The 72,089-nt window shown below is 43.4% G+C and overlaps 2 protein-coding genes across 3 annotated transcripts; both read left to right on the plus strand.

Annotated features, from left to right (window-relative positions):
* The first annotated feature begins 20,236 nt into the window (after window positions 1-20,236).
* LOC109740013 (myosin-6) lies at window positions 20,237-34,112 on the plus strand. Its single transcript, XM_020299061.4, has 39 exons — window positions 20,237-20,841; window positions 21,910-22,038; window positions 22,214-22,357; window positions 22,493-22,638; window positions 22,769-22,925; window positions 23,019-23,077; window positions 23,171-23,330; window positions 23,712-23,861; window positions 23,962-24,098; window positions 24,180-24,326; window positions 24,442-24,543; window positions 25,294-25,351; window positions 25,460-25,561; window positions 26,087-26,124; window positions 26,230-26,356; window positions 26,431-26,601; window positions 26,705-26,836; window positions 26,914-27,023; window positions 27,122-27,182; window positions 27,674-27,851; window positions 27,953-28,158; window positions 28,791-28,910; window positions 29,231-29,329; window positions 29,718-29,930; window positions 30,134-30,273; window positions 30,393-30,507; window positions 30,605-30,643; window positions 30,735-30,818; window positions 30,889-31,059; window positions 31,584-31,739; window positions 31,829-32,014; window positions 32,151-32,279; window positions 32,366-32,436; window positions 32,514-32,613; window positions 32,688-32,744; window positions 33,004-33,060; window positions 33,198-33,278; window positions 33,401-33,483; window positions 33,592-34,112. Exons 1-39 carry the CDS (start codon window positions 20,839-20,841, stop codon window positions 33,704-33,706), a joined length of 4,533 nt encoding a protein of 1,510 aa, XP_020154650.1. The 5' UTR covers window positions 20,237-20,838; the 3' UTR covers window positions 33,707-34,112.
* An 820-nt stretch (window positions 34,113-34,932) lies between these two features.
* On the plus strand, window positions 34,933-40,548 carry LOC109740014 (uncharacterized). Of its 2 annotated transcripts, none has more exons than XM_020299062.4 (7): window positions 34,933-35,069; window positions 35,770-35,976; window positions 36,548-37,108; window positions 38,032-38,096; window positions 38,197-38,414; window positions 38,495-38,733; window positions 39,046-40,548. In XM_020299062.4, exons 2-7 carry the CDS (start codon window positions 35,803-35,805, stop codon window positions 40,366-40,368), a joined length of 2,580 nt encoding a protein of 859 aa, XP_020154651.1. In that variant the 5' UTR covers window positions 34,933-35,069; window positions 35,770-35,802; the 3' UTR covers window positions 40,369-40,548. The 2 variants fall into 2 exon arrangements, with proteins under 2 accessions (XP_020154651.1, XP_020154652.1); XM_020299063.4 differs by having other exon boundaries at window positions 34,934-35,069; window positions 36,563-37,108.
* Window positions 40,549-72,089: the final 31,541 nt, after the last annotated feature.

Raw genomic sequence — 72,089 nt, forward strand, 5'->3', positions numbered from 1 at the left:
CCCGACGGCCTAGTCCATCTGGAAGCAGCGTAAACCGCTGCGTCTTCGACGGCGAGTCCCCCTCCGCCTCCCGGCTCCTCGAGCTTATCCAGAGTGACGCACGCTCTTGGGCTAGGGCTGGAGCACATGGTCTAAATGCCTTGTTGGCATAGGTTCTTAGCCATGTATCCGGGCTGGGCAGCCCGTCATCACTGCTCCCTGCTCCTTGTCTTGCCTGCGTGCTAGACAACGAGCCCCCCCTCTCTCTTGTACTCACTCTTTCTACCTATCAATGAAAAGATACGCTCTCAAGCGTATTCGCGAAAAAATGCTATTTTTCAAGGTTCTCTTATCCCAAAACGAGCAGGACCACGGAAAATGACAAACCTAGATTGCAAAACACCGAATGCTCTTTCAATGTCTTTTCGGGCTGCCTCTTGCACCCTTGCAAATTCACGCTGTTTTTTAGTTTTGGGATCTTTGATGCTTTTGACAAATGTGCACCAACGAGGGTATATACCATCTGCAAGATAGTACCCTTTTGTGTATTCATGCCCATTGATAGTGTAGTTACAAGCAGGAGCATCACCACTAGCAAGCCTAGCAAACAAATGAGTGTCGCAACACATTGATGTCATTGAGAGTGCCTGGCATACCAAAGAAGCAATGCCAAATCCATAAATCCTCGGATGCTACGGCCTCTAGCACAATTGTTGCATCACGAGACTTGCCACAATACATTTCTTGCCATGCCTTTGGGCAATTTTTTCAAGTCCAATGCATACAATCAATGCTACCTAGCATGCCAGGCCAACTTCTCCTCTCATTAGATGCCATCAATTTCTTTGTGTCATCCTCGTTGGGTGCCCGAAGATACTCAGGACCAAAGACACGGATGATCACTTTTGCAAATCTACGCACTGACTCAATTGTAGTATCTTCACCAATGCGAAGGTACTCATCGGCATAGTCAGCCGGAACGCCATATGCAATCACCCGCATAGCTGCGGAGATTTTTTGATATGCACTAAATCCCTTTAAGCCCGCAGCATTTCTTCTTTGAGTAAAATACCGGCATTTGCCTCGCAAGCTTGAACAATTTTCACAAAGAGGGATCGGCGCATTCGGTACCTTCTCCGGAAGAGGTGCGGTGGATATGTAGGATTCTCCGCGAAGTAGTCTTGCATCAACATCTCGTTCCCAAGATGGCGATTCCGAGGAATGCAAAGACGTCCGACGGTCGATCCGTGCCTCCTCTTCCGGTTCTCGTCTTCGTGCTCCTTCACGGCAAGTGTCGTCACTAATGTCTGCTGCCGAAAGGTCGCAAGCATGGTCTCAACATCCGAGTCATCCGAATCGGACGAATCGAAGAGCAAGAACTTCTCGCATGGGCTCAATTCCATCTACATGCATACTGGCGCGTCAATCAACTATACCGCTCGCAAATATCACAAAACAAACACTAACCGGCGGCGGATGCGGAGGGTAATCCCGGGCGGCGACGAGGGGCGGGCTCGACGGTGGTCGATCCCCGGCGGCGGCAGAGACGAGGGGCGGCTCTTCTCGCCGGATCCGGGGGGGTCAGTGCAGCGTATCGGCGCGGGAGGGTGGGGGCAGTTTTCTTTGAACAACATCGGCCGGCCGAACCGTGCGGGAAGGTTTCCCATCACACGGCTCACCAACTTGATCTTCTGCGGGAACCTTATGTAAGAACAGGCCTGGCAAAAGAAGTACGGCCGGGGGCGGACGGACGAAAGCAAGGGTGGTCGGCGGCGGAAGGGGGTGGGGAAAAGAGTGCGGGCTGAAATGTCCCTCCCGCCAACTGCTTCTCTCTGATGCAGGGCACCGCAGCGGCGAGGGGGAAACCCGCGTATTCGCAGGTTGGGGCCGAGATTTTGCCGCGCCCCTCAAAAGTTTTTGCGGGCTGGGGCGGGATGCGGGGTCTAATCGAGCAGGTTTTTCCGCCCCTACCCGCATTTTGGCGGTTATTTTGCGGGTCGGGGCCGGATGCGAGGTCTGCTAGAGTTGCTCTAACCATCCAAATACAAGTTGGTTCTCTGATATTAGGTTATCTTTTGTTTTTAAGAAACATAAAGTACATCATAGACATAGATAGGAATGTCATTTGGCACACATGTCATCAAATATGAGAGTTTGATTCCTGATGGACCGTGAGTCAGTGAGTACAATCACCTTATTAGCCATCCAATCACATGTTGCTTGGCTTGAACATTTGTAGTGCATGGTCATCTGCTTTCGATATTCCAAACATATTCCCCCCCCCCCCCCCCGCCGCCGCCGCTCCCGTGAGCGACGCGGGGGAAACCCTAGCCGCCGGCTCTCCGCGCCCTTCCTCCCTCCTCCTCCCCTCGCCGCCGCCGGCAAGGGCCAGCGGGCAAAGCCCGGCTGGCTTCGGCGACGGCGGGGCCTCGTTTCCCCTCCCCTCGCCTTCCCCCGGCTGGCGCGGGACGGCCCGGGCGCGTGGAGGCGCTGCACTGGCGCGGGGTGCAGCGGTGCGGCGGCGGGGGCTCTGAGCGGCGGCGCACGTGGTTGGCGGCGTCGCGCGCGGGACCTCCTCTTGTGGCGCGGCGGCCGCGGTCTCTGGTGGTGCCGCACCAGTCGGGTCCGGCCAGATCTGGCGCCGGCGGCCCGACGGGTGGCGGGGGCTGCGGGCGGCCTGGACCACGGGCGACCTCCCCTGCCGTGGCCGGCGGCTGGCGGGGCAGGTGGCGTGGCGGCGGGGCCTCCAGTTTGGGCGGCGCAGGTGCGGGGGCGGCGGCCTCCTCCGGCGAGGGCACCCCTCCCTGGCGACGGGGGGAGGTGGTGCTGATGGTTCCGGCCGCTGGACTTGGCCGTGCGGGTGGCGAGTCGGCGGTGAGCATGGATCTCGATTTGAAGACGGCGACCTCCGCGTTCTCTGGCCGCCCACGCCGACTCGATTGCCAGCGACCTCGTGTGGCTGGTTTGGTGGTTGGTTGGAGTGGGCTATGGATGGGGGAAACCCTTGGCGAGCTGCGGCAGCCACGATACCGGCGGCGCTCCGTCGCCGTTCTGCTTCTTAGGGTCGGCATCGAGTCCTAGCCCATGCTCCTCCTCTCCTTGTCCCGGGTGAAAACCCGAATCCCCTTGGATTGGGCGGCGACTGCGTCTTGGCGTCGCTTTCTTCTTGAAGACGCCGCCTTTGGGACGGGTGAGTGGTGGTCGCGGCTTTGGCATGGTCGGTTGCCGGTTCTTCAGTGGGTCATGCTCGACAATGTTCGGTGTTCTTCGTGGCGTGGCCCGAGGCAGTGGCGTTGATCGGAGTAACTTTGCCGGCGTGGTAGCGTGTTGCCATCCTCTCCTAGTCCATCCGGGATCAAGCGTGCTCCCGGATGGCCGGCAACGGTATGGGAGTTGATGGCTGTGCGCTTCCTCCGGCGGCGGGCCGCTCCATTAGCGTGAGCGTGTCGTGGGCATGTCCTGGAGTTGCCGGGGTCCTCGATGTCCTAGCTTCTAGGGTTGTCAGGACTGCTGTTGTCCGGTGGCATCTTGTATCCTCTGTTGCCTTCTTTTTTCCTTCTTCTTCTTTCTTTTTGTGGTATCGATGGTTGTATGCTCGGCTGTTGCTTTATAATATAAAGCGGAGGGAAACCCTTTTTCGTAATCACATGTTGCTTCTCCACATGTGTTTTTCTTTATTACCAGAAAGACACCACATACTCACGCAAGCGCACCACATCTCTAACGGATTGCAATCTAATTGTGTTAAATGCGAGCACCAAGAGTTAACCCTCGACGGGTGAAGCCATGCACCACAACTCCACTGCTTCACAAGAGGTGTTGCAAAGTTACGACAGGGGTAGGGTAGGACGGTAGGTGCATGAAACCATTCGTTTTGGCAGGTAAAATGAATTACATTTGCGCAAATTTAGTCAGAGAACCAACTGTAATTCCTAGTGATGATATGTTCCTGTTCAAACATAGTGAATATAGTAAATGGACCTAGTGTGCACCAAGCATGGCAAGCATCGACAAACGATCCGTGTGTAGAAAAAGTGACGGTGCACCCCCATTGCATGGAGAGATGAATGACGGATATTTGAAGTCATGTCATGCTCGATTCAATATAAACCAAATATACCATATGTGTGTTGATTCATATTTTTGTTATGTAGCAATGCATGAGTACCTTGCTAATCTATATGATTTAAAGGATCACACACCTTTATGACATTCACCCTTGATATTTTATCGCCAAAGCTGGACACAGCGAGGACAATACTGCCCAAACGATAACTACGAATGGATTTATCCACAAAATGTAAATATACATTAATTTAGATAATTTGTTGGTTTAGGAATTGGAATCGTCGGTCCAAAATATTGTCTAACTTAGGGTTTGTTAGAATAATTAGTTCTCTTATGGAATATATTACTTCCTAGGGTAATATACAACATACAATCAATTAATTAGTATTATATTCCTCAAAATTATAAACAAATTTAGGGAAGTCATCGGCAAGTGTTCCCAAACACCGCTGAGGGGGAGGGGGGCTAGCCTGAGATTGCCATTTAACTATGATCATGCAATCCATCGTCATGGGCAATTGGATATTCAGTAAGTGGTACAAATAGGGTGAGGTGGAATTCCAACCACTTCGACGTTAAATTTCGTACTTACACTCTGCACATACCGACTTTGAAGGAAACTCCCTCTAGCAAAAAGGTTTTGTTCCAGCCAACTCTTTCCATCTCGGTGTCGATGAGCCGATAGCAGCCTTGCCCCAGCTAGATCCTCCACGTCCTCACTTAGGGCCGTGAAACCCTCTCCTCCATGACGGTGGCCTTGTACAATGAGTTATTCCACATCTCTAACTCCCGACCATGAAATCTCCTTCCTTCGACTGTGGCTGTGGCGGCCTTGTTCTAGCCATTTCTTAACCCTGGACAACTAAAATCCATTCTCCACATTTTACCCGTATGGTACAATGAATAGTGGGGCATCCGACACTATTTTGTGCTTGTTCTCATGGTGATATTGTGGGCTTTGAGAAAGCAATGGAGGCTCATCAGTGCTAGAACATATTGTTTAATATTCCACGTGGGGCACGGTTAGTAGTAAGTACAATTCGTTTCCATGAAGCACTAGTGTTGTTTGTCCTAATATACCCACATTACACCATGCTTGTACCGCATTTCTTTGACTTGATTCTTCAATTTTAGAGCTTGCTACCACATATTGTAATCTAGTGATTTCCATCTGATTGCGGTGCTTACAATTCTCAATGCGGTCAACTTAATTTAAGTGCAGACATGATGTGTCTTGTACTTCTACTTCTAAACAATTGTGTTGATGCTTAACTAGAGAATGACCCACATGATTAGAAACTCTCTTTGTACTTCTAAGCATATAAGGTGTATGTTAGAAACAAAATGAGAGAGTCTACAAGAATATTGGGGATTAAAACAAAGTTTATCTTTGTCCTTAGGTGGATGGCACTCAGTAATGAAATGAGCTCGTTAATCCAGTACATAGGGTAGCTTTGCAAGCACTGGTCCCATGACATATGTTTTTGAAGTACATAATGTTGCTTTACTAGCCAATAAAAAGAAAAAATTGCACTTACTTGGTTTACTCATTGAATATTGAATGCACAATCAAATTGGCAGCATGCTTGCAACATTTAGCAAGTAACTGCAACAACAACGTCCCAAAATGACCATTAGCATAAGTAGACTTCGGATGTTATAAGTTTCACATAATAATAATTAATCAATTGGATAAATTTCACATTTAGCTCTATTGGATAGTACACTCGGAGGTCGGAGCATAACCTCACTCTAGGAATCCACTTAAGGATAATTCAATTTAATATGTTGTCATGGATACTGTCGGGGATATACCCCGCGGTGTAACCCGGCCTGAAGTATGACCCGACCGGAGTTCTAATTTGTTCTCCCGCTTTCGTCGACTTAGTCAGGTCGGCTCCAATAAAGGAGTAGCGACAATGACACATCGACGACCTGTTATGGTGATGGTAGTGGTCATTCAATAGTCAAGAGACCTCGATGTAATTGTTATAATGTTTGCAGCACTTTGTATGGTGAACCTTTGTAACAACTCTTAGTCCTTTTTGCAAAATAAATAAAGGAAAACAACAAGGCAACGCTACGCGTCGGTTGGGTGATAAATGGGTTGCATCACCACCCGGATAGTCGTCGGATGGCAAGCTAGACAGCCGCTTGGTCTGTCCCCGCGTTAGTCGTGCGCCCCATCCCGCTTGCAACATGGCTTGTGTTGCATTTAGGGCTTTGCAACACGAGCCATGCCGCGCTCCATTAAATCGTTTTCTACGTTCATGTAAAAAAACATTTTAATTGTAACATGGTCTATGTTTTGACCATGTGGTCGTGCAACATGGGTCATGTTGCAATCCACGCTGAGCTTCCACACATGCATGTGCCTTGCACTACCCCATCCTTTGCAACATAGCTAGTGTTGTGATTGCAACATGGGCCATGTTGCAAAATCTCGGTTGACCTTCCATAGAGACATGTGTCACGCGCGAGGCTGCGAACAACACGACGAAAATCAATCGGTTGAGCGCACTTTTACTTTTACTAGATAATTGTCCGTGCGTTGCAATGAGATATACATATTTTAGTAAATTGGCCCATGATTCACCTGTCATATTAATTTGATTGTGTAAATAAATGTTTATCAAATCCTAGCCTACCTATTTAAATAAATTTTAGTATTTTATTTGGTACAAAATATATTGTCTTGCCAGAGAATACATTATTTAATTTAGTAATACGTTAATAAAAGATGATACCGTTAAGATGTTTTTCAAGAAAACTGATTAAAAACCCTAGAGATGGAAGAAAAAAAGAAATCAAAACAAAGAAAGAGGGATAATTTACGCAAGGTTGGACGAAGCGTTTTGCGTGCCGGAAAATAGAACCTTACGTCTTGTTAAACTAAAAAAATAGAGATTATTAATGTAATTATGTGTGTATTAGTGGTCAAGGTCTTACTCGCACAAATAATTAAGCATTTTAAGGCATATTATTAATTATTATTATTTGAATAAATAAAAAGGATTTTTAGCCGCATAATAAAACGTTTTGCCTTTTTTAGGGAGGCCTAAAAGAAGAGAAATTCGCCACCGACCATTTGTGCGCAGGAATCCCCGAAACGCCCCCGCCTCCGAATCCTCTGCGTTGTGAAACCGTGTGGCATATGCGCGGCGCGTCGCTGTTGCTCGCCCCAGCTGCACACCCACACACACACACCGAAAGAGTCACGAGGACACGCTGGAGCCACACCGCTTAAAACCCAGCCCGTTCTGTCACATTCCCGTTCCAGCGACCCCACCGCTCACCGACACGCCCGGGACCACACGGCGGCGAGCCGGGCCACGCTGGCCAGCGTCGCACCGGCCCGGCTACAGCCCGCGATTTCCGTTACTTCTTAATTGCCTGCCAAATCCGGGCCTGGCCAATGGGACGGCGCCACGTACGCCGCGGAAATAATCCCGTCCGCCTGCCCGTCTGTCTCGGGGCCTTTAGCGGGTCGCGGGCGTGGTTCAAGGTTTTGCGGGTCGGCTTGGGGCAGGAAGAGGGGTTCGGGCGTGCGTTTTGCCAGGGTCGCACGACAAAGTCAACAGCTACCGCCTACCGACCATGCAAGCAAGCGGGCCACCACTTTTGCTGAGCGTACATGTATGTATTGTACTCTGTAGAATTCTTTGAGTCTAAGCCTCAAAGGTGCAACTTTAAGTCATTTCAAGCTCGAATGACCTTCGTACAAGTCGTTCTCGGGTGGATATAGTCGTGAGAGCCAACGTAATGAGCTTAATTGGCTCGACAAAGTCAATGCAGTTTCTTGGTTCATGTAAGTTCTCCCGTAAAAAGAAGAGAGAAAAGCCCACATTTCAACCTCCAATTAACTACTCAATTCGATTTACAACTCTTAACTTCGATATCGGTCAAAAAACTTTGCTCTAGCGACCATCCTAGGGCAACCATGAGGTGTTTGTGTCCACGTTTGCCTTCTATCTCCTCACGCCTCTCGCCACCTGCTCCACCATGATGTATCATGTCTGTAACAACAATCAATGATGTATGTTGCTTTCTTTTCTAGCCTCCCTCACTCATATGCATCCCAACACACAACCAGAACATTTCACCCAGTTGTTGTCTGTTTTCAACAAACTCTCGGCTCGACTAGGCGCTAGCCTCCATGGTGCTAAGGATCGCCTAGAAACCAAGGTCGAAGGTCATCGACGGATCTGTCACCGCTAAATCATAGTCATCTTTCCCTAGACCACACCTCATAGTCGCTGCAGGGCGGGGCACTCCTATGAGCATATCAAGGATTTAGGTTTAACAGAAGAAGAATAATGTCATGTTTTTCCATGAAGTTCATCTATGAGGAAAGCTTTTGTTTTTAGCCGATAAAGCTATTGTTTTATTTCCATGGATGGATCAAAAGAGCACAATAAACTCAAACCTGCTAGAAGCTTGGTAGATGGGGAACCTAGTGTTGGAAATATACCCTAAAGGCAATAATAAAATGGTTATTATTATATTTCCTTGTTCATGATAATTGTCTATTGTTCATGATATAATTGTGTTATCCGGAAATCGTAATACATCTGTGAATACATAGACCACAACGTGTCCCTAGTAAGCCTCTAGTTGACTAGCTCGTTGATCAACAGATAGTCATGGTTTCCTGACTATGGACATTGGATGTCATTGATAACGGGATCACATCATTAGGAGAATGATGTGATGGACAAGACCCAATCCTAAGCATAGCACAAAGATCGTGTAGTTCGTTTGCTAGAGCTTTTCCAATGTCAAGTATCATTTCCTTAGACCATGAGATCGTGTAACTCCCTGATGCCGTAGGAGTGCTTTGGGTGTACCAAACGTCACAACGTAACTGGGTGACTATAAAGGTACACTACAGGTATCTCTGAAAGTGTCTGTTGGGTTGACACGGATCGAGACTGGGATTTGTCACTCCGTATGACGAAGAGGTATCTTTGGGCCCACTCGGTAATGCATCATCATAATGAGCTCAATGTGACTAAGGAGTTAGCCACGGGATCATGCATTACGGTACGAGTAAAGAGACTTGCCGGTAACGAGATTGAACAAGGTATTGGGATACCGACGATCGAATCTCGGGCAAGTAACATACCAATTGACAAAGGGAATTGTATACGGGATTGATTGAATCCTCGACATCGTGGTTCATCCGATGAGATCATCGTGGAACATGTGGGAGCCAACATGGGTATCCAGATCCCGCTGTTGGTTATTGACCGGAGAGTCGTCTCGGTCATGTCTGCATGTCTCCCGAACCCGTAGGGTCTACACACTTAAGGTTCGGTGACGCTAGGGTTGTAGAGATATTAGTATGCGGTAACCCGAAAGTTGTTCGGAGTCCCGGATGAGATCCCGGACGTCACGAGGAGTTCCGGAATGGTCCGGAGATGAAGAATTATATATAGGAAGTCCAGTTTCGGCCACCGGGAAAGTTTCGGGGGTTGTCGGTATTGTACCGGGACCACCGGAAGGGTCCCGGGGGTCCACCGGGTGGGGCCACCTATCCCGGAGGGCCCCATGGGCTGAAGTGGGAGGGGAACCAGCCCCTGGTGGGCTGGTGCGCCCCCCATGGGCCTCCCCCTGCGCCTAGGGTTGGAAACCCTAGGGGTGGGGGGCGCCCCACCTGGCTTGGGGGCAAGTTCCCCCCTTGGTCGCCGCCCCCATGTAGATGGGATCCCCAGGGCCGGCGCCCCCCCAGGGGGCCTATATATAGTGGGGGGGAGGAAGGGCAGCAGTACCCTAGCCCCTGGCGCCTCCCTCTCCCTCCCGTGACACCTCTCCCTCCCGTGACACCTCTCCCTCCCGTTTGCGCTTGGCGAAGCCCTGCCGGGATCCCCGCTACTTCCACCACCACGCCGTCGTGCTGCTGGATCTCCATCAACCTCTCCTTCCCCCTTGCTGGATCAAGAAGGAGGAGACGTCGCTGCTCTGTACGTGTGTTGAACGCGGAGGTGCCGTCCGTTCGGCGCTCGGTCATCGGTGATTTGGATCACGACGAGTACGACTCCATCAACCCCGTTCACTTGAACGCTTCCGCTCGCGATCTACAAGGGTATGTAGATGCACTCCTTCCCTCTCGTTGCTAGTAAACTCCATAGATGGATCTTGGTGATGCGTCGAAAATTTTAAATTTCTGCTACGATCCCCAACAGTGGCATCATGAGCCAGGCCTATGCGTAGTTTCTATGCACGAGTAGAACACAAACTTGTTGTGGGCGTAGATGTTGTCAATTTTTCTTGCCACTACTAGTCTTATCTTGTTTCGGCGGCATCGTGGGATGAAGCGGCCCGGACCGACCTTACACGTACGCTTACGTGAGACAGGTTCCACCGACTGACATGCACTAGTTGCATAAGGTGGCTAGCGGGTGTCTTGTCTCTCCCACTTTAGTCGGAACGGATTCGATGAAAAGGTTCCTTATGAAGGGTAAATAGAAATTGGCATATCACGTTGTGGTTTTACGTAGGTAAGAAACGTTCTTGCTAGAAACCTATAGAAGCCACGTAAAAACTTGCAACAACAATTAGAGGACGTCTAACTTGTTTTTGCAGCATATGCCTTGTGATGTGATATGGCAAAAAGGATGTGATGAATGAGATATATGTGATGTATGAGATTGATCATGTTCTTGTAATAGGAATCACGACTTGCATGTCGATGAGTATGACAACCGGCAGGAGCCATAGGAGTTGTCTTTATTTTTGTATGACCTGCGTGTCATTGAATAACGCCATGTAAATTACTTTACTTTATTGCTAAACACGTTAGCCATAGAAGTAGAAGTAATCGTTGGCGTGACAACTTCATGAAGACACGATGATGGAGATCATGGTGTCATGCCGGTGACGAAGATGATCATGGCGCCCCGAAGATGGAGATGAAAGGAGCAAAATGATATTGGCCATATCATGTCACTATTTGATTGCATGTGATGTTTATCATGTTTTACATCTTATTTGCTTAGAACGACGGTAGTAAGTAAGATGATCCCTTATAATAATTTCAAGAAAGTGTTCCCCCTAACTGTGCACCGTTGCGAAGGTTCGTTGTTTCGAAGCACCACGTGATGATCGGGTGTGATAGATTCTGACGTTCGCATACAACGGGTGTTGGCGAGCCTAGCATGTACAGACATGGCCTCGGAACACACGCAATACACTTAGGTTGACTTGACGAGCCTAGCATGTACAGACATGGCCTTGGAACACGGAAGACCGAAAGGTCGAGCATGAGTCGTATAGAAGATACGATCAACATGAAGATGTTCACTGATGTTGACTAGTCCGTCTCACGTGATGATCGGACACGGCCTAGTTAACGCGGATAATGTTTCACTTAGATGACTAGAGGGATGTCTATCTGAGTAGGAGTTCATTGAATAATTTGATTAGATGAACTTAATTATCATGAACTTAGTCTAAAATCTTTACAATATGTCTTGTAGATCAAATGGCCCACGTTGCCCTCAACTTCAACGCGTTCCTAGAGAAAACCAAGCTGAAAGATGATGGCAGCAACTATACGGACTGGGTCCGGAACCTGAGGATCATCCTCATAGCTGCCAAGAAAGATTATGTCCTAGAAGCACCGCTAGGTGAAGCACCCATCCCAGAGAACCAAGACGTTATGAACGCTTGGCAGTCACGTGCTGATGATTACTCCCTCGTTTAGTGCGGCATGCTTTACAGCTTAGAACCGGGGCTCCAAAAGCGTTTTGAGAAACACGGAGCATATGAGATGTTCGAAGAGCTGAAAATGGTTTTCCAAGCTCATGCCCGGGTCGAGAGATATGAAGTCTCCGACAAGTTCTTCAGTTGTAAGATGGAGGAAAATAGTTCTGTCAGTGAGCACATACTCAAAATGTCTGGGTTACACAACCGCTTGTCTCAGCTGGGAGTTAATCTCCCGGATGACGCGGTCATTGACAGAATCCTTCAGTCGCTTCCACCGAGCTACAAGAGCTTTGTGATGAACTTCAATATGTAGGGGATGGAAAAGACCATTCCTGAGGTATATTCAATGCTGAAATCAGCGGAGGTAGAGATCAAAAAGGAACATCAAGTGTTGATGGTGAATAAAACCACTAAGTTCAAGAAAGGCAAGGGTAAGAGAAGCTTCAAGAAAGACGGCAAGGGAGTTGCCGCGCCCGGTAAGCCAGTTGCCGGGAAGAAGCCAAGGAATGGACCCAAGCCTGAGACTAAGTGCTTTTATTGCAAGGGAAGTGGTCACTGGAAGCGGAACTGCCCCAAATACTTAGCGGACAAGAAGGCCGGCAACACTAAAGGTATATGTGATATACATGTAATTGATGTGTACCTTACCAGTACTCGTAGTAGCTCCTGGGTATTTGATACCGGTGCGGTTGCTCATATTTGTAACTCAAAACAGGAGCTGCGGAATAAGCGGAGACTGGCGAAGGACGAGGTGACGATGCGCGTCGGGAATGGTTCCAAGGTCGATGTGATCGCCGTCGGCACGCTACCTCTACATTTACCTACGGGATTAGTTTTAAACCTCAATAATTGTTATTTAGTGCCAGCTTTGAGCATGAACATTGTATCTGGATCTCGTTTAATGCGAGATGGCTACTCATTTAAATTCGAGAATAATGGTTGTTCTATTTATATGAGAGATATGTTTTATGGTCATGCCCCGCTGGTCAATAGTTTATTCTTAATGAATCTCGAACGTGATGTTACACATATTCATAGTGTGAATACCAAAAGATGTAAAGTTGATAACGATAGTCCCACATACTTGTGGCATTGCCGCCTTGGTCACATTGGTGTCAAGCGCATGAAGAAGCTCCATGTTGATGGACTTTTAGAGTCTCTCGATTATGAATCATTTGACACATGCGAACCATGCCTCATGGGCAAGATGACCAAGACTCCGTTCTCGGGAACAATCGAACGAGCAACCAACTTATTGGAAATCATACATACTGATGTGTGCGGTCCAATGAGTGTTGAGGCTCGCGGTGGCTATCATTATGTTCTCACTCTCACTGATGACTTGAGTAGATATGGGTATGTCTACCTAATGAAACACAAGTCTGAAACCTTTGAAAAGTTCAAGGAATTTCAGAGTGAGGTTGAGAATCAACGTGACAGAAAAATAAAGTTCTTACGATCAGATCGTGGAGGGGAATATTTAAGTCACGAATTTGGTACGCACTTAAGGAAATGTGGAATCGTTTCACAACTCACGCCGCCTGGAACACCTCAGCGAAATGGTGTGTCCGAACGTCGTAATCGCACTCTATTGGATATGGTGCGATCTATGATGTCTCTTACCGATCTACCGCTCTCATTTTGGGGCTATGCTTTAGAGACTGCCGCATTCACTTTAAATAGGGCTCCGTCGAAATCCGTTGAGACGACACCGTATGAATTATGGTTTGGGAAGAAACCTAAGCTGTCATTTCTAAAAGTTTGGGGATGCGATGCTTATGTCAAGAAACTTCAACCTGAAAAGCTCGAACCCAAATCGGAAAAATGCGTCTTCATAGGATACCCTAAGGAAACTATTGGGTATACCTTCTACCTCAGATCCGAAGGCAAGATCTTCGTTGCCAAGAACGGGTCCTTTCTGGAGAAAGAGTTTCTCTCGAAAGAAATAAGTGGGAGGAAAGTGGAACTTGATGAGGTGATAGTCACCCCTTCCAAACCGGAAAGTAGCACAGCGCGGGAAGATGTTCCTGTGGTGCCTACACCGACTGGGGAGGAAGTTAATGATGATGATCATGAAGTTTCGGATCAAGTTACTGCTGAACTTCGTAGGTCCACAAGGACACGTTCCGCACCAGAGTGGTACGGCAACCCTGTCCTGGAAATCATGTTGTTAGACAACGGTGAACCTTCGAACTATGAAGAAGCAATGGCGGGCCCAGATTCCGACAAATGGCTAGAAGCCATGAAATCCGAGATAGGATCCATGTATGAAAACGAAGTATGGACTTTGACTGACTTGCCCGATGATCGGCGAGCCATAGAAAACAAATGGATCTTTAAGAAGAAGACAGACGCGGATGGTAATGTGACCATCTATAAGGCTCGACTTGTCGCTAAGGGTTATCGACAAGTTCAAGGGGTTGACTACGATGAGACTTTCTCACCCGTAGCGAAGCTGAAGTCCGTCCGAATCATGTTAGCAATTGCCGCATTCTATGATTATGAGATATGGCAAATGGATGTCAAAACGGCATTCCTTAACGGCTTTCTTAAGGAAGAATTGTATATGATGCAGCTGGAGGGTTTTGTCGATCCTAAGAATGCTAACAAGGTATGCAAGCTCCAGCGCTCCATCTAGGGGCTGGTGCAAGCATCTCGGAGTTGGAACATTCGATTTGATGAGATGATCAAAGCGTTTGGGTTTACACAGACTTATGGAGAAGTCTGTGTTTACAAGAAAGTGAGTGGGAGCTCTGTAGCATTTCTCATATTATATGTGGATGACATACTATTGATGGGAAATGATATAGAATTCTTGGAAAGTATAAATGCCTATTTGAATAAGTGTTTTTCAATGAAGGACCTTGGAGAAGCTGCTTATATATTAGGCATCAAGATCTATAGAGATAGATCAAGACGCCTCATTGGTCTTTCACAAAGCACATACCTTGACAAGATATTGAAGAAGTTCAATATGGATCAGTCCAAGAAGGGGTTCTTGCCTGTATTGCAAGGTGTGAGATTGAGCACGGCTCAATGCCCGACCACGACAGAAGATAGAGAAAAGATGAGTGTCGTCCCCTATGCCTCGGCCATAGGGTCTATTATGTATGCCATGCTGTGTACCAGACCTGATGTAAACCTTGCCGTAAGTTTGGTAGGAAGGTACCAAAGTAATCCCGGCATGGAACACTGGACAGCGGTCAAGAACATCCTGAAGTACCTGAAAAGGACTAAGGATATGTTTCTCGTATATGGAGGTGACGAAGAGCTCGTCGTAAAGGGTTACGTCGATGCCAGCTTCGACACAGATCTGGATGACTCTAAGTCACAAACCGGATACGTGTATATTTTGAATGGAGGGGCAGTAAGCTGGTGCAGTTGCAAGCAAAGCGTCGTGGCGGGATCTACATGTGAAGCGGAGTACATGGCGACCTCAGAGGCAGCGCAAGAAGCAATCTGGATGAAGGAGTTCATTACTGACCTAGGGGTGATTCCCAATGCGTCGGGCCCGATGACTCTCTTCTGTGACAACACTGGAGCTATTGCCCTTGCGAAGGAGCCCAGGTTTCACAGGAAGACCAGGCATATCAAGCGCCGCTTCAACTCCATTCGTGAAAGTGTTCAAAATGGAGACATGGATATTTGTAAAGTACACACGGACCTGAATGTAGTAGATCCGTTGACTAAACCTCTCCCTAGGGCAAAACATGATCAACACCAGGACGCAATGGGTGTTCGATTCATCACAATGTAACTAGATTATTGACTCTAGTGCAAGTGGGAGACTGTTGTAAATATGCCCTAGAGGCAATAATAAATGGTTATTATTATATTTCTTTGTTCATGGTAATTGTCTATTATTCATGCTATAATTGTATTGTCCGGAAATCGTAATACATGTGTGAATACATAGACCACAACCTGTCCCTAGTAAGCCTCTAGTTGACTAGCTCGTTGATCAACAGATAGTCATGGTTTCCTGACTATGGACATTGGATGTCATTGATAACGGGATCACATCATTAGGAGAATGATGTGATGGACAAGACCCAATCCTAAGCATAGCACAAAGATCGTGTAGTTCGTTTGCTAGAGCTTTTCCAATGTCAAGTATCATTTCCTTAGACCATGAGATCGTGTAACTCCTGGATGCCGTAGGAGTGCTTTGGGTGTACCAAACGTCACAACGTAACTGGGTGACTATAAAGGTACACTACAGGTATCTCTGAAAGTGTCTGTTGGGTTGACACGGATCGAGACTGGGATTTGTCACTCCGTATGACGGAGAGGTATCTCTGGGCCCACTCGGTAATGCATCATCATAATGAGCTCAATGTGACTAAGGAGTTAGCCACGGGATCATGCATTACGGTACGAGTAAAGAGACTTGCCGGTAACGAGATTGAACAAGGTATTGGGATATCGACGATCGAATCTCGGGCAAGTAACATACCGATTGACAAAGGGAATTGTATACGGGATTGATTGAATCCTCGACATCGTGGTTCATCCGATGAGATCATCGTGGAACATGTGGGAGCCAACATGGGTATCCATATCCCGCTGTTGGTTATTGACCGGAGAGTCGTCTCGGTCATGTCTGCATGTCTCCCGAACCCGTAGGGTCTACACACTTAAGGTTCGGTGATGCTAGGGTTGTAGAGATATTAGTATGTGGTAACCTGAAAGTTGTTCGGAGTCCCGGATGAGATCCCGGACGTCACGAGGAGTTCCGGAATGGTCCGGAGATGAAGAATTATATATAGGAAGTCCAGCTTCGGCCACCGGGAAAGTTTCGGGGGTTGTCGGTATTGTACCGGGACCACCGGAAGGGTCCCGGGGGTCCATCGGGTGGGGCCACCTATCCCAGAGGGCCCCATGGGCTGAAGTGGGAGGGGAACCAGCCCCTGGTGGGCTGATGCGCCCCCCATGGGCCTGCCCCTGCGCCTAGGGTTGGAAACCCTAGGGGTGGGGGGCGCCCCACCTGGCTTGGGGGGCAAGTTCCCCCCTTGGCCGCCGCCCCCCCCCATGTAGATGGGATCCCCAGGGCCGGCGCCCCCCCAGGGGGCCTATATATAGTGGGGGGAAGGGAGGGCAGCAGTACCCTAGCCCCTGGCGCCTCCCTCTCCCTCCCGTGACACCTCTCCCTCCCGTTTGCGCTTAGCGAAGCCCTGCCGGGATCCCCGCTACTTCCACCACCACGCCGTCGTGCTGCTGGATCTCCATCAACCTCTCCTTCCCCCTTGCTGGATCAAGAAGGAGGAGACGTCGCTGCTCCGTACGTGTGTTGAACGCGGAGGTGCCGTCCGTTCAGCGCTCGGTCATCGGTGATTTGGATCACGACGAGTACGACTCCATCAACCCCGTTCACTTGAACGCTTCCGCTCGCGATCTACAAGGGTATGTAGATGCACTCCTTCCCTCTCGTTGCTAGTAAACTCCATAGATGGATCTTGGTGATGCGTAGAAAATTTTAAATTTCTGCTACGATCCCCAACACCTAGATCACCTGAAGGAGAAAGAAAGGAGTGTCGATGTCAGACTCGGACTTCCCACGAGTAAATGGAAAATCAGGAGAACTCTAAACCGATAAGAGGCAGAACCAAAAGCGTCCCCCTTCCATTCCCTTCACTTCCTCCGTGAAAGTGAAAACACGGTAGAAACAAAGAATCTGGAAGGGGCAGACAATGCACGCCAAAGAAAAGACATCGTAGCAACCATCGCCCCTAACCGCAATACACGCGCAAGAGGGGAAGAGATGTCGGCAGGGTGAAAATAAAGATAGCCCACGAGGACGGCGGCGGTGGGCGGTTTCTCCCTCTTTAATAAATAAGAAAATAATAATTATAGGACACTCGAAGTACATAAACCCAAACCCGCTAGAACCTAGAGGACCCACAGGAGAAAGGGGAGCCTCGCGGTCGAACTCAATTCCGTACAAATAAAAGAAAAACTCACACACACACACGAAGAAATCAAAACCGAGATGAAAAGTGTGCCCCCTTCTCTTCCCCATTCTCTTCCTCCAATGACAACAACAAAGAGAGATTGAGAGGGGTACAAAGTCCAAGCCGAATAAAGTTAGTGCCACCACACCACCGCCTCCCAGCCGTAGCGCGCACACCATAGCAAGGGATAGAGCTAGCACATGAGGGGTGCAACGTGGGCGTGTGGGAGGAGCCGACGGGTCACATTTTGTCGGAGACATGGCATATTTGGGTAGGGAGGCAGGGTGTTGCATGCAGAAGTGAAAGATTTGAGCGCGCAGGTGAAACATCAGCAACTGTCATCGCGATCGTGTGCATGCTTAGTCAACCCTCCGATCTCGGCGCCCCTTAGGCGTATTGAGGCTGTTTCTCTCTCTCCATTAAATAAGAAATAACGATAATAGTTTTCGATTACACTTAACAGGAAAAACCCACGCAATAGTGATACTACAAATAGAGGTGAAATGCCATTTTGTTATATGAACTGTATAGTACATCTGTTTTTATACTAAATACTAGTTTTTAAATGAGCTAAACAATAAAGCCTCATGATCTAAGACAAAACCATTCATATATATTATTTTGTTCAAGCCAAGTGCATTATATATGTGCCATCTATCTATATATCTCCAATACTTTCTAGTGTCACTATGATATAACGTCAAAGAGCACCATAGAATACGTTTAACAAATATCCCGACATAGATTTCTAGAGTATCCAATTCGTCACTTATGTTTTCCATGCAAAAAATCATTACTTATGTTGAAGTAAAAAAAAACCTATTGACACGGATAATTTTTTGGACAATATGTATTGAATTTCCCAAGTCAAGCTACTTTGTGGCTCGAGCAGAGTACATGTATCTCACGGTCGACGCACCAGTAACATCTGCATAATATTCATCTAGGTAACAATGCTCCTAATTAAGAAAAATGTGCTTTTATGTATGAGCTCGGGTTCGGCTAGGTTTCTTTTGGCTTGGCTCGCACAGACTTGGACACGAGCTGTACAATGAGCTCGACCAGGGGGCAACCTCGGATCAAGATTGGATCCAAAGCCCTTCGTATAAATTGTTTTGGTGTGGATATAGTTTTTTTGCGAATATTCGTGTGAATTAGTTATGATAGTCAATACATTGAGACCAACCTTAATGGAGCCATTGTACTTTCTAGCTTAAAGGGAGTTCATTTAGGCTCGAGGTCGACGCACCCATAACTATTCGTGACAAGGCTCTCAATTATTAGGAAAACGTACTTTATGTATGACCTCGAGTTTGGCTAGGGTTTTGGCTTGTTTCGCATGGAGTTGAACTAGGGTACCGAACTTAGACCAAGATTGAACCAAAGACTTTTATTCTCTTGCCAACCTATCACTCTCAGTAAATTAGTTATGGCAGCCTAATACTTGTCGGGCGTGTATCAGACAGTCATTTTGCACGCCAAGATCGGATAATGATTTTGCTAGGGAGGCGCCAAACTTGTAGTGTTAGCGATAACAACGGATTGGCGGTCACCGATACTTGATGATGCAGAATTCATGCTACTACCATGTCTTGCATTTTCATTTATAAAAAGTTCCATTTCACCATCGACTATCCTAGGTCAACGACAAGGCGTTCGTGTCCACGTCTGCATTTTTCCTTCCCCGTCTCCCGCCACCTGCTCAACCACAGTTCACCGCCTCCCCAACAATCCCCAACGATTTCTGTTGCTTTCCTTTCCAGCCCCTCCCTCGTTCATATCCGACACCCAGCTTGAACGTTTCATCAATTTGTTTTTTGTTTTTCAACAGCCTCTCTACTCGGCTAGGCACTAGCCGCCATGGCATCAACAACCATTTAGGAACCAAGGTCGAAGGCTCACGACAGATCAAGCACAGCTAAATCATAGTCATCTTCCTCTACACCACACCTTGTAGTCATCGCAGGCTGGACACTCTTTTCAACATTTTGAGAAGTTAGGTTTACCCCCCCAAAAAAATGCCATGTTTTTCCCATGAAGTTCATATAGGAGAAAGGCTTTTATTTGTAGCGGGTAAAGTTAGGGCAATGGCGTTTTGTCTCGGGGGAGCATTTGCTGATGGGATGAACAACAAACTCAAAACAAATTAAATGAATTATTCAAGTTCTTCACATGTTCATGTTAGTGTTCAAAGTGTGTATGCCAATTTTCATCATGTAAAAAATAAAGATAAGTAGTTAAGAAATGCCAAAAATTTATCGTCCATTGTTCTTTTTTTGTGTGCAGGTAACGTACATGAATGAATGCATACATGCTAAGTTTTTTAGTAGCACATTTTTTGGACATTTTATAAAAATGTTGTCGGCATACATGAGCAAAATGTCCCGTAGGCGAATTGAATGTTTGGGTGAAACAATGTTTTGTTTTCATGGATAATGGAAGTAGATCCAAACCCGCTAGAACCATAGGACCCGGAAGAGAAAGGGCAGCGCCGTGGTCAGACTCAAAACTGAAGTAAACGAAAAACTCTAGAGGAAGAAATCAGCGAGAGAAAGACAGAGACGAAAGCGCTCTCCTCCCCATCCCATTCCCTTCCCTTCCCTTCCTCCGCGAACACAAAACATCGGAGAGGGAGATTCGGAGGGGCAGACAGGCAGCCCACGCCGAAGCAAAGGCAGCGCCGCCCACCGACCCCCAGCCGTCGCGCGCAGCAAAGCGGGAGGGAAAAGCCAGCGCCGCACGAGGGCGGCGGCGGCGGCGTGTGCGGGGGGCGCCGCATTTCGTCGGAGCCAGGAGAGATTCGGGGAGGGAGGGAGGGAGGGCGTTGCGTGCGGAGATTCGGACGCGCGGGGGAGGAGCCAGCGACCGCGGCTCGCGGGCGGTGTCGGGGAGCGGCTCGGCCCCGATCTCGGCGTTTCCCGTCGGCGTTTCGGGGCGGCGTCTCCTCCCGCCCGCTTGTCCGCGGGGACTGGATCTCGGCGGCGCGTGGACGCCGGACTCGGCAGGATCTCGCGGGCCGCCGGGTCGTCGCGCCGTCCCCCCGGTTCCTCTCGGGGCCAGCAGCCGTCACCGCTCTACTCCTCACCGCTGTACTGGGCTGGAGCGGAGATCCGCTGCTCTCAACTTCTGACCGATGGTAAGGGAGCCCTAGCTTGCTCTGGATTGCTGTTCTAAGCGTGCTTCTGACTTCCTGTTACCCTAGACTAGTGCTACCGGCAGCAGTTTCCCCCCTGAAATTTCGGGGGTTCTATTCACCGTTCGACTGAATGAATCCCTATGCTCCCCGTGCTAAGCCTAGCCCTTGGAGAAATGGCATGATGATTGTGGCAGATTCTGGTGGTGCAGGCGTTGACCTGCTTGTTGATATCCTTGTGATTGTTTGGTCCGGTGCACCGGCCTTGTTCGCGCCAGAAAATGGTTGATGGATGCCTTATGCTGGTGTGTGTCGTTTGTTTCGACGTAGCGCTGCTATGATTACCACGGAATGCGCGGGCGGCAACATTTTAGGAAATATGCATTTATTCGGGGTTGGCGATATGCGGCTAATTGACCTGCCTGTTGCTGCCACCGCCACCCTTCTGATTGTTGGGTTCGTCATGCCGGCCTTCTGATTGTTGGGTTCGTCATGCCGGCCTTGTTCGTGCCAGAAAATGGCCGATGGATGTCTTATGCTGGTGTGTGTTATTTGTTTCCAACTTTCGACGTAGCGCCGCTATGATTACCGTGGAATGTGCGGGTGGCAACATTTTAGGAAATATGCATTTATTCAGGGTTGGCGATATGCGGCTATTGACCTGCCTGTTGCTTGCCCCCGCCACCCTTCTGATTGTGGGGTTCGTTATACCGGCCTTGTTCGCGCCAGAAAATGGTCGATGGATGTCTCATGCTGGTTTGTTTTATTTGTTACCATGTAGCGCCGTTACGATTTACTGTGGAATGCGCGGGGGGCAATATTTTAGGAAATATGCATTTATTCAGGGTTGGTGATATGTGGCTGGCTAATTGACCTGCTTGCTGGGTTGTCATACCGGCCTGGTTTGCGCCAGAAAATGGTTGAGTTCTCATATCTGCGTACGTTGCTTGTTTCGATATAGCGCCGTGGTGATTAACGTCGAATGCATGAGGGCCAACATTTTAGGAGACGCACGTTTTTTCAGAGTAAGCAATGCGTGCCTTGTGTTTAATGTCACATCTATTCATGCAGGCGGCTCAAGCTTCCATCGCGGTGGGATCCCAGGTTTGGGTCGAGGATCCCGACGAGGCCTGGATTGACGGGGAGGTCCTAAAGGTCAATGGAGACACGATTACGGTCAAGTGCTCCAATGAGAAAACCGTAAGTTGTTTGTATGTATTGTAGGATTCGGCCATCTGGCCAGTTTATTCTGTGTGGATTATTAATGACAAAACTGCTTAGAAATACTATGTGAATCTGACCTTTCATAAAAGCATAACCATGTTGAAAAGGGTGTGTTTGCACCATGTTCTAATTTGGCCCCCCTTTTCCCCAGGTTACAGCAAAAGCATCTCATGTCCATGCTAAGGATCCCGAGGAATCACCATGTGGAGTTGATGACATGACAAAACTGGCCTATCTGCATGAACCTGGGGTTCTTCAAAATTTGAAGTCTAGATATGACATGAACGAAATCTATGTAAGTCAGGATCTCTTTATATAACTTATTACTGTAGTCCGACTGTCCGACACGTATACTTTCCACTAATACTATGTTAAGAATGTCATTCATTTTTCTCATTTATGTCTTCCCTATTTCTTTGTTTGAAACCAGACGTATACTGGAAGTATTCTGATTGCTGTAAATCCTTTCCGAAGACTGCCTCATTTGTACGATATTCAGATGATGGAACAGTATAAAGGAGCAGATTTTGGTGAATTAAGCCCCCATCCTTTTGCTGTTGCAGATGTTGCATATAGGTAGGTTCATGTTGAGATCACTAGGTTTTTATAGTTTAAGCAGGCATTTCCAAAAACAGGAAATGAACAGTTTTTTTCCTCTCTTCCCATTTTGACTCGAGGAAAAATCTTGATTAATGTACCGTTACAGATTGATGCTAAATGAAGGAATAAGTCAGTCCATCCTTGTTAGTGGAGAAAGTGGTGCTGGTAAAACAGAAAGCACTAAAATGATCATGCGTTATCTTGCGTACATGGGTGGAAAGGCTGCCACTGAAGGCCGAACTGTGGAGAAGCAAGTTCTTCAGGTAGTTAATTTATAGACCCACCTTGTCCTGAGTAACTATTTCTGTGACCATCTGGTGTTTTTGTACGACTGATTAATCTGCATCCCTCCACAGTCAAATCCTGTTCTTGAAGCATTCGGAAATGCAAAGACTGTGCGAAATAACAATTCAAGGTAAGAGGCATTCTTTATATGATTGTTGCAATTAGTGTTTTGAGTAACTGTTGGTTCACTCAACCAATTTCTTTTTATCTGTCATCACTGCAGTCGCTTTGGTAAATTTGTCGAGATCCAGTTTGATCAGAAGGGGAGGATATCAGGAGCTGCTGTCAGAACTTATCTTCTCGAGAGATCTCGTGTCTGTCAAATATCGGAATCAGAGAGAAATTACCATTGTTTCTACATGATTTGCGCTGGCTCACCTGAGGTGCTGCCCCTTACCTGTCCATTCATGCCTGTTTTTTACTAGACATATTTATATAAAATTTAAGATTAAACCTGAGGAGTTATTCGTATTTTACCATTTCTTGTGGCATGCACTACTTTATTGAAATTCAAGAATTCTAGTCTCTTTCCCATGACATTTTCCCCTCTCCTAATTGTTTGTTACTGTCACAACGGGAGTAGCAGAGCCTTTGTGAATCAAAGCTCTGTACACGAAAGCTATTCAATGACATGCCCCTCTGGCTACCATTTTGCTAACATCACTGTATATCAGGGCACTAAACATCATAAGCTTCTGCTTTAAATAGCTGTATTTCATATTAGAAAGCAATGTATGGTTAAATTATGCTATTTTACATACCAGGAACGGGAGAAATACAAACTAGGGGATCCCAGTACATTTCACTATCTTAATCAGTCCAACTGCTATAAGATTGATGGCCTCGATGAATCGAAGGAGTATCTTGAAACTAGAAAGGCCATGGATATTATCGGGATCAGTTCTGAAGAGCAGGTACATATTTGGTTCTGTAATGATCTCCTGCTACTCCTTTTTGATCACTTGAGGCCTCGTTGACTTAACCCCTTGCTTTGTTTGTTGCTTTAAAATTTAGGAAGCAATTTTCCGGATTGTTGCTGCTATTCTCCACTTGGGAAATGTTGAGTTTGCAGAAGGGGATGATGTGGATTCATCGAAACCTAAAAATGAAAAATCTATGTTTCATTTAAGGACAGCTGCCGAGCTCTTCATGTATGTACTCTGTATAGCTTCTTTTTAGGAACTGTTGAATCCTTATGCATTTCACAAAAATCTCAAACTTTGTTCTTGTAGGTGCGATGAGAAAGCACTAGAAGATTCACTGTGTAAACGTATTATTGTGACTCGTGATGAGAACATAGTAAAAACTTTGGACGCTGAGGCTGCCAAGGGTAGTAGAGATGCGCTTGCTAAGACCGTGTACTCACGATTGTTTGATTGGTGAGTTCATTTCGGAGTTATACACCGATTGCTATTCCAGTTCAAAAGCAGCTGCTTGACTGTTCTACAAATGTTTCCTTTTGGTTCTTATCTGACAAATGTCCTTTGATCCTAGGCTTGTGACTAAGATAAACAACTCTATTGGTCAAGATCCAACTTCAAAATGCTTAATTGGTGTGCTGGATATCTATGGGTTTGAAAGCTTCAAGACAAACAGGTGCTTAACTGGTACACTTTTATAGATTATTGTGTATTGGATGTGTCTTGGTCAATTCGATTGACAGAATGACAATGAGAGAAAACTGTCGGTTGGTTTGGGCCTGCTTTAGTTCTAGGTGAAAGAGGGGCTATTTGACTGCAAACCCTTTAGTGATCATGACATGAATACTTCTTCATCTTGAGGTTCTTGTTCACAGCTGAGCTCCATCTCTTTTGTTGAAGAACTGAACCCAGTCCACTGATGAAAGGTGCCACCGTGTTAGGCCTTTGTTCTCACCTTTGATTACATGCTAGACTCATCAGTTGGATTTTCCGCAAGATCATCATACGTATTGCCTGTAGTACATGTCAGAAATGTAACATTTGGTACAAACTACTTGGATGCTGCCTTTTCTTTTAAGAACATTGGCTATTGCTTTTTGCTTGTTTGATGTGAACTTGCTGTTTTTGTTCGAATTATGATCACACCATCAGTTGAGTGATGTTAGTTGAGCAGTAGGTGTGTGCAGGTCTGCTTGTGCATCTGTATCTGTTACTCTTAGGACTGTCATCATGAAGTTTAAGGTTTCCTTGAATTAACTAAGACTGACATTCTATTTTTGTGCATACAGTATTTTGTCATTATTATATTTTCACAAATTTTGTTTCCTCACTGATTCATTTCTATTGTTAATTTTTACCTACTAGTTATTATGGACTTCTTATGTGTAGTTCTCAGATCTGATGCAGTTTTTTTGGCTTTTGATAGCTTTGAGCAGTTCTGTATCAACCTGACAAATGAAAAACTGCAACAACACTTCAATCAGGCAAGTTTCTAGCTTTCTTGGGTGGAGCCTAACCCAGCAGCTTCACTGTTATGGAGTTCTTTTATTTATAGGAGAGTTGTTAACTCTGGAAGTTCTGCTTTTCTGCAGCATGTCTTTAAGATGGAGCAGGAAGAGTACACTAAAGAAGAAATTGACTGGAGTTACATTGAGTTTGTTGACAATCAGGATATTCTTGATCTCATCGATAAGGTATCCCCCTGCCCTCTTTCTTTGTTACTTTGCTGTAGTGTTGGGTTTGTCTCCTTGCATGACACGATCTCGTATCTGCACAGCCTGCTGTTTGCCTGCCTAAAATAAACAAGTTCATTCAAATGAGTGTGTGTAATTGTGTATATTGGAATGCTCCCCCTACATACCGATGTTTGATGAGTTCATGAGTGCCCATTTAATCTTTTGGTGTTAGTAGTAATTATCCACGGTTAGTGATTTCTGATCAGCATTGTCAAATGGTCACTACTAGCATACTCCCTCCGATCCATAATAGGGAGTAGTAGTTATTATGTTGATTTTTTTATTTTTATCTATGTGGACAATTCGAGGTTTCCATGCCATACATCTTGTCAATGCAGAACGTACCTAGTCAAAAAAGTAAAGCTGCTTCTACCACTTTGATACTTAGCCCCAATTCTTACATAGACATAACTTATGTTGGTATGTTATGTTGCTTTATTGTCTTGTCGTGTTCCTTCTAAGCACTCAATTCTTCCTTTTCAGAAACCTGGTGGAATTATCGCCCTTCTGGATGAAGCTTGGTATGAATGAGTGATAAGATCTCATTTTGTTCACTAGTTTTCTAGCATAGAAAAATTCAATCTTACAAATAGTTTAATCTCTGCACATATGATTTTGTGTTGCAGTATGTTGCCAAGATCTACGCATGAGACATTTGCTCAGAAGTTGTACCAAACTTTCAAAAATCATAAGCGCTTTGTGAAGCCAAAGTTATCTCGGTCAGACTTTACAATATGTCATTATGCCGGGGATGTAAGTATGAACTGCCTTTGCTCTGTTAGTTACAGTTGTTTTTTAATAAATCTGATGGAAACATTGATGTGTAGGTCACCTATCAAACCGAGTTATTTCTGGACAAGAACAAGGATTATGTTATTGCTGAACATCAGGCTCTCTTGGGTGCTTCAGGATGTTCGTTTGTTTCAGGCCTTTTCCCTCTTCTTTCTGATGACTCCTCAAAGTCGTCAAAGTTTTCATCGATTGGTTCCAGATTCAAGGTGCATAATGAATTGCTTTTATTATTATAATGATTCAACTGAAATTCCTGTTGCTTCCAGTTCTTCATGCTTCTAATATTTGCAATTTATATAAAATTTGCAGCAACAACTGCAATCTCTCTTGGAAACCTTGAGTTCAACTGAGCCCCACTATATCCGTTGTGTAAAGCCTAATAGTTTATTGAAGCCAGCAATTTTTGAGAACCAGAATGTTCTTCAGCAGCTCAGATGCGGAGTAAGTTTTGTTGTTGTTGTTGGCATTTCCGTTTGCTTCAAACTTCCAACATCAGTCCTAATATTGTTTTTTCTCAGGGGGTTATGGAAGCAATTAGGATAAGCTGTGCTGGGTATCCAACTAGAAGAACATTCCTTGAGTTCATTGACCGTTTCGGTATTCTTGCGCCTGATGTTTTGACTGGAAGGTACTAATTTGTAACTTATAAATGAATAACTGTTCTTGCTTCCTGGTTTAGTTGGTTTGAGCCTTTTACTGATCTTGGCTTGTGTTCATTGATACAAGTTCTGATGAGATTACTGCTGTAAGAAGGCTCTTAGAGAAGGTGGATCTGCAAGGTTACCAGGTATGGACATTTGAAGGAAACTTACATTTTTGGTGTTGTTGATCTGTGGTATTTGATAATTTAATGAGCATATTTTTCTCCGTTTAGGAACACCATTGCTAATTAATGTGGGTTGATATAGGCTTTTTATATGTGACCTTCGATGGTCCACGTATTTGATACTGGCTGTATGTTGGGGATACATATTGGCTTGATGCTAGTTCAAAAAAGTCACCACCTCTATGTGTATAAAATATTAGACTTTAGAGGTGCATTAAAGATATGTCTCCTATGTTATGTATACTTGTATAGACTACAAATTCAAGATGTTCAAAACAGCGTGCAGTATATGCTGTAAGGCCACTTTGTAGTTGATTAGGTGAATCAATTAAAATTAATATGTCCCTCAGAATATAATTCCTTTCTGAAATAAATCTAGTAACAATGCTATCCTTTTGCATCCTTGGTGTATGGACTAAACTGTATATGCTTTTGCAAATGTTATTATTTAGGTTGGCAAGACAAAAGTTTTTCTTCGTTCTGGTCAAATGGCTGAACTTGATGCTCGTAGAAATGAAGTGTTAGGGCGTTCAGCTAACTTGATTCAGAGGAAAGTCCGCTCGTTTTTGGCCAAGAAGAGTTTCATTGCACTACGAAGATCAGCTGTACAAATTCAGACGGTTTGTCGCGGTGAGATTTTTGTTCTTTCGAATCGTAGTCTGTTTGGCCCTACTTAATTAGCTTTATTCATGCAATGATTTTCTGACATGGCTTTTATTGAATATTTGAAGGAGAGCTTGCAAGAAGAGTTTACCAGGGTCTCCGCAGAGAAGCTGCTTCTCTCAAAATCCAGACTAGATACCGCATGCATAATGCGAGAAAGGCATACACTGAACTTTCTGCTTCCGCGCTTACCATTCAATCATCGTTACGTGGGATGGCTGCACGTAAAGAGATCCACTTCAGACGTCAAACAAGAGCTGCTATCATTATCCAGGTAACATAAAATTAAAATAACTTGTTTTGTGTGCGTGTGTAAATACAAGCAAATGGACAAAAGTTGGGATAATAACCGGCATAGGTGTTCAATTTTTCTGTTGATATATAAGATTAATCAGTAGTTATTGGTTGCTCTGAAACCGGAGAGATCATGTTATGTTTCGCTGATTGTATCTCTATTCAGCAGTTGGGTCATTGTCTGGATGATTTTATCCTTGGTAGAAACTGCAATAAGCCAATACAGTTCCTGAAAGCTAATTTTCTTCATAATTTCTATTTTACCTTTCAACATTATATATAGAGGGAGTTCTAGATTATGAAGTTTTCCTCTTTTGTAGTGAAAGTCACATATTTCCAGTCATCCCAGTTCAGTTTCTTCATGAAATCGAGAGCTGGCTTAGTATGCATAATTATGGGTTGTGGACTATAGATGAATTACAGTGCTCTTTTCTGCTATCTTTCTAAACATGACACATATATCTGGTCTTTTATATTATTACCATGATGAAACCCTACAACTTCGTTGCTACTATTCGTCCACACATTAGCTGTCTCTGAAGTGTACCATTTAGTCCCAAATTAGCAGATCAGATCAAAATGTTCACTTTATAATCCATATTTCTGTTTCAGACTCGCTGCCGTCAATTCTTGGCGAGGTTGGATTATTCAAGAACAAGAAAAGCTGCTATTACTACACAGTGCTTCTGGAGAGGAAAAGTTGCTAGGAAGGAGCTTCGAAAGCTCAAATTGGTATGTTTATATGTAACAGGCACTTCTTATATTCCATATACAATTTTTTTACGAATATATCTTGATGTGGGCACTGGAAATTTCCTTGGGTAAAACTTCTCAACATGCTGCCTTTTTCACTCCTGGAACCACCAGTAATTCGGTATTACATGGTATTGTACAATGTCACATTTGCTGGTTTCTTATATACCTGATAGTGCATGATAGCTATAGGCCTTAGTAATGGAATTGGTCTGAAAAGCCCTGGTGGTGAATAGTGCAAATATACTCTCTCATATCAGAGGGTCCATTCTTTCTTATTCATTTTCATTGCTCACCAGGCTGCACGGGAAACTGGCGCTTTGCAAGCTGCCAAAAATAAACTGGAAAAGCAAGTCGAAGAGCTTACGTGGCGCCTACAGTTGGAGAAGCGCATGCGAGTGAGTATTTTGTTACAAAATTTCTCCATATCATTGTAGCCTTGGGAATACTGCAAGCCACTGATATAACATAATGTGGGTTTATGCACACCAATTTAGATACTGTATGCGAGATTTAACATACTCAAATATGTTGTTAATGGTTCAACTTGCCTTTTGTTGGACTTGTTTTAAAAGGTGCATTTCATAAGATAACACACATCCAACGATAACATTATTGTCTAAAGAAGTGATCTGAGTGAAGTAAAATGTGCTTGTAAGCATTTTGGAATTTGGATTGGAGATATTTATTTGTTGTCCTGTTCTTCAGTAGAAGTAAAATGTTGACACTTGATTAGCTGATCTGAGGATATTGTACTATTGCTTAATGCGTGGCTGTTCGTTGTAGGCTGATCTTGAGGAATCTAAATCACAAGAGAATGCAAAGTTGCAAGCTGCCTTGCAAGAGGTGCAACAACAGTACAAGGAAACAAAAGACACGCTAGTGAAGGAGAGAGAGGCGGCCAAAAAGGTCGCAGAGATAGCTCCAGTTATTAAAGAGGTTCCCGTTATAGATACAGAGCTGATGAATAAGCTTCGAGATGAAAATGATAAACTTAAGGTGAGACCTGAACATAATCTTGACTGACAAAGGCCTGTAATCTGTTGGTGCTTCTGTTATAAATTTTAAAAACTGTTATGGTTTGCTTTACTCCTTTTTTTTGCGGAGATTTCTTGCCTTCTAGTACTATTCAGCACGATCTGATATTTTTGCAGTTACTTGCTGTGTTTGTGTTTGTAACACTTTGCATTTCATGACTACAGACTCTTGTCAGTTCTCTTGAAAAGAAGATTGATGATACTGAGAAGAAATACGACGAAACAAACAAAATCAGCGAGGAAAGACTAAAGAAGGCAATGGATGCTGAGTCGAAAATTGATGATTTGAACATGGCAATGCTAAGGTTGTTCTTTTCCCTAACCCTACTTGATAGTATAAGTACTTCCGCATGTACGTTGATTGCTGAGAAAACCATAATTAGTATTTATTGATTGACCTTTTTGTTTTTATATTCTGCTTCAGGCTTCAAGAAAAAATATCCAACATGGAAACTGATGAGAAAGTGCAAAGACAAGCGTTGTTGAGCACGCCAGTCAGGAGCATGTCTGAGCATTTGTCGATTCCAATTGTTCCAAAGGTAGAATTGATGGCTTAAAATGATGTTTCTTGTTAATTCTGCTGTTAATGCTCATGCTTCTTTACTCAACTCTTCTGCTTCTTTCTCTGTTATTCAGAACCTGGAGAATGGCTATCATGAGGCTGAAGAGCCAAAGGTTCGGATTTTACACCTTTATATTTCTATTTAGTCTCTTCAACTTCAGTTGCACCCTTAATCTCATGGCAAAAACTGCTATCCTTTTTCAGGAACCCCAAAGTGCACCCCCTGCCCTTAAGGATTATGGGAATGGCGATCCAAAGCTGAAAAAATCTTCTGCTGAGAAGCAACAGGTAAGTCAACATTTTTTAGTCCTTCAACTGCTTCTGTAAACAAGGTTACTTAACACTAATCTTTCTGTAGGAAAATGTCGATGCACTTATTGACTGTGTAGCAAAAAATCTTGGCTACTGTGAGGGGAAGCCAGTTGCTGCTTTTACCATATATAAATGTCTCCTTCACTGGAAATCTTTTGAGGCTGAGAAGACCAGTGTTTTTGACCGTCTTATTCAGTTGATAGGATCTGCAATAGAGGTAATCTGAAACCTAAACTTTGGTCTTAATATTCAAGCCATAAGTCAAATTAGTATAAGTGAGTGATCATTGTTTTTTTTTTCATTTTGGAGCTGACCACTGTCCATTTCACATCTAGCTGCATGTTAGTAAAACTAGATGTGCCCTTTTATTTTCATAAGTTGTCCTCATGTTAGAAGCTACTTTTTTTGCTCTAGAAGCTCGATTTTCTTGGTCTTACCTTTGTATGGATAAGCTCTGAACTTTTGATGCCATGTTTTTAGAATTTTGAAAGAATTTGGTTTTGTCCAAAGTTCTGCTACTGAAGAAAACAACGATGAGATAGTCATATTACTTCACTAATCTTCAGGCTTCTTTAGACTTTACCTTATATATGTAGTCTGCTCATCTTTTTAATGAACTTGGATATTGGATTCACCTACAATTACAACTTAATTTATTGTTCTTTTGAATTTTGAACGTGTCAAGCTGCCTTCCCCCCTCCCCTAAAGTCAGTTTACATTTTGGATCTGTCTTTGATGCAGAATGAGGAGGACAATGACAACCTTGCCTACTGGCTCTCAAATACGTCTAGCTTGCTTTTCCTTTTACAAAGAAGTCTCAAAGCTGCTGGTGCACCTGGGACTGTTTCACGAAAGAAACCTCCTCAGCCGACATCGTTGTTTGGTAGAATGGCTCAAGTATGTTATTGTCCTTTTCATGCTCATAAGTAAATGGGGAGAATTGTTGAATGTGATAATTGGATTTTGATGTTAATTTATTTGTCTAGGGCTTGCGCTCTGCATCTTTTGCCAACATGCACGTTGAAGCGACTGATGTTGTGCGCCAAGTTGAGGCCAAGTATCCCGCGTTACTTTTCAAGCAGCAGTTGACTGCTTATGTGGAGAAGATTTATGGAATCATCCGTGATAATATTAAAAAGGAATTGTCATCTTTGATTTCTTTATGTATCCAGGTAACATATCCTCGCTTTAGATTTTTTTTTTCTGTTTACTGATAGCTGGCATTGGGCCCTATAAGTTACCGGTTGGTACAAGAGCATAAACATATTTGTGGTTTACTATTAACCACATGCTCTTGTTAATCACAAGGCTCCAAGAACAATGAAAGCCAGCATGCTGCGAATTTCTGGAAGGTCATCTGGTCAAACTCAGAGCAACCATTGGCAGAAAATTATTGAGAACTTGGATATCCTTTTAAAAATTCTACAAGATAACCATGTATGCATATCTCTCTTTGACCCTTTGTTTATGTGGGATTCGCTTCAGCTGGATGTATATTTAATTGTCATTTTGTTTATCCTCAGGTACCCCCAGTTTTAGCTCAGAAAATCTTTACCCAGATATTCTCATACATCAATGTACAACTATTCAATAGGTGAGCTTAACTTCTGAAGTTCTGTTTTTTGATTGTACGGAAGCTAGTGCAATACATGCTTACTGTTTGTTCTACAGTCTGCTCCTTCGTCGTGAGTGCTGCTCCTTCAGCAATGGAGAGTATGTCAAAGCTGGCTTAGCTGAGTTGGAATTGTGGTGTGCAAAGGCAACATCCGAGGTGATCTGCCTGCTGTGTGATTCCTTGGTTTCTTTTTGTATATGATTCAAATTACTGAAGTTTCTTGGTTACAGTACGCAGCATCATCATGGGATGAAATCAGGCATATCAGACAGGCTGTTGGCTTTTTGGTACGGTCCTCTATTTTGTTCAGTTACATGTATATAGTTTCAACACACGCATGGTGCATATCTGTCTTATTGTCATCCAATAACTTAGTCATTTATCGTTGGATTCAATAAGCTTCATAATTTATAACTTTGGATGATGTAATTCATAACTTCTAGCTCAACAAAGCAAGTCTAGCAGTTTGGGTTTGAATTTCAATTGATCTTGCACTGTGTGGATTGTAACTTGCAAGTACTCATACATTTTTAATACTCCTTTCAGGTTATATTCCAGAAGTTCAGGATATCTTATGATGAGATAGTCCATGACCTATGTCCGGTAAAATCTCAAAACTGTTAACCCACTTTTTAATTTTGTTGATTTTCTCATGCTTTTTCTGGTTTATATTTTCTTACTTTTGCGAAGTGTGAAATCGTCCTGGTCCTAAGCAAGGTTCAATTGTTTTCCTTATGTAGATTTTGAGTGTCCAACAGCTGTACCGAATTTGTACACAGTACTGGGACGACAAGTACAATACCCAAAGCGTATCGTCAGATGTGAGCTCCATTTCTTCAAGAACTCCACCGCTTTATTTGCAATTATGCATTCTTATCAGCGAGATACTACTTTCCACACGATATTAAAGGACAAACATAACTCGTCCCCTCTAATATTTCAGGTCCTTAGTAACATGCGGGTCCTAATGACGGAGGATTCGAACAATGCAGAAAGCAGTTCATTTCTGTTGGATGATAATTCAAGGTAACATAAGTACCATTTCATCCAACGATGTTGATATCATTGTACTGATCCACAGCATCTTAATATATATTCTTTTTTTTTGCCATGTGTTTCTGTTGCAATCCACAGCATTCCATTCTCAGTGGAGGATATCACCAACGCGATACAGGAGAAGGACTTCTCGGACGTGAAACCAGCCGAGGAGCTGCTCGAGAACCCCGCGTTCCAGTTTTTACAGGATTAGGGCCGAGCTTTATACTACCGCTAGATACCTCATCAGATTTGTTTCTTCATTTGTTGTACATTTTTTTCCTACCCTTTTCCGCTGCAGCATGCGTGCCGTGCCGTGCCTTCTTTATTATATAGGGTAGTCACTAGGGTTGGGATGGGATTTCCTCCCTTGATAGTAGAAGAAAAAGCCACACCTTTTAAATGGAGGCAAATCATTCTTTGTAGGGCAAGTTGAAGCCAGCCAGTCGGTCAGTCTTTTTGGTTTTACCCAGGGGCAGGGGTCGTTGGGAGAAAAAGTCATTGTAGTAATGTGTTGGTAGTATTCCATTCCCCCCCACAGTTATAGATTGTACAAATTTACAGTGTAAATCAACAGTGCAAGAAGAAAGAAATCCATATACCAAAGTGACATTGTGCTCTGTCTGTGTTTGTCTACCAAAATACTCTGTGCGGCACTTGATGATCTCAGTTAAATTATGTTTTTTTTTCTTGGACTGCGCATTGTTGAAAGTCTGAAAGAAAATGTCGCTTTGGATTCAAGTTGTGTGCGGAGTGTTGAAAATGACAGAGGATGCCCACCTTATAAGCATCGTTCTCTTCAGTGGTGTGGCATTTAACCTAGGCATATGCTGCGGGTATCAACATAATATATATATTTTTCACTGAAGGAGTGGGTGCTAGGCTGTAATCCACCATCTGAGTGCGGTTTATTTGCTTGTACTCCCTCCGTTTTGTAATTAAGCGACGTGGTTCCGTTTCAAATTTGAACTAAAAACCACGTCATTTATTTCCAAACGGAGGGAGTAGCACAAAGTTAAAGAAGAAAGCTGCAAGTAGAATACTACGTAAAAACCCACCGGTTCAACACCAATTTTATTTAACCTTTCCACGCAAAAATCCGATTTGTCAGTTTTGACCTTGAGGCCCACAGATAGATATTCATTTCGAAGTTGCAGCAGCAAAGCAATGCTTGCGTCCGGACCACGCGACGCGAGGGTGGGTGGCCGCAGCGGCGGTAGAATTTGGAACCCTCTGGCGCCAACCGTGACATTCCCCCGAGCCGAAAGCGGAAAAACAAAGACGGGCGGGGGCGGGTGACGTTCCCGAATCTACCCCTCCTCCCTGGAAAGGCCCCCGCCCCGCGCACGCATGGCCCCGGGAGGGCATTCCCGTACAATGACCTCAGCCGCTGGAAAAAGTGGCGAGCAATGAATACGGCGGGCGCAGCCGAGCTCTCCCCTCCCTCGGAACCGAATTGAATTGGAGACAAACAAAAAAAGGGTAAAAAAAAGGCGAGCGAGGGGGAACGCGGCACGAGAACCCGCCCCTGTCCCTCTCCGACGGACCCCGGAATTCCGCCGCCGCGCCGGATCGAGGTAATGGGCTCCTCCCTCCCTCCCTCGCCATCCTCTCCGCCGTGGCGTGGCCTCCCCGCGCGCGTGCGTGCCAGCGGGGAGGCGGCTGGCGCCTGCTGGTTTCGCCCACCCTGTTTGTTGGTGGGGTGGAAAAGGGAGGGGCCGTGCCGTTCGTGGCCATTTCGCTCCAGGGGAATCGGTTTCGAATGGGGTTCGGTTCGTTGGCTAGCGCGGCGCTGATTCTGGATGGGGTTTCGGGATTGCTGGCGTGCGCGGAATTGGGGTTCCGCGGATGGCTTCGGCGTTCGAGTTGCTTCTGCTGGGGCTGGGGCTGGGGCGATTAGGGTCGGAGGCAGCAGTCCCATGTGCGTTTCAGTTCGATTTTGTCCACTGCGGTACTATGCGGTGGGTTCTCTATTTCTGTTTAGGTGGGGGAATCGACTCCCTATTGTTTGATGGATGGGGGAGTGCTGTGTTAGCTTTACTTGTTACTGATGGAGAGTTGGGAATGGGTGGGCATGGGGCTAGTAGTAGTTAGCATCTTCTCCTTCCAAACGATATTCCTTTATGGAGAGGATGGATTGAGGCTCGTGTCCTTATGTCCTAGTTTTGATTGGTCCGCGGCGAAACCCTGATTTATATTTCCACCAAGTCCAGGAGATTAATCACATCCATCATCATCTTTTCTTTTTCTGAAATAACATTTTCTTCTGCTATGCAGGCTTGCTCGAGCAGAGGTTTGGCGCGGTTCGAGATGAGCGCCAGCATCACGGTGACCTACAAGAGGAAGCGTGGCGCGTCGCGCGCCCAGGCGGCTGATGCCGCCACTCCGGAGCCTCGTCCTGTTTCTAGCGGTGGGGTTGCCGACACCGAAGCCCTGGAAGACGGGGCGGACGCTGATAAAGACCTGTTGAACCGATATGATCATGTAAGGGACCTCGAGTTCTCTCTTTCCTGTTCGTTGTCATGGAATTGTTGATGTTTGATGTTGTTATCTCTACTGCATCTGATGTTAGTTCTGCCGGTACTGATTTTCCCGCCTTCTAAGATGGTGGATTTTCGCGCCATTTTTAGGAGGGCACGTAAGTTGCTGCGCCAACCGGTACAATATGATGCAGATATAGCTCCTCCTTTTGGTTTGGCTGGTTTCGCAGTGGCTGTGGGGCTGGTGCCTGTAAGATAAATGCTTAGTAGTTGCTTTGCTTTGCTAGAAGCTTGTAGTAGCTTCTGAACCATATGGTTTCTCTTTATGGAAATCGAAGGGGGTGGCCCTTCTTTTAATAAAATAAAATGATGCAGGCATTTATATCTGAAAATATCAATAGCTGGATGTTCTCAGAATATTATATATTTTTATGATAAGCAGGATATAGAATATTGCTCTGAATGTTTATTATGCCATAAATTCAATGCTTTATGGCATTTTAATTCTGTATCCATATGTTGATTGTCTACCTTCTTTTGCATCTTATACCTTTTCTCTTCTGGAAAATTGACAGCCTGCCTCTACACAGCAGCAGCATCTCTGCAAGTCAATGCAAGAAAGCGCCAGAGAAGAAGCACCTAAGCCATGTGCACATGCAACGGAGAAAGAACAAAAGGAAATCCCATTGTGCGAACCATTGCCACGGATGGAGCGACCTGAGATTTGTTCTGTCACCACTCTCCCAATAGCAGAGGCGTGTAATGATAAATTACAATGCACCAATGATGCAGTTAATCCCATCCCTGCTCCCAGTTCTGTATGCTATCTCAGACATGCTGATGGGACAACTAATCAAGCAGAGGATTCTAATAACTCTGCTCATGTGGTAATAAATTCTCATCAAGGCCCAGAAGATAGTATCAGACCTAGTCAATGTAAGAACAGATTTAGTCCTCAGCTCACCTTCCGGAGGCGTGTTAAAAGGAAAATTGATTTGGATGAGGCAGCAGAGGGAAATTATATGAATAACGGCAAAGGGTACTCAACACTGGCATGTAGCCCAGCAAGTTTGTCAGTTAATGCTACAGCCTTGCTTGAAGTAACTAATGCTGATTCTTTGGATATTGCAGATAAGGTATGCTTTCTCACTCGTCCTACCACACTCTTGTACTGTGCTGCAAAAATGGCATTGTTTTAATTCTTTACTCATATTCATGATGCTATGGTTTTCCTTTTACATGGTTATTTGCTTAAGAACTTGGATTTGAATATGGTAAGTTAATAACAAGGCGAATATTGAAGTTCAGATTGAATGGAAAGCTAATTCAGTTGCCTTTGTACCCAACTGTAATGATCTCCTCACTTACTGCTGTTTTTTTTAATCTACTTTTGAAGTATGATGTTATCAAGCCATAATAATAATTTTGAAAGCATATAATCTGTACCTCGTTTATGCTGATTATATAATTTTTCTTTGTGAAAAGGGACTTCACAATTTTTACCCAGCTGACAAACAAGAATAATGTGGCTATTAGTTTCTTTATTACATAAAAAAATGGGTGCTGAGAACTGAGTGCTAGCTCAGTGGACGGAGTTCAGGTTGTTGAACCCGCCCATCAGCGTTTGAGTCCTCACGGGGTCAATGGAGCCGCCGTGGGGATTCAAACGCTGGTGTGCGCGTTCAACAGCCTGAACTCGTGCCACTGAGCTAGCACTCAGTTCTGACTAGTTTCTTTATTATATGACTGCATAATTTGTATATGGAACAACCAATCAATATTACAGGCAAGAGATTTGCATCGTAACTATGACATAGATGTGCAGATGCCAAAGAAGTCATGCATCAACAAAAGAGAATTTCATATATGCTCCACTGTATGCAAGTTGATATTGCCCTACTTATCTCGCTCTATATGGTAAAATCATCAGTGAAAGAGAACATAAACATATCAAATACTTGAATACTTCACCAGTGCCAGTAAATGGTGTACTCCATGATGGCTAAAGGTGTCCAAAATTATAATGTAGCATTGACTCTGTCACATATTCTGTGTGCAGGTAGCTACAGAAGGAACAAGTATTGGATTAACTGTACCAGCTCAACGCTTGCTTGAACAAAAAAGGTAACAAAATTGTGTTTGTTAAGTACTGTGATCTGACATCAGAGTGATGTTATTGCTAGACTTACATGTTCGAAGGACTAATTCGATTCTTCTTTTGTAGTTCATGCATGCTAAAATCTAAAATGCAGCATACGGTTTCCACACAGCATATTGAAGATGTAAACCAAGCCTTAACTTCAGAACGGGATGGTACACCAGTTTCAGAATTTACTAGCGTGCAAGTGATCAGTGAGCCAGATGTAAGAGCGGAGGACTTGAGCAAAACTCTAGGTCGTGTTAATGAAGCACCAAAAGTTGTTGAAATGAAGGAGTTACATGGTAATGGGCTTCTTCATAGTCAGCAAGGCAAAATAAATAAATTTAAATAGGTTGAAACTTACCAGTGTATCTGTGTACAGATGATCCTCCAGAATCCCAAGGTTCAACAAAACATATTCCAGTAATTATCTTGGACGGTGATAATGATGAGAGGGCCAGGGGTAAACTGCTGGAAAATTCAAAGGTTCCTGATCAAGTAGTCCAGGAGGAAAACAAAACCAGATTTAATTTTGGGAAGTTCAACCTGAATTCGGTTGAATTATCTCAAGAGAGGCTTCTCAATCTGGATGACTCGTCTGTTCAAAGGCTGCCAGATCAGGTGAGAATGACAAAATCACATAGTTGGCTCATCTTTTAGGAAGTGCTTCATTGGTAGTTTTGGCTTGCGTCAAGAATTTCTATGCCTCACCCGCTTAGAGGATTATTTTCAGTCAGTAAAACCGTTTTTCCTTCACAAATCGTATGTAGTTCTGCCCTTTGTTTCAAACGAGTTTGTTTTTTTCTTGATATTTTATCAATCTGTGGATGGTTTACTAAACTGTATTTAATTCTATCTGAGTTTACAGGCTTGGTACATGTATTATACTGCCTCATATATATCCATGCATTAAACATTTTCTACTGCTTACAGGATCATTTTGGTACTGAACGAAAACAAGTTTCTCAACCAATTGAAAGGTTATTTTTTACAAAGGAGAAAGAAACCGTCCATGATAAAGAACAACATCAAGAGGGAACCTCAACATTACATACCTTGTACCCAAATTTTTATGATCCGGCTCTGTCATGGAAAGCTGGGAGTTCCAAGGAACCAAAGAGCATGCCTTCAGAACTGAAATTCAGAATAATGGATAAGGCTCCTGAGTCCAGTTTGGAACTCCGCTTGGATAGTTTCCAAGACAGTGGCATGTCTGCCCTTAGTCACGATAAGTTATTTCATGGAGGCAAGTCCAGTGGATCTCATGTACTGACAGAAAGGGTTGGCACATATTCCTACAGAAGACGTCAGGTTACCTGGTCGGAAGAAGAGTTAGATTTTCTGTGGATTGGAGTGAGGAGGTATGGAACGAATAACTGGAACGCAATGCTTAGGGATACACGGCTACGGTTCTCAAGCTCAAGAATGGCTGAGGACCTTGCTAAACAATGGAACAAGGAGCAAAAGAAACTTCTAGGTGTAGATCTTCAATCAATAAGAACATCTGCTTTAGGTTCTGCACCGCCTCCCCATATAGCAGAAGATTATGCTGGAAGCAGTTCGTGCACTGGATGCTCAAAGCCTCCATTTCTTGCAGCCCAATCGGACCTTTCCTTGCGCGACGTGCACCTTCAGAATGCTCACTCTTCAGATAGAGGCCAACATTATTTGTCAAACCTTGGCAGGTTTAACCTTCATGGAATCGACAATGTGCCGAGAAATTTGTCTCTGGGAGGCTTCCCTGGAGCTTCTCCCTCACAGGGGAGAACTGGGAGCAGGCGTAGGAAGACAACCAAGCTTCAAAAGCCATACTATGACAACAGGTCACACTGGTGCCAAGAACTACCACAGAGGATGCCGGCTCAGCTCCTTCCCATCAACCAACAACCAATCAACAGCCTTCCTCAGTGGCTTACCAAGGGCGCCGAGACCGGTAAAAGCTGGCTTAACCCGGAGACGTGGTCGAGCGCGTCGCAGGCGCCAGGCCATTCTGTCGCAGATCCACTGAATGACAGCCTGAGGGCTGCCGCCTTTCTGTTCCCCGACGACAAGAAACCACATGCCATGCCCGACGCCTCTTTGAAGCTGGCGCTGAAGAGGAAAGCGGAGTGGCGCAGTCTAGGCAAGAAGCTTTTCCGGACCAGCGGTGACACCTTGGATCTAAACCAGAGGGCTGCTGCTATGGCAGCAGGGCCGAGCGGCGCCACCCCGAGCGACACCGGCGCGTCGTCTGAAGAGACGGTGTCAGATAGCTGAGCTTCGTGTGGTCGTGTGCCAAGTGTCATGATCTTGCGCATGTTAGTCCCTTCCGTTGTGTAAGTTGACAAACTTGTTGTCTTTGATGCTGAAGTTGGTGGAACACTAGCTGAATAGCAGGGAATGTTTTGCTGCATTTGCATTTAACTGGAAATGATTTATTGATGGATTGATGGTCAATGAACGTAGTAATGCAAGCTATCTACATCCCCAAGCATCGTTTCGTTTTTTGCTAAATGAATGAGCTTTGGGATGGCCATTGGGTTAGGTTCATCTAAATCTAAGGCGATCTGGTCCTTTGAGGGCAATGACGGAGAAAGTAGAGTTTGCTAGAGAGTGGATTGACATGATCATGGATGTGTGTCTTATATTTCTTTACAGAGAGTATTTTTCTAAGAGTACACTAAAGCGTATCATATTTTTATAGAAGGTAAAAACATAATTACAAAGAGTCTATCACAAATGCGAACATTCGGGTAAACATGAGACCTTCTCGTTACACCAACACCGAGCCGAAAACCTAAGCTAACCTCTCACAAAACGGTGCAAACCACCAACACCAACACCTGCTTGCCTCCACCCCGCAACCTCGCTTAACACATGAGTAGATAGCCCCATTGGTGTTCTGTGATGATCTACCCTATTGAATACCCGCACATTGCATTGCTTTAACGGACCAAGTGACCGCAGTGATTTAAGTGTCGAAACCTCTCCTGTCGCCCTTCCGAAAGTTCCTCCTTTCCCTTAACCACCACTCTTGGAAGAGGCCCTTACACATTGATGCCAAGTTGGTCCGAGATATTGTACCAGAATTGAAACTGTTTTTTTAGCCATCGAGGGGGTTGAGACAAGGGAACCTATGTCCCCTTAGCTATTCTTGTTGTGTGCGGAAGGCCTGTCAAGAATGTTCCTATTTGTCGGAAGAGGAAGGGGCTTTATCTGGGGTGAGAGTTTGCACAGATGCTTGATATGCCATTTTTGCATCATATTTTTTTACTGTTATTTATAGTGTTTTTGATCAATATTTCACTTTATGGTGCAATTCTAATGCCTTTTCTTTCTTCATATGCAAGATTTACATGAAGAGGGAAATTGTCGGTAGCTGGAATTCTGGACCTAAAAGAGCTACAACATACTCCCTCCGTTCCTTTATATAAGGTGTATTTATTTTTTGATAAAATTCCAGAATGTAAGGTGCATTTCTTCTACTCCTCATAATTTCTTTGTTAGCCCTCCAGAAAAAGGGAAAGTATCTCTCTCCTGATTGTCTATATCTCTCCTTGTAGCAAAAGAAGGAAAGTATCTCATACTTTTCTCGACTAACTGATTTACTTGCCACTAACCAATAAATTTGCCGAGGGTAATTTCGTCCTAAGATGTCTATAATTCTGTGCCTTGGTCACCGTGCCGAAAAAATACACCTTACATAAAGGAACGGAGGGAGTAGATAACTATTTTCTGGAGCTCCAAATGACCTAAAATTTTACGGAGAATATCTTTGGAATATATAAAAAATACTGAAAGGAAAAAGTACCGGAGATGACTCACCGTGGGCCCACAAGGCACCAGGGCGCGCCCTGCCCCCTTGTGGGGCCCACAGACGGCCTCCGGTGCCCCTCTTCTGCTATATGAAGTCATTTGTCCTGGAAAAATAAATAAGAAGAAGACTTTCGGGAGAAGCGCCGCCATCTCAAGGCGGAACCTGGGTAGGAGTACTTTTGCTCTCCGGCGGAGCGATTCCATCGGGGATACTTCCCCTCGGGAGGGGGAAATCAAAGTCATCGACATCAGCAACAGTCCTCCCATCATGGGAGAACTCATCTCCATCAACATCTTCACTAGCACCAGCACCATCTCATCTCAAACCCTAATTCATCTCTTATATTCAATCTTTGTTTCAAAATCTCAGATTGGTACCTATGGGTTGCTACTAGTATTGATTACATCTTGTAGTTGATGCTAGTTGGTTTATTTGGTAGAAGATTATATGTTCAAATTGTTAAACATCTATATTACTCCTCTGAACTTGAACATGAATACGATTTGTGAGTAGTTTTGTTTGTCCTTGAGGACATGGGAGAAGTGTTGTTATAAGTAATCATGTGAAGTTGGTATTCGTTCAATATTTTGATGATGTGTATATTGTTCTTCCAATAGTGGTGTCGTGTGAACGTCGACTACACGACACATTACCATGCTTGGGCCTAGGGGAAGGCATTGTGGAGTAGTAAGTAGATGATGGGTTGCGAGAGTGACAGAAACTTAAACCCTAGTTTATGCGCTATTCCGTAAGGGCTGATTTGGATCCATATGTTTCATGCTATGGTGAGATTTATCTTAATTCTTCTTTCATAGTTGCGGATGCTTGCGAGAGACGGTAATCATAAGTGGGTTGTTTGTTCAAGTAAGAACAACAACTAGCACCGGTCCACCCACATATCAAATTATTAAAGTAGTGAATGCGAATCAACTAAACATGATGAACGTAACTAGATGGAATTCCTATGTGTCCTCGAGAATGTTTTGCTCACTATAAGAAGTACTTTCAGATTGTCCTTTGCTATAAAAAGGATTGAGCCACCCTGCTGCATCTTTGTTACTATTGTTACTTGTTACGAATTATCTTGCTACGAAACTATCTGTTACTACTGCTCACAGCACTTGCAGAGAATACCTTGCTGAAAAGCGCTTGCCAAATCCTTTCGCTTCTCGCTGGGTTCGACACTTTTACTTATCGAAAGGACTACTATTGATTCCCTATATTTGTGGGTCATGAATGCTCCATGTGTCTCATCTTCTATTTGCCAACGACTCTCTCGTATTAATGAAGGAGGATGTGATGAACGCAATTTGTCTAAAAAACATTATGAATTCTTATTGTGCTTCATCGGGCAGCGAGTAAATATAGCTAAATCTAGCATATATTTTAGCCCAAGCACTCTCATCGAAGTCAGAGTGGATGTTTGTACTGTTCTCAATATACACATGCAGGCCCTGTCGGATAAATACTTGGGATTACCTCTATTGGTTGGGGTGGATAGAAGTGAATGTTTTGAACATTTGGTGTAAAGGATCATTGAAATAATTAATGGGTAGAAGGAGAAGACATTATCTACTGAAGGTAAAGAAGTGCTTCTGAAAGTTGTGGCACAAGCCATCCCGGCATATGTGATGTTTGTATTTAAGCTTTCGAAAAAATGTAAAGGAATCACAGATACAATATCACGATATTGGTGGGGTGATGATGCTACTGGAAGGAAGATACATTGGTATGCCCGGTCGAAGCTTTTGAAGGAAATATGCCCTAGATGCAATAATAAAATTGTTATTTATATTTCCTTATATCATGATAAGTGTTTATTATTCATGCTAGAATTGTATTAACCGGAAACTTAGTACATGTGTGAATACATAGACAAACAGAGTGTCCCTAGTATGCCTCTACTTGACTAGCTCGTTAATCAAAGATGGTTAAGTTTCCTAGCCATAGACATGTGTTGTCATTTGATGACCGGGATCACATCATTATAGAATGATGTGATGGACAAGACCTATCCGTTAGCTTAGCACTATGATCATTTAAGTTTATTGCTATTTCTTTCTTCATGACTTATACATGTTCCTCTGACTATGAGATTATGCAACTCCCGAATACCGGAGGAACACTTAGTATGCTATCAAACGTCACAACGTAACTGGGTGATTATAAAGATGCTCTACAGGTGTCTCCGGTGGTGTTTGTTGAGTTGGCATAGATCAAGATTAGGATTTGTCACTCCGTGTATCGGAGAGGTATCTCTAGGCCCTCTCGGTAATGATCATCACTATAAGCCTTGCAAGCAATGCGACCAATGAGTTAGTTACGGGATGATGCATTAGGGAACGAGTAAAGAGACTTGCCGATAACGGGATTGAACTAGATATGAGGATACCGACGATCGAATCTCGGGCAAGTAACATACCGATGACAAAGGGAACAACGTATGTTGTTATGCGGTTTGACCGATAAAGATCTTCGTAGAATATGTAGGAGCCAATATGAGCATCCAGGTTCCGCTATTGGTTATTGACCGGAGATGTGTCTCGGTCATGTCTACATATTTCTCGAACCCGTAGGGTCCGCACGCTTAATGTTCGATGACGGTTTATATTATGAGTTATGTGATTTGATGACCGAAGTTTGTTCGGAGTCCCGGATGAGATCACAGACATGACGAGGAGTTTCTAAATGGTCGAGAGGTAAAGATCGATATATTGGAAGGCTATATTTGGACATCGGAATGGTTCCGAGTGATTCGGGTATTTTTCGAAGTACCGGAGAGTTACGGGAATTTGCCGGGGAAGTAATGGGCCTTAATGGGCTTTAGTGGAAAGGAGAGAAGGGCCTCAAGGGGTGGCCGCGCGCCCCCCATGGGCTGGTCCGAATTGGACTAGGAGGGGGCGACGCCCCCATCTTTCCTTCTCCCCTCTTCTCCCTTCCCTTCCTTCTCCTAGTTGGAATAGGAAAGGGGGGGCCGAATCCTACTTGGACCGGGAGTCCAAGTAAGTCTCCCCCTATGGCGCGCCCCCCTTGGGCCGGCCTCCTCTTCCCCCCTCCTTTATATACGTGGGCAGGGGTGAAAGTGCAACTATCCCTGGGTGGTTTTGGTAATTACTAACAACATATAGCTCATTGAACTAATGCTACTTCAGGATAAATATTTCAGGAAAGTTCGATGATTGGCATGGCATGGATTAGGAATGTGGACCCCTCAAAATTCTAAGGACACATATTGGCTCAAGATCAAGACTCTACATTTTACTTTTAGTGATCCAAGATCACATTGAATCCATAGGAAAAGCCAATACTATTTAAAAGGGGATGAGGTGTTGCTTAATGGCTTGCTTGCTCAAAATGCTTAGTGATATGCTCCAAAGCCCTCAACCACTTTCACATTTGTCCCAAACCAAAAGTCAAACTCGGCCCCACCGATTTGATCTATTCGGCGCCACCAAGTTCATTTGACATAGCCACTGCCAGAAACCCTAGTCACTTCGGTCTCACCGATAGGGATCTCGGTCTCACCGAGATGGGATTGCAAACTCTCCGTTTCCCTTCATAACGTTTCGGTCTAACCGAGATGAGCGATCGGTCCCACCGATTTCGCAATGCAAACTCTCTGTTTCCCTTTCGTAACGTTTCGGTCTAACCGAAATGAGCAAATCGGTCCCACCGAGTTTGCCTGACCAACTCTCTGGTTAGCTTATTACCAAAATCGGTCCCACCGAGTTTGTGTAATCGGTCTCACCGAGATTACGTTATGCCCTAACCCTAATGAAATTGGTCCCACCGAGTTGACATGTCGGTCCCACCGAAAATCCTAACGTTCACATTTTGAACTAAATTGGTCTGACCGAGTTTTCTGATTCGGTCCCATCGAGTTTGGTAAATTGTGTGTAATGGTTAGATTTTGTGTGGAGGCTATAAATACCCCTCCACCCTCTCTTCATTCGTGGAGAAAGCCATCAGAACATGCCTACACTTCCAACATTCATTTTATGAGAGAGAACCACCAACTCATGTGTTGAGACCAAGATATTCCATTCCAACCACATAAATCTTGATCTCTAGCCTTCCCCAAGTTGCGTTCCACTCAAATCATCTTTCCACCAAATCCAAATCTGTGAGAGAGAGTTGAGTGTTGGGGAGACTATCATTTGAAGCACAAGAGCAAGGGGTTCATCATCAACACACCATCTATTACCTTTTGGAGAGTGGTGTATCCTAGAGTGGTTAGGTGTCACTTGGGAGCCTCCGTCAAGATTGTGGAGTTGAACCAAGGAGTTTGTATGGGCAAGGAGATCGCCTACTTCGTGAAGATCTACCCTAGTGAGGCAAGTCCTTCGTGGGTGATGGCCATGGTGGGATAGACAAGGTTGCTTCTTCGTGGACCCTTCGTGGGTGGAGCCCTCCGTGGACTCGCGCAACCGTTATCCTTCGTGGGTTGAAGTCTTCATCAACGTGGATGTACGATAGCACCACCTATCAGAACCACGCCAAAAATCTCCGTGTCTACATTGCATTTGCTCCCTCCAAACTCCTCCCTTTACCTTCATGTGCAATGTTTTACATTCCGCTGCTATACTCTTAGACTTGCATGTGTAGGTTGATTGCTTGACTTGTCCTAAAGTTGTTAAAATCTGCCAAGACTTAAAATTGGGAAAAGGCTAGATTTTTATTTTGTCAAGTAGTCTAATCACCCCCCTCTAGACATACTTTCGATCCTACAAGGGGGCACCCTAAAGGCACTCCAAGATTTGTCTTAGCCGTGTGCGGTGCCCCCTTCCACAGTTACACACCTCGGTCATATTGTTGTAGTGCTTAGGCGAAGCCCTGCGCCGGTAACTTCATCATCACCGTCGCCACGCCGTCGTGCTGACGGAACTCTCCCTCGTCCTCAACCGGATCAAGAGAATGAGGGACGTCATCGAGCTGAACGTGTGCTGAACGCGGAGGTGCCGTATGTTCGGTGCTTGGATCGGTTCGATCGCGAAGACATTCGACTACATCAACCGCGTTACTAAACGCTCCCGCTTTCGGTCTACGAGGGTACGTGGATACACTCTCCCCGCTCGTTGGTATGTTCTCCTAGATAGATCTTGCGTGATCGTAGGATTTTTTTTTGAAATTACTGCGTTCCCCAACAGTGGCATCCGAGCCAGGTCTATGCGTAGATGTTATATACACGAGTAGAACACAAAGAGTTATGGGCGATAATAGTCATACTGCTTACCAGCATGTCATACTTTGATTCAGCGGTATTGTTGGATGAAGCAGCCCAGACCGACATTACATGACCGCTTTCATGAGACTGGTTCTACCGCCGTGCTTCGCACACAGGTGGCTAGTGGGTGTCTGTTTCTCAAGCTTTAGTTGAATCGAGTTTGACTACGCCCGGTCCTTGTTGAAGGTTAAAATAGCACACTTGATGAAAAATCGTTGTGGTTTTGATGCGTAGGTAAGAACCGTTCTTGCTAGAAGCCCGTAGCAGCCACGTAAAACTTGCAAAAATAGAGTAGAGGACGTCTAAATTGTTTTTGCAGGGCATGTTGTGATGTGATATGGTCAAGACGTGATGATATATAAATTGTTGTATGGGATGATCATGTTTTTTAACAGTTATCGGCAACTGGCAGGAGCCATATGGTTGTCGCTTTATTGTATGAAATGCAATCGCCATGTAACTGCTTTACTTTATCACTAAGCGGTAGCGATAGTCGTAGAAGCAATAGTTGGCGAGACGACGACGATGCTACGATGGAGATCAAGGTGTCAAGCCGGTGACGATAGTGATCATGACGGTGCTTTGGAGATGGAGATCAAAGGCACAAGATGATGATGGCCATATCATATCACTTATATTGAATGCATGTGATATTTATCCTTTATGCATCTTATTTTGCTTAGTATGGCGGTAGCATTATAAGATGATCTCTCACTAAATTTCAAGGTATAAGTGTTCTCCCTGAGTATGCACCGTTGCGACAGTTCTTCGTGCTGAGACACCACGTGATGATCGGGTGTGATAAGCTCTACATTCTCATACAACGGGTGCAAGCCAGTTTTGCACACGCAGAATACTCGGGTTAAACTTGACGAGCCTAGTATATGCAGATATGGCCTCGGAACACTGAGATCGAAAGATCGAACGTGAATCATATAGTAGATACGATCAACATAGTGATGTTCACCATTGAAAACTACTCCATCTCACGTGATGATCAGACATGGTTTAGTTGATATGGATCACGTGATCATTTAGATGACTAGAGGGATGTCTATCTAAGTGGGAGTTCTTAAGTAATATGATTAATTGAACTTTAAATTATCATGAACTTAGTCCTAATAGTATTTGCAAATTATGTTATAGATCAATAGCTCGCGTTATAGCTCCCCGTTTATTTTTGATATGTTCCTAGAGAAAAATAAGTTGAAAAATGATAGTAGCAATGATGCGGACTGAATCCGTAACTTGAGGATTATCCTCATTGCTGCACAGAAGAATTATGTCCTTAATGCACCGCTAGGTGACAGACCTATTGCAGGAGTAGATGCAGACGTTATGAACATTTGACAAGCTCGATATGATGACTACTTGATAGTTTAGTGCACCATGCTTTACGGCTTAGACCGGGACTTAAAAAATATTTTGAACGCCATGGAGCATATGAGATGTTTCAAGAGCTGAAAATGATATTTCAGACTCATGCCCGTGTTAAGAGGTATGAGACCTCTGACAAGTACTTTGCTTACAAGATGGAGGAGAATAACTCAGCTAGTGAGCATGTGCTCAGAATGTCTGGTTACTACAATCGCTTGAATCAAGTGGGAGTTAATCTTCCAGATAAGATAGTGATTGACAGAGTTCTCTAGTCATTATCACCAAGTTACTAGAACTTCATGATGAACTATAATATGCAAGGGATGATGAAAACAATTCCCGAGCTCTTCGCGATGCTGAAATCGGCGAAGGTAGAAATCAAGAAAAGCATCAAGTGTTGATGGTTGACAAAGACCACTAGTTTCAAGAAAAAGGGCAAAGGGAAGAAGGGGAACTTCAAGAAGAACAGCAAGCAAGTTGCTGCTCAAGTGAAGAAACCCAAGTCTGGACCAAAGCCTGAATCTAAGTGCTTCTACTGCAAAGAAAATGGTCACTGGAAACGGAACTACCCCAAATACTTGGCGGATAAGAAGGATGGCAAAGTGAACAAAAGTATATATGATATACATGTTATTGATGTGTACTTTACTAGTGTTCATAGTAGCCCCTGGGTATTTGATACTGGTTTAGTTGCTATGATTAGTAACTTGAAACAGGAGTTACAAAATGAACAGAGACTAGTTGAGGGCGAGGTGACGATGTGTGTTGGAAGTGATTCCAAGGTTGATAAGATCACCATCGCACACTCCCTTTACCTTCGGGATTAGTGTTGAACCTAAAATAAATGTTATTTGGTATTTGCGTTGAGCATAAGATGATTGGATCATGTTTATTGCAATATGGTTATTCATTTAAATCAAAGAATAACTGTTATTCTATTTACATGAATAAAACCTTCTGTGGTCATACACCCAAGGTGAATGGTTTATTGAATCTCGATCATAGTGATACACATATTCATAATATTGAAGCCAAAAGATGAAAAGTTAATAATGATAGTGCAACTTATTTGTGGCACTGCCGTTTAGGTCATATTGGTGTAAAGCGCATGAAGAAACTCCATGCTGGTGGGCTTTTGGAATGACTTGATGTTTGCGAACCATGCCTCATGGGCAAGATGACTAAGACTCCGTTCTCCGGAACAATGGAGCGAGCAACTGACTTATTGGAAATAATACATACTGATGTGTGCAGTCCAATGAGTGTTGAGGCTCACAGCCGGTATCATTATTTTCTGACCTTCACAGATGATTTGAGCAGATATGAGTATATCTACTTAATGAAACATAAGTTTGAAACATTTGAAAAGTTCAAAGAATTTTAGAGTGAAGTGAAGAATCATCGTGACAAGAAAATAAAGTTTCTACGATCTGATCGCGGAGGCAAATATTTGAGTTACGAGTTTGGTCTTCATTTAAAACAATGTGGAATAGTTTCACAACTCGCGCCACCTGGAACACCACAGTGTAATGGTGTGTCCGAACATCGTGACCGTACTTTATTAGATATGGTGCGATCCATGATGTCTCTTACAGATTTACCACTATCGTTTTGGGGTTATGCATTAGAGACAGCTGCATTCACGTTAAATAGGGCACCATCTAATCCGTTGAGATGAAACTGTATGAACTGTGGTTTAGCAAGAAACCTAAGCTGTCATTTCTTAAAGTTTGGGATTGCGATGCTTATGTGAAAAAGTTTCAAACTGATAAGCTCGAACGCAAATCGGAGAAGTGCGTCTTCATAGGATACCGAAAAGAAACTATTGGGTACACCTTCTATTACAGATCCGAAGGAAAGATTTTTTGCTAAGAATGGATCCTTTCTAGAGAAGGAGTTTCTCTTGAAAGAAGTGGGTGGGAGGAAAGTAGAACTTGATAAGGTAGTTGTACCTTCTCCCGAGTTGGAAAGTAGTTCATCACATAAATCAGTTCCAGTGATTCCTACACCAATTAGTGAGGAAGCTAATGATGATGATCATGAAACTTCGGATCAAGTTACTACCGAATCTCGTAGGTCTACCAGAGTACGATCCGCACCAAAGTGGTGCTGTAATCCTATTCTGGAAGTCATGTTATTTGACCATGACGAACCTACGGACTATGTGGAAGCGATGATGAGCCCAGATTCCGCAAAATGGCTTGAGGCCATGAAATCTGAGATGGGATCCATGTATGAGAACAAAGTGCGGACTTTGGTTGACTTGCCCGATGATCGGCAAGCCATAGAGAATAAATGGATCTTCAAGAGGAAGACAGACGCTGATAGTAGTGTTACTATCTACAAAGCTCGAATTGTCGCAAAAGGTTTTCGACAAGTTCAAGGTGTTGACTACGATGAGAGTTTCTCACTCGTATCTATGCTTAAAGTCTATCCGAATCATGTTATCAATTGCCGCATTTTATGAAATTTGGCAAATGGATGTCAAAACTGCATTCCTTAATGGATTTCTTAAAGAAGAGTTGTATATGATACAACAAGAAGGTTTTGTCAATCCTAAAAGGTGCTAACAAAGTGTGCAAGCTCCAGCGATCCATCTATGGACTGGTGCAAGCATCTCAGAGTTTGGAATATATGCTTTGATGAGTTGATCAAAGCATATAGTTTTATACAGACTGCGGTGAAGCTTGCATTTACAAGAAAGTGAGTGGGAGCTCTGTAACATTTATGATATTATATGTGGATGACATATTGTTGATCGGAAATGATATAGAATTCTCTAGAAAGCATAAAGGAGTGTTTGAAAGGAGTTTTTCTAAGAAAGACCTCAGTGAAGCTGCTTGCACATTGAGCATCAAGATCTATATAGATAGATCAAGATGCTTGATAAGAATTTTTCAATGAGTATATACCTTGACAAGATTTTGAAGTAGTTCAAAATGGAACAGTCAAAGAAGGAGTTCTTGCCTGTGTTGCAAGGTGTGAAGTTGAGTAAGACTCAAAAAACCCGACCACGGCAGAAGATAGAGAGAGAATGAAAGTCATTCCCTATGCCTCAGCCATAGGTTCTATGAAGCATGCCATGTTGTGTACCAGACCTATTGTATACCCTACCCTAGGGTTTGGCAAGGGAGTACAATAGTGATCTAGGAGTAGATCACTGGACAGCGGTCAAAGTTATCCTTAATTACCTAAGAGGACTAAGGAAATATTTCTCGGTTATGGAGGTGATAAAGAGTTCGTCGTAAAGAGTTACGTCGATGCAAGCTTTTACACCGGTCCAGATGACTCTAAGTCTCAATCTGGATACATATTGAAAGTGGGAGCAATTAGCTAGAGTAGCTCCATGAGCATTGTAGACATAGAATATTGGCAAAATACATACGACTCTGAATGTAAAAGAATCGTTGACTATACTTCTCTCACAAGCAAAACATGATCACACCTTAGTACTCTTTGGGTGTTAATCACATTGCGATGTGAACTAGATTATTGAATCTAGTAACCCTTTGGGTGTTGGTCACATGACGATGTGAACTATTGGTGTTAAATCACATGACGATGTGAACTAGATTATTGACTCTAGTGCAAGTGGGAGACTGAAGGAAATATGCCCTAGAGGCAATAATAAAATTGTTATTTATATTTCCTTATATCATGATAAATGTTTATTATTCATGCTAGAATTGTATTAACCGGAAACTTAGTACATGTGTGAATACATAGACAAACAGAGTGTCCCTAGTATGCCTCTACTTGACTAGCTCGTTAATCAAAGATAGTTAAGTTTCCTAGCCATAGACATGTGTTGTCATTTGATGAACGGATCACATCATTATAGAATGATGTGATGGACAAGACCCATCCGTTAGCTTAGCACTATGTTTGTTTAAGTTTATTGCTATTGCTTTCTTCATGACTTATACATGTTCTTCTGACTATGAGATTATGCAACTCCCGAATACCGGAGGAACACTTAGTATGCTATTCAAACGTCACAACGTAACTGGGTGATTATAAAGATGCTCTACAGGTGTCTCCGATGGTGTTTGTTGAGTTGGCATAGATCAAGATTAGGATTTGTCACTCCGTGTATCGGAGAGGTATCTCTGGGCCCTCTCGGTAATGATCATCACTATAAGCCTTGCAAGCAATGTGACTAATGAGTTAGTTACAGGATGATGCATTACGGAACAAGTAAATAGACTTGCCGGTAACGAGATTGAACTAGATATGAGGATACCGACGATCGAATCTCGGGCAAGTAACATACCAATGACAAAGGGAACAACGTATGTTGTTATGCGGTTTGACCGATAAAGATCTTCGTAGAATATGTAGGAGCCAATATGAGCATCCAGGTTCCGCTATTGGTTATTGACCGAAGATGTGTCTCGGTCATGTCTACGTAGTTCTCGAACCTGCAGGGTCCGCACGCTTAACGTTCGATGACGATTTATATTATGAGTTATGTGATTTGATGACCGATGTTTGTTCGGAGTCCCAGATGAGATCACGGACATGACGAGGAGTCTCGAAATGGTCGAGAGGTAAAGATCGATATATTGGAAGGCTATATTCGGACATCAGAACGGTTCCGAGTGATTCGGGTATTTTTCAGAGTACCGGAGAGTTACGGGAATTCGCCGGGGAAGTAATGGGCCTTAATGGGCTTTAGTGGAAAGGAGAGAAGGGCCTCAAGGGGTGGCCTCGCGCCCCCCATGGGCTGGTCCGAATTGGACTAGGAGGGGGCGGCGCCCCCCTCTTTCCTTCTCCCCTCTTCTCCCTTCCCTTCCTTCTCCTAGTTGGAATAGGAAAGGGGGGCCGAATCCTACTTGGACCGGGAGTCCAAGTAGGACTCCCCCCTATGGCACGCCCCCCTTGGGCCAGCCTCCTCTTCCCCCCTCCTTTATATACGTGGGCAGGGGGCACCCTAAAGGCACTCCAAGATTTGTCTTAGCCGTGTGCGGTGCCCCCCTCCACAGTTACACACCTCGGTCATATCGTCGTAGTGCTTAGGCGAAGCCCTGCGCCGGTAACTTCATCATCACCGTCGCCACGCCGTCTGCTGACGGAACTCTCCCTCGTCCTCAACTGGATCAAGAGATCGAGGGACGTCATCGAGCTAAACGTGTGTTGAACGCGGAGGTGCCGTACGTTCAGTGCTTGGATCGGTTGGATCGCGAAGACGTTCGACTACATCAACCGCGTTACTAAACACTTCGGTCTACGAGGGTACATGGACACACTCTCCCCGCTCGTTGCTATGCTTCTCCTAGATAGATCTTGCATGATCGTAGGATTTCTTTTGAAATGATTGCGTTCCCCAACAGCTTTGTCTTCCAGAAAAATGAGGTGGTTTAGGTTTTCGTGATCCTCATAGCTTTAATTTGGCAATGCTTGCAAAGCAAGTCTGGCGGCTTTTGTGCAATCCAGAACTTTGTGCGCAAAAGTGTTGAGAGCGAAGTATTATCGACATGGCAAACTGTTGAAAGCAAAAATTAAGAGCGGTGCATCCTTTACTTGGCAAAGTATACTAGCTGGGGTTGCTACTTTTAATAGAGGATGTATATGGGGAGTGGGATACGAGATTGAGATAAATATTTGGGAGGACAACTCGGTTCTTAACAGCCCGGCCCGATCGATGCTAAGATCTTGGCACCGCATGGTGTATGTTTACTAAGTTCAGTGTCAGAATTAATGGACCCCATAATTGGTCTGTGGGATGAGATCTTGGTAAGGGATATCTTTTGGCCAGTGGATGCATATAGGATCCTAGCGATCCCGCTATCTTCTCCTCGTATAGTAGACTTTGTTGCATGGCGGTTTACAAAGACTAGTATGTTCGCAGTTCGATCAACATACCATTATGAATGGGCTCACCAATTTTGGGAGAATGAAAGGAATTTCCTTCAGTAGGAAGATCAACTATTAACCATGTTTGGAACACATTGTGGTTCTGCTCGGTTGATGTGGATTTTTTTTGCTTCGAAGGCTTTGTAGGGAGTTTTACCATGTTTTGGTTTTTTGGCAAATGGACATGTTTCACTGTCGAGCCAATGCCCTCGGTGTACAACCCATTGCAGGGATATCAAGCATACTTTGTGTGAATGTAGCCATGCGAAGGAGGTTTGGAGGAAGATTAGGCTACTGGATATCATTGAGAAGGCATTGTGTGTTGACTGTTCAGGAAGTGTGGTGCTAGAAGAGCTTTTGCATGCACATGAAATAACTGCACCACATATTGAGGCTACAGACTTTAAGGAGATAATTTTGACTGCAACATGGTAGATCTGGATGTGCAGGCAACGTCTATTTCATGAAGAAGGTGTGCCGGCGACTACACGTACAAGCTGCAATGGCTATACAAGTGATTATGTCTAATAATATTCGAGCAATAAGAAAACAAGTTATAGCCAAGAAGAGAGGCCGGGATGAGCCGAGAGAGAATTTTGTGATGATAAACATGGATGCAGCTTTTGATGAGAATACAAAGACAGGAGGCTTGGGGGTTGTGGCACGCGATTCACTTGGTAATTTCCTGGTGGCATGTAGTGTTTCAGTTGATTATGCACTGGATGCAGCGACCAGTGAAGCACTTAAGAACATGCGAGGTTTGGATCTTGCTAATGAAGTTGGATTTAGCCGGATAATCATCCAATCCGATTGCTTTGTGGCCGTTCAAACACTGGCAACCGGCAGGAGCCTTATGGTTGTCTCTTTATTGTATGAAATGCAAACGCCATGTAATTGCTTTACTTTATCACTATGCGTTAGCGATAGTTGTAGAAGCAATAGTTGGCGAGACGACCACGACGCTATGATGGAGATCAAGGTGTCGAGCCGGTGACGATGGAGATCATGACGATGCTTTGGAGATGGAGATCAAAAGCACAAGATGATGATGGCCATATCATGTCACATATTTTTGATTGCATGTGATGTTTATCTTTTTATGCATCTTATTTTTCTTAGTACGACGGCGGCATTATAAGATGATCCCTTTACTAAATTTCAAGGTAAAAGTGTTCTCCCTGAGTATGCACCGTTGCTACAGTTCGTCGTTTCGAGACACCACGTGATGATCGAGTGTGATAGACTCTACGTTCACATACAACGGGTGCAAGACAGTTTTGCACATGCGGAATACTTGGGTTAAACTTGACGAGCCTAGCATGTACAGACATGGCCTCGGAACACTAGAGACCGAAAGGTCGAACGTGAATCATATAGTAGATATGATCAACATAGAGATGTTCACCATTGATGACTACCCCATCTCACGTGATGATCGGACATGGGTTAGTTGATTTGGATCACATATCACTTAGATGACTTGAGGGATGTCTATTTAAGTGGGAGTTCTTAAGTAATTTGATTAACTGAACTTAATTTATCATGAAGTTAGTCTTGATAGTTTTGCATATCTATGTTGTAGATATAGCTCATATATATATATTTTGATATGTTCCTAGAGAAAACTAAGTTGAAAGATGATAGTAGCAATGATGCGGACTGGGTCTTTGATCTGAGGATTATCCTCATTGCTGCACAGAAGAATTATGTCCTTGATGCACCACTAGGTGACAAACCTGTTGCAGGAGCAGATGCAAACGTTATGAACCTTTTTCGAGCTCGATATGATGACTACTTGATAGTTTAGTGCGCCATGCTTTACGGCTTAGAACCGGGACTTCAAAAACGTTTTGAACGCCACAGAGCATATGAGATGTTCCAAGAGGTGAAAATTGGTATTTCAGATTCATGCCCGTGTCAAGAGGTATGAGACCTTTGATGAGTACTTTGCCTACAAGATGGAGGAGAATAGCTTAGCCAGTGAGCATGTACTCAAAATGTCTGGGTACTACAATCACTTGAATCAAGTGGGAGTTAATCTTCCAGATAAGACAGTGATTGACAGAGTTATTTAGTCACTATCACCAAGTTACTAGAACTTCGTGATGAACTATAATATGCAAGGGATGACAAAAACAATTCCCAAGCTCTTCGCGATGCTGAAATCGGCGAAGGTAGAAATCAAGAAAAAGCATCAAGTGTTGATGGTTAACAAGACCACTAGTTTCAAGAAAAAGGGCGAGGGAAGAAAGGGAAATTCAAGAAGAATGGCAAGCAAGTTGCCACTCCCGTGAAGAAGCCCAAAGCTGGACCCAAGCCATAAACTGAGTGCTTCTACTGTGAAGGAATTGGTCACTGGAAGTGGAACTCCCCAAACATTTGATGGATTAGAAGGATGGCAAAGTGAACAAAAGGTATATTTGATATACAGATTATTGATGTGTACCTTACTAGTGTTCATAGTAGCCCCTAGGTATTTGATACTAGCTCAGTTGCTAAGATTAGTAACTCGAAACAGGAGTTGCAGAATGAACAGAGACTAGTTAAGAGCGAGGTGACGATGTGTGTTGAAAGTGATTCCAAGGTTGATAAGATCACCAACGCACACTCCCTCTACCTTCGGGATTAGTGTTGAACCTAAATAAATGTTATTTGGTGTTTGCGTTGAGCACGAATATGATTGGATCGTGTTTATTGCAATACGGTTATTCATTTAAGTCAGAGAATAATTGTTGTTCTGTTTACATGAACAAAACCTTCTATGGTCATACACCCAATGTAAATGATTATTGAATCTCGATCGTAGTGATACACATATTCATAATATTGATGCCAAAAGATGCAAAGTTGAAAATGATAGTGCAACATTTTTGTGGCATTGCCGTTTAGGTCATATTGGTGTAAAGTGCTTGAAGAAACTCCATGTAGATGGGCTTTTGGAATGACTTGATTATGAATCATTTGATACTTGTGAACCATGCCTCATGGGCAAGATGACTAAAACTCCGTTCTCCGGAACAATGGAGCGAGCCAATGACTTATTGGAAATAATACATACCGATGTATGCGGTCCAATGAGCGTTGAGGCAAGCGACGAGTATCATTGTTTTATGACCTTCACAGATGATTTAAGCAGATATGGTTATATCTACTTAATGAAACACAAGTCTGAAACATTTGAAAAGTTCAAAGAATTTCAGAGTGAAGTGGAGAAACATCGTAATAAGAAAATAAAGTTTCTACGATCTGATTGTGGAGGCGAATATTTGAGTTACGAGTTTGGCCTTCATTTAAAACAATGTGGAATGGTTTCACAACTCACGCCACCTGGAACACCATAGTGAATGGTCTGTCCGAACATCATAACTGTACTTCATTAGATATAGTGCGATCTATGATGTCTCTTACCAATTTACCACTATCGTTTTGGGGTTATGCATTAGAGACAGATGCATTCACGTTAAATAGGGCACCATCTAAGTCCGTTGAGACGACACCGTATGAACTATGGTTTGACAAGAAACCTAAGTTGTCGTTCCTTAAAGTTTGGGTTGCGACACTTATGTCAAAAGGCTTCAGCCTGATAAGCTCGAACCCAAATCGGAGAAGTGCGTCTTCATAGGATACCCTAAGGAAACAATTGGGTACACCTTCTACCACAGATCCGAAGGCAAGATCTTTGTTGCCAAGAATCTAGAGAAGGAGTTTCTCTCAAAAGAAGTGAGTGGGAGGAAAGTAGAACTTGATGAGGTAATTGTACCTTCTCTCAATTTGGAAAGTAGCACATCAGAGAAATCCGCTCCCGTGATGCCTACACCAACTAGAGAGGAAGCTAATGATGATGATCATGAAACTTCAGATCAAGTTACTACTGGACCTCGTAGGTCGAATAGAGCACGTTTCGCACCAGAGTGGTACGGTAATCCTGTCCTGGAAGTCATGTTACCAGACCATGGCGAACCTACGAACTATGAAGAAGCTATGATGAGCCCAAATTCCGATAAATGGCTTGAGGCCATGAAATCTGAGATAGGATCCACGTATGAGAACAGAGTGTGGACTTTGGTGGACTTGCCCGATGATCAGCAAGCCATTGAGAATAAATGGATCTTCAAGAAGAAGACAGACGCTGATGGTAAATGTCACCATGTACAAAGCTCGACTTGTCGCAATTTTTTTCCGACAAGTTCAAGGAGTTGACTACGATGAGACTTTCTCACCCGTAGCAATGCTTAAGTCTGTCCAAGTCATGTTAGCAATTGCCACATTTTATGTTATGAAATCTGGCAACTGGACGTCAAAACTGCATTCCTTAATGGATATCTTAAAGAAGAGTTGTATATGATGCAACCAGAAGTTTTTGTCGATCTTAAAGGTGCTGACAAAGTGTGCAAGCTCCAGCGATCCATCTATGGACTGGTGCAAGCATCTCGGAGTTGGAATATATGCTTTGATGAGGTGATCAAAGCATATGGTTTTATACAGACTTACGGTGAAGCCTGTATTTACAAGAAAGTGAGTGGGAGCTCTGTAGCGTTTATGATATTATATGTGGATGACATATTATTGATTGGAAATGATATAGAATTTCTGGATTGCATAAAAGGATACTTGAATAAGAATTTTTCAATGAAAGACCTCGGTGAAGCTACTTGCATATTGAGCATCAAGATCTATAGGGATAGATCAAGACGCTTAATAGAACTTTCACGAAGCACATACCTTGATAAGATTTGAAGAAGTTCAAAATGGTACAGTCCAAGAAGGGGTTCTTGCCTGTATTACAAGGTGTGAAGTTGAGTAAGACTCAAAGCCCGACCACGGAAGAAGATAGAGAGAGAATGAAAGTCATTCCCTATGCCTCAGCCATAGGTTCTATACGATATGCCATGCTGTGTACCATACCTGATGTGTGTCTTGCCACTTATCTGGCAAAGAGGGTACAAGAGTGATCTAGGAGTGGACCACTGGACAACGGTCAAAATTATCCTTAGGTGCCTTAAAGAGGACTAAGGAAATGTTTCTCGATTATGGAAGTAATAAAGAGTTCGTCGTAAAGAGTTACGTCGATGCAAGCTTTGAAACTAATCTAGATGACACTAAGTCTCAATCTGGATACATATTGAACGTGGGAGCAATTAGCTAGAGTAGCTCCATGCAGAGCATTGTAGACATAGATATTTGCAAAAATACATACGGATCTGAATGTGATAGACCCGTTGACTAAACTTCTCTCACAAGCAAAACATGATCACACCTTATTACTCTTTGGGTATTAATCACATGGCGATGTGAACTAGATTATTGACTCTAGTAAACCCTTTGGGTGTTGGTCACATGGCGATGTGAACTATAGGTGTTAATCACATGGCGATGTGAACTATGGGTGTTATTCACATGGCGATGTGAACTAGATTATTGACTCTAGTGCAAGTGGGAGATTGAAGGAAATATGCCCTAGAGGCAATAATAAAATTGTTATTTTATATTTCCTTATTCATGATAAAGGTTTATTATTTATGCTAGAATTGTATTGATTGGAAACCTAAATACATGTGTGAATAGATAAACAAACACCGTGTCCCTAGTGAGCCTCTACTTGACTAGCTCGTTGATCAAAGATGGTTAAGGTTTCCTAACCATGGACATGAGTTGTCATTTGATAATGGGATCACATCATTAGGAGAATGATGTGATGGACACGACCCATCCGTTAGCTTAGCATTATGATCTTTCAGTTTTATTGCTACTGCTTTCTTCATGTCAAATACATATTCCTTCGACTATGAGATTATGCAACTCCCGGATACCGGATGAATGCCTTGTGTGCTATCAAACGTCACAACATAATTGGGTGGTTATAAAGATGCTCTACGGGTATCTCCAAAGGTCTCTGTTGAGTTGGCATAGATCGAGATTAGGATTTGTCACTCCGAGTATCGGAGAGGTATCTTTGGGCCCTCTTGATAATACACATCATAAGCTTGCAAGCAAACGACTAAGGAGTTAGTCACGAGGTGATGTATTACGGAACGAGTAAAGAGACTTGCCGGTAACGAGATTGAACTAGGTATGAAGATACCGACGATCGAATCTCGGGCAAGTAACATACCGATGGACAAAGGGAATTACGTATCTTGTCATAATGGTTCGATCGATAAAGATCTTCGTAGAATATGTAGGGGCCAATATGGGCATACATGTTCTGCTATTGGTTATTGACCGGAGAGGTGTATCGGTCATGTCTACATAGTTCTCGAACCCGTAGGGTCCGCACGCTTAACGTTCGATGACGATATAGTATTATATGAGTTATGTGATTTGGTGACCGAATGTTGTCCGGAGTCCCGGATGAGATCACGAACATAACAAGGAGTCTCAAAATGGTCGAGAGGTAAAGATTGATATATATGGGGCGCCTCCTGGCATCTTCCCCCTCCCACCTATATATATATATGTGTGTGTGTGTGTGGGGGGGGGGGGGGGGGGGCGCCTAGCACACCCAGACAATTGTTTAGCCGTGTGCGGCGCCCCCCTCCACCGTTTACTCCACCAGTCATATTTTCGTAGTGCTTAGGCAAAGCCCTGCGAGGATTACTTCACCATCACCGTCACCACGCCGTCGTGCTGACGGAACTCATCTACTACCTCAACGTCTTGCTGGATCAAGAAGGCGAGGGATGTCACCGAGCTGAACGTGTGTAGAACGCGGAGGTGTCGTGCGTTCAATACTTGATCGGTTGACGTGAGAAGAAGTTCGACTACATCAACCATGTTGTGAAATGCTTCCGCTTACGGTCTACAAGGGTACGAAGACACACTCTTCCTCGTTGCTATGCATCTCCATGCATATATCATTGCGTGTGCGTAGAATTTTTTTGTTTTCCATGCAACGATTCCCAACAGGAAATCCCTATAGATAGACATGTAAAAGTGCCGAAAGACCGTGCTACAGGTAGTTATTAGCAGCAGCGTGGGCCTGGCTAACCCCCTACTAATAAGTATTCCCCACCCTACTCCCAGGGCTGGTCACAGTAGTAGCGCCGGTTTGGGGCCCGTGCTACCACTAAGCGCATTAGCACTAGCGTTGGGGTCTGACAACATCACTACTATTATGGACACACGACCCAGCTACCCAGCGCCACCTAGTAGCAGCGATGGGTATAAAGAACGCGCTACTACTAATGGGCTTAGCTGTAGCACTGGCCCTAACCCCTCGATACCGCTAAGTCAACCTCATCCCTCTCCCGAGCCCGTCGAGTTTTTCACCCCTCACTCACTCCTGCTGCCTCTTCCTCCTCCTGTCGTCGCCGTCGTCCTCCCTCGTCCCTCCTCGGTAAGCCGCCACCCTCCTCCCTCCTCTGCTCTCTATCCTCCCTTCTCCTCATATCTCCTTCCTCCTTCCTCCCGCCTCTTTCCTCCCTCCTCCTCCGGCCGCCCTCCTCCTCTCTCCTCCCTCCTCCGGCTTCCATCCTCCCTCCTCCTCCTCCTCGTCCATCCTCCTTCTCCTCACTGCTATATGCTATATGAGATATTTAGATATATGCTATATCTGAAATTTATTGGAATGCTATATAAGAATTTTTGCTATATGAGAAATTTATTGGAATGTATATAAATGTATTGCAATGCTATATGAGAAATTTGGATACATGCAACATAGTAAATTTAGGTATAGAAATTTTTAGTAATAGAATTTTTTAGGTATAGAAATTATTGGATTGCTAGATGAGAAATTTTTAGGTATAGAAATGTACTGGAATTCTATATGAGAAATTTTTAGGTATCAAAGTAAAAAAAATTAGTAATAGAAAATTTTCAATGCATAAATGTATTGGAAAGCTATATGAGAAATTTTTAGGTATCAAATTTAGTAATAGAATTTTTTAGTAAAAAAATAGGTATACAAATTTTTAGGTAAAGAATGCTATATGAGATTTGATGATCTAATTTTTTTCACTCGGTGGAATATGCATGCTTTATAGTGTCGTGTCTCCCTAGAGTGATCGTCCTCGGAGCTTCCTCTACTTCCTCTACAGCCGAGTCGGTGAGCTAAAAGTCCACCTCCTCCTTCTCTTCTTCTCGGACATGTGCATGATGATATTTGGAAATGTATTGGTTGTCTCTTTGGAAATGTATATGATTTTGCACGAAACACCTCCGAGTGGCCTATGTTTTGCCAGAATGTTGATTCATTTTAGTTCGGTAAATTTCAGGTGCTGGATATGTCCTATTTAGCAAAGTTCATGCCGGAAATTTTCATGGATTTCAGCATGACTTGTTCTATAAAGTAGGAAATACCGAGTGCCCGTGATTTGCTATATGAGAAATTTTTAGGTATAGAAATGTACTGGAATTCTATATGAGAAATTTTTAGGTATCAAATTTAGTAATTGAAAATTTTCAATGCATAAATGTATTGGAAAGCTATATGAGAAATTTTAGGTATCAAATTTAGTAATAGAATTTTTTAGTAAAAAAGTAGGTATACAAATTTTTAGTTAAAGAATGCTATATGAGATTTCATGATCTAAATTTTTTCACTCGGTGTAATATGCATGCTTTATAGTGTCATGTCCCCCTAGAGTAATCGTCCTCGGAGCTTCCTCGACAGCCGAGTCGGTGAGCTAAAAGTCCACCTCCTCCTTCTCTTCTTCTCGGGCATGTGCATGATGATATTTGGAAATGTATTGGTTGTATCTTTGGAAATGTATATGATTTTGCACGAAACACCTCCGAGTGGCCTATGTTTTGCCAGAATGTTGATTCATTTCAGTTCAGTAAATTTCAGGCGCTGGATATGTCCTATTTAGCAAAGTTCATGCCAAAATTTTTCGTGGATTGCAGCATGACTTGTTCTATAAAGTAGGAAATATCGAGTGCCCGTGATTTATCGGAACATAAATTAAACGACATTCCGACAAAACATACGTCATTTTTTATGTCATTACTCGATATATGTAACGGGTTGACTGTTGATACGTCTCCAACGTATCTATAATTTTTGATTGTTCCATGCTATTATATTATCTGTTTTGGATGTTTAATGGGCTTTATTATACACTTTTATATTATTTTTGGGACTAACCTACTAACCGGAGGCCCAGTCCAAATTGCTATTTTTTTGCCTATTTCAGTGTTTCGCAGAAAAGGAATATCAAACGGAATCCAAACGGAATGAAACCTTCGGGAGAGTTATTTTTGGAACAAACGCAATCCAGGAGACTTGGAGTGGACGTCAAGGAAGCGACGAGGTGGCCACGAGGTAGGGAGGCACGCCCAGGGGGGTAGGTGCGCCCCCACCCTTGTGGGCCCCTCATGGCTCCCCCGACCGACATCTTTCGCCTATATATACTCATATGCCCCAAAAAAATACGAGAGCACCACGAAACCCTATTTCCACCGCCGCAACCTTCTGTACCCGTGAGATCCCATCTTGGAGCCTTTTCCGGCGCTCCACCGGAGGGGGAATCGATCACGGAGGGCTTCTACATCAACACCATAGCCTCTCCGATGATGTGTGAGTAGTTTACCTCAGACCTTCGGGTCCATAGTTATTAGCTAGATGGCTTCTTCTCTCTCTTTGGATCTCAATACAAAGTTCTCCTCGATCTTCTTGGAGATCTATTCGATGTAATTCTTTTTGCGGTGTGTTTGTCGAGATCCGATGAATTGTGGGTTTATGATCAAGATTATCTATGAACAATATTTGATTCTTATCTGAATTCTTTTATGTATGATTTACTATCTTTGCAAGTCTCTTCGAATTATCAGTTTGGTTTGGCCTACTAGATTGATCTTTCTTGCAATGGGAGAAGTGCTTAGCTTTGGGTTCAATCTTGCGGTGTCCTTTCCCAGTGACAGCAGGGGCAGCAAGGCACGTATTGTATTGTTGCCATCGAGGATAAAAAGATGGGGTTTATATCATATTGCTTGAGTTTATCCCTCTACATCATGTCATCTTGCCTAATGCGTTACTCTGTTCTTATGAACTTAATACTCTAGATGCATGCTGGATAGCGGTCGATGTTTGGAGTAATAGTAGTAGATGCAGAATCGTTTTGGTCTACTTGTCGCGGACGTGATGCCTATATACATGATCATGCCTAGACATTCTCATAACTATGCACTTTTCTATCAATTGCTCGACAGTAATTTGTTCACCCACCGTAATACTTATGCTATCTTGAGAGAAGCCACTAGTGAAACCTATGGCCCCCGGGTCTATTTTCCATCATATAAGTTTCCGATCTATTTTATTTTGCAATCTTTACTTTCCAATCTATACAACAAAAATACCAAAAATATTTATCTTATTATCTCTATCAGATCTCACTTTTGCAAGTGGTCGTGAAGGGATTGACAACCCCTTTATCGTGTTGGTTGCAAGGTTCTTGTTTGTTTGTGCAGGTACTAGGCGACTTGCGTGTAATCTCCTACTGGATTGATACCTTGCTTCTCAAAAACCGAGGGAAATACTTACGCTACTTTGCTGCATCACCCTTTCCTCTTCAAGGGAAAACCAACGCATGCTCAAGGGGTAGCAAGAAGGATTTCTGGCACCGTTGTCGGGGAGGCTTACGCCAAGTCAAGTCAAGATTTGATCTCCCGACAACTCGCCGATTTCTGGCGCCGTTGCCGGGGAGATCTATGCTCAAGTCAAGACATACCAAGTACCCATCACAAACCTTTATCCCTCGCATTACATTATTTTCCATTTGCCTCTCGTTTTCCTCTCCCCTACTTCACCCTTGCGGTTTTATTCGCCCTTTATTTCGTTCACCCTTTTTCTTGCTTTTTGTGTGCTTGTGTGTTGGATTGTTTGTCACGATGGCTCAAGACAATACTAAATTATGTGACTTTTCCAATACCAACAACAATGATTTTCTTAGCACTCCGATTGCTCCTATTACCGATGCTGAATCTTGCGAAATTAATGCTGCTTTGTTGAATCTTGTCATGAAAGATCAATTCTCTGGCCTTCCTAGCGAAGATGCCGCTACACATCTAAACAACTTTGTTGATTTGTGTGATATGCAAAAGAAGAGAGATGTGGATAATGATATTGTTAAATTGAAGCTATTTCCGTTTTCGCTTAGAGATCGTGCTAAAACTCGATTTTCATCTTTGCCTAAAAATAGTATTGATTCATGGAATAAATGCAAAGATGCTTTTATCTCTTAAGTATTTTCCTCCCGCTAAGATCATCTCTCTTAGGAACGATATTATAAATTTTAAGCAACTTGATCATGAGCATGTTGCACAATCTTGGGAGAGGATGAAATTAATGATACGTAATTGCCCTACTCATGGATTGAATTTATGGATGATCATACAATTTTTTATGCCGGATTAAATTTTGCTTCTAGAAATCTTTTAGATTCGGCCGCAGGAGGCACTTTTATGGAAATCACTTTAGGAGAAGTGATACGTCCATTTTGCATCATGCTTTTATATCGATATTTATTGCATTATGGGCTGTTATTACACATTATGTCACAATACTTATGCCTATTCTCTCTTATTTTACAAGGTTTACATAAGGAGGGAGAATGCCGGCAGCTGGAATTCTGGGCTGGAAAAGGAGCAAATATTAGAGACCTATTCTGCACAACGCCAAAAGTCCTGAAACTCCACGAAAGTTATTTTTGGAAATAATAAAAAATAATGAGCGGAAGAAATATGTCAGGGGGGCCTCCACCTGGCCACGAGGGTGAGGGGCGCGCCCCCTGCCTCGTGGGCCCCCTGTCGGCCCTCTGGTGCCCATCTGCTGCTATATGAAGTCTGTCGTCCGAAGAAAAATCATAAGCAAGCTTTCGGGACGAGACTCCGCCGCCACGAGGCGGAACCTTGGCGGAACCAATCTAGGGCTCCGGCAGAGCTGTTCTGCCGGGGACACTTCCCTCCGGGAGGGGGAAATCATCGCCATCGTCATCACCAATGCTCCTCTCATCGGGAGAGGGCAATCTCCATCAACATCTTCACCAGCACCATCTCCTCTCAAACCCTAGTTCATCTCTTGTATCCAATTCTTGTCTCTATGTCCGGGATTGGTACCTGTAGGTTGCTAGTAGTGTTGATTACTCCTTGTAGTTGATGCTAGTTGGTTTATTTGGTGGAAGATCATATGTTCAGATCCATTATGCATATTAATACCCCTCTGATTATGAACATGAATATGCTTTGTGAGTAGTTACGTTTGTTCCCGAGGACATGGGAGAAGTCTTGCTATTAGTAGTCATGTGAATTTGGTATTCGTTCGATATTTTGATGAGATGTATGTTGTCTCTCCTCTAGTGGTGTTATGTGAACGTCGACTACATAACACTTCACAATTATTTGGGCCTAGAGGAAGGCATTGGGAAGTAATAAGTAGATGATGGGTTGCTAGAGTGACAGAAGCTTAAACCCTAGTTTATGCGTTGCTTCGTAAGGGGCTGATTTGGATCCATATGTTTCATGCTATGGTTAGGTTTACCTTAATACTTTTGTTGTAGTTGCGGATGCTTGCAATAGAGGTTAATCATAAGTGGGATGCTTGTCCAAGTAAGGGCAGCACCCAAGCACCGGTCCACCCGCATATCAAATTATCAAAGTACCGAACGCGAATCATATGAACGTGATGAAAACTAGCTTGACGATAATTCCCATGTGTCCTCGGGAGCGCTTTTCTCTATATAAGAGTTTGTCCAGGCTTGTCCTTTGCTACAAAAAGGATTGGGCCACCTTGCTGCACTTTATTTACTTTTGTTACTTGTTGCTCGTTACAAATTATCCTATCACAAAACTATTTGTTGCCTATAATTTCAGTGCTTGCAGAGAATACCTTACTGAAAACCGCTTATCATTTCCTTCCGCTCCTCGTTGGGTTCGACACTCTTACTTATCGAAAGGACTACGATAGATCCCCTACACTTGTGGGTCATCAAGACTCTTTTCTGGCGCCGTTGCCGGGGAGTGAAGCGCCTTTGGTAGGTGGAATTTGGTAAGGAAAAATTTATATAGTGTGCTGAAATTTACTGTCACTTGTTACTATGGTAAGTAATCCTCTGAGGGGCTTGTTCGGGGTATCTTCACCCCAACCAGTAGAGCAAAGAGTTGCCCCTCAACCTACTGAACCTACTGAAAATGAAAATGTCCACTTTGAGATTCCTTCGGGTATGTTAGAAAAACTGCTAGCTAATCCTTATGCAGGAGATGGAACAATGCATTCTGATGAGCACCTAATATATGTGGATGAAGTTTGTGGATTATTTAAGCTTGCAGGTATACCCGGTGATGTTATTAAGAAGAAAGTCTTCCCTTTATCTTTGAAGGGAGATGCATTGACATGGTATAGGCTATGCGATGATACGGGATCATGGAACTACAAACGATTGAAATTGGAATTTCATCAGAAATTTTATCCTATGCATCTTGTTCATCGTGATCGCAATTATATATATAATTTTTGGCCTCGCGAAGGAGAAAGCATCGCCCAAGCTTGGGGGAGGCTTAAATCAATGTTATATTCATGCCCCAATCATGAGCTCTCAAGAGAAATGATTATTCAAAATTTTTATGCTCGGCTTTCTGATAACAATCGCACCATGCTCGATACTTCTTGTGCTGGCTCTTTTATGATGAAGACTATTGAATTCAAATGGGATTTATTGGATAGAATTAAACGCAACTCTAAAGATTGGGATCTCGACGAAGGTAAGGAGTCAGGTATGACACCTAAGTTTGATTTTGTTAAATATTTTATGGATACCGATGTTTTCCGTAAATTTAACACTAAATATGGACTTGACTCTGAGATAGTAGCCTCTTTCTGTGAATCTTTTGCTGCTCATATTGATCTCCCTAAGGAGAAGTGGTTTAAATATCATCCTCCCATAGAAGTAAAAGTAGCCGCACCTATTAAAGTTGAAGAAAAGACTATCACTTATAATGATCCTATTGTTCCTACTACTTATGTGGAGAAACCACCTTTCCCTGTTAGAATAAAGGATCACGCTAAAGCTTCAACTGTGGTCCGTAAAAGAAATATTAGAACTTATACACCTCCTGAGCAAATTAAAGTTGAACCTAATATTGCTATTGTTAAAGATCTCTTGTCTGATAATATTGATGGGCATGTTATTCATTTCCGTGATGAAACTGCTAGAATTGCCAAACCTTGTGCTAAAGATAAACATAGACCTGTGGTAGGCATGCCTGTTATTTTGGTTAAAATAGGAGATCATTGTTATCATGGCTTATGTGATATGGGTGCTAGTGCTAGTGCAATACCTTTTGACTTATACAAAGAAATTATGCATGATATTGCACCTGCTGAGATAGAAGATATTGATGTCACATTTAAACTTGCCAATAGAGATACTATTTCACCAATGGGAATTGTTAGAGATGTTGAAGTCTTGTGTGGGAAAACTAAATATCCTGCTGATTTTCTTATTCTTGGTTCCCCACAAGATAGCTTTTGTCCCATTATATTTGGTAGACCCTTCTTGAACACTGTTAATGTAAGATAGACTGCAAAAAGGATGTTGTTACTATTGGTTTGGGTGATATGTCTCATGAGTTTAATTTCTCTAAATTTCGTAGACAACACCGTGAAGAGAAATTGCCTAGTAAGGATGAAATTATTGGTCTTGCTTCTATTGCCGTACCTCCTAATGATCCTTTAGAACAATATTTGCTAGACCATGAAAATGATATGTTTATGAATGAAAGAAGGGAAATAGATGAAGTATTCTTTAAACAAGTACCTATCCTGAAACACAATTTGCCTGTTGAAATCCTAGAGGATCCTCCTCCACCCAAGGGTGATCCCGTGTTTGAGCTTAAACTGTTGCCTGATACTCTTAAATATGCTTATCTTGATGAGAAAAAGATATATCCTGTTATTATTAGTGCTAACCTTTCAGAGCATGAAGAAGAGAGATTATTGAAAACTCTGAAGAAGCACCGTGCTGCTATTGGATATACTCTTGATGATCTTAAGGGCATTAGTCCCACTCTATGTCAACATAAAATAAATTTGGAGAAAGATGCCAAACCAGTTCGTGGTCATCAACGACGGCTGAATCCTAAGATGAAAGAAGTGGTAAGAAAGGAAATACTAAAGCTCCTTGAGGCAGGTATAATTTATCCCGTTGCTGATAGTTAGTGGGTAAGTCCTGTCCATTGTGTCCCTAAGAAGGGAGGTATTACTGTCGTTCCTAATGATAAAGATGAATTGACCCCGCAAAGAATTATTACAGGTTATAGGATGGTAATTGATTTCCGCAAATTAAATAAAGCTACTAAAAAGGATCATTACCCCTTACCTTTTATCGATCAAATGCTAGAAAGATTATCCAAACATACACATTTTTGCTTTCTAGATGGTTATTCTGGTTTCTCTCAAATACCTGTGTCAGCCGATGATCAATCAAAGACCACTTTTACTTGCCCTTTCGGTACTTTTGCTTATAGGCGTATGCCTTTTGGTTTATGTAATGCACCTGCTACCTTTCAAAGATGCATGATGGCTATATTCTCTGACTTTTGTGAAAAGATTTGTGAGGTTTTCATGGACGATTTCTCCGTTTATGGATCCTCTTTTGATGATTGCTTGAGCAACCTTGATCGAGTTTGCAGAGATGTGAAGAAACTAATCTTGTCTTGAATTGGAAGAAGTGTCACTTTATGGTTAATGAAGGTATTGTCTTGGGGCATAAAGTTTCTGAAAGAGGTATTGAAGTTGATAAAGCCAAGGTTGATGCTATTGAAAAGATGCCATGTCCCAAGGACATCAAAGGTATAAGAAGTTTCCTTGGTCACGTCGGTTTTTATAGGAGGTTCATTAAGGACTTCTCTAAAATTTCTCGGCCTCTGACTAATTTATTACAAAAAGATATACCATTTGTCTTTGATGATGATTGTGTAGAAGCATTTGAAATACTTAAGAAGGCATTGATTTCTGCACCTATTGTTCAGCCACCTGATTGGAATTTACCCTTTGAAATTATGTGTGATGCTAGTGATTATGCTGTAGGTGCTGTTCTAGGGCAAAGAGTTGATAAGAAATTAAATGTTATCCAATATGCTAGCAAAACTCTAGACAATGCTCAAAGAAATCATGCTACTACTGAAAAAGAATTCTTAGCAGTTGTATTTGCTTGTGATAAGTTCAGACCTTATATTGTTGATTCTAAAGTAACTATTCACACTGATCATGCTGCTATTAAATATCTTATGGAAAAGAAAGATGCTAAACCTAGACTTATTAGATGGGTTCTCTTGCTACAAGAATTTGATTAGCATATTATTGATAGAAAGGGAGCTGAGAACCCCGTTGCAGACAACTTGTCTAGGTTAGATAATGTTCTTGATGACCCACTACCTATTGATGATAGCTTTCCTAATGAGCAATTAAATGTCATAAATACTTCTCGTACTGTTCCATGGTATGCTGATTATGCTAATTACATCGTTGATAAATTCATACCACCTAGTTTCACTTACCAACAAAAGAAAAAGTTTTTCTATGATTTGAGACATTACTTTTGGGATGACCCACATCTTTATAAAGAAGGAGTAGATGGTGTTATTAGACGTTGTGTACCTGAGCATGAACAGGAACAGATCCTGCGCAAGTGTCACTCCGAGGCTTATGGAGGACACCACGCTGGAGGCAGAACTGCACATAAGGTATTGCAATCCGGTTTTTATTGGCCTACTCCCTTCAAGGATGCTCGTAAGTTTGTTTTATCTTGTGATGAATGTCAAAGAATTGGTAATATTAGTAGACGTCAAGAAATGCCTATGAATTATTCTCTTGTTATTGAACCATTTGATGTTTGGGGTTTTGATTATATGAGACCTTTTCCTGCCTCTAATGGATATACACATATTTTAGTTGCTGTTGATTACGTTACTAAGTGGGTAGAAGCTATTCCAACTAGTAGTGCTGATCATAACACTTCTATTAAGATGCTTAAAGAAGTTATTTTTCCGAGGTTTGGAGTCCCTAGATATTTAATGACTGATGGTGGTTCACATTTTATTCATGGTGCTTTTCGTAAAATGCTTGCTAAGTATGATGTTAATCATAGAATTGCATCTCCTTATCACCCGCAGTCTAGTGGTCAAGTAGAATTGAGTAATAAAGAGCTCAAATTAATTTTGCAAAAGACTGTCAATAGATCTAGAAAGAATTGGTCCAAGAAACTTGACGATGCATTATGGGCCTACAGAACTGCATATAAAAACCCTATGGGTATGTCTCCGTATAAAATGGTTTATGGAAAAGCATGTCACTTACCTCTCGAACTAGAACATAAGGCTTATTGGGCTATTAAAGAGCTCAATTATGATTTCAAACTTGCCGGTGAGAAGAGGTTATTTGACATTAGCTCACTTGATGAATGGAGAACCCAAGCCTATGAGAATGCCAAGTTGTTTAAAGAAAAATTTAAAAGATGGCATGGCAAAAGGATACAAAAGCGTGAGTTTAATGTAGGTGATTATGTATTGCTATACAACTCTCGTTTAAGATTTTTTGCAGGAAAACTTCTCTCTAAATGGGAAGGCCCTTATGTCATCGAGGAGGTCTATCGTTCCGGTGCCATAAAAATCAATAACTTCGAAGGCACAAATCCGAAGGTGGTGAACGGTCAAAGAATTAAACATTATATCTCAGGTAATCCTATAAATGTGGAAACCAATGTTATTGAAACCATAACCCCGGAGGAA

The sequence above is a fragment of the Aegilops tauschii genome, chromosome 6 (assembly GCF_002575655.3).
Source record: "Aegilops tauschii subsp. strangulata cultivar AL8/78 chromosome 6, Aet v6.0, whole genome shotgun sequence".
In the NCBI taxonomy this organism is placed as follows: Eukaryota; Viridiplantae; Streptophyta; class Magnoliopsida; order Poales; family Poaceae; genus Aegilops; species Aegilops tauschii.

Coding starts and splice junctions, on each gene's coding strand:
- LOC109740013 (XM_020299061.4), top strand. Junction 28,159..28,790: donor GAGCTGCTATCATTATCCAG/GTAACATAAAAT, acceptor TTTCTGTTTCAG/ACTCGCTGCCGTCAATTCTT. Junction 32,280..32,365: donor AAATTCTACAAGATAACCAT/GTATGCATATCT, acceptor GTTTATCCTCAG/GTACCCCCAGTTTTAGCTCA.
- LOC109740014 (XM_020299062.4), top strand. CDS start 35,803: ATGAGCGCCAGCATCACGGTGACCTACAAGAGGAAGCGTGGCGCGTCG. Junction 35,977..36,547: donor TGTTGAACCGATATGATCAT/GTAAGGGACCTC, acceptor GAAAATTGACAG/CCTGCCTCTACACAGCAGCA. Junction 38,415..38,494: donor TGAAATGAAGGAGTTACATG/GTAATGGGCTTC, acceptor ATCTGTGTACAG/ATGATCCTCCAGAATCCCAA.